The sequence below is a fragment of the Coregonus clupeaformis genome, chromosome 10, assembly GCF_020615455.1.
Source record: "Coregonus clupeaformis isolate EN_2021a chromosome 10, ASM2061545v1, whole genome shotgun sequence".
Lineage (NCBI taxonomy): Eukaryota > Metazoa > Chordata > Actinopteri > Salmoniformes > Salmonidae > Coregonus > Coregonus clupeaformis.
Window position 1 is genome coordinate 7,081,305 of NC_059201.1, and position 61,249 is coordinate 7,142,553.

General features: G+C 41.0%; 3 protein-coding genes across 5 annotated transcripts; all 3 read right to left on the reverse strand.

Annotated features, from left to right (window-relative positions):
* Window positions 1–11,425: 11,425 nt before the first annotated feature.
* Window positions 11,426–14,931, reverse strand: LOC121574748 (homeobox expressed in ES cells 1-A). Its single transcript, XM_041887302.2, has 4 exons — window positions 14,098–14,931; window positions 13,811–13,992; window positions 12,017–12,118; window positions 11,426–11,683 (listed from the first exon to the last, which is right to left on the reverse strand). The coding sequence occupies exons 1-4, from the start codon at window positions 14,234–14,236 to the stop codon at window positions 11,576–11,578; spliced, it is 531 nt and encodes a 176-aa protein (XP_041743236.1). The 5' UTR covers window positions 14,237–14,931; the 3' UTR covers window positions 11,426–11,575.
* A 153-nt stretch (window positions 14,932–15,084) lies between these two features.
* On the reverse strand, window positions 15,085–33,742 carry LOC121574747 (DCC-interacting protein 13-alpha). 2 transcript variants are annotated; one of them, XM_041887300.2, is made up of 22 exons: window positions 33,433–33,742; window positions 31,991–32,089; window positions 23,919–23,978; window positions 23,443–23,514; window positions 22,955–23,042; window positions 22,640–22,681; window positions 22,473–22,531; window positions 22,194–22,340; window positions 21,919–22,001; window positions 21,585–21,740; window positions 21,113–21,301; window positions 20,956–20,998; window positions 20,772–20,828; window positions 20,466–20,557; window positions 19,545–19,730; window positions 19,173–19,225; window positions 18,896–19,070; window positions 18,737–18,773; window positions 17,698–17,844; window positions 17,151–17,201; window positions 16,958–17,047; window positions 15,085–16,741 (listed from the first exon to the last, which is right to left on the reverse strand). In XM_041887300.2, exons 1-22 carry the CDS (start codon window positions 33,484–33,486, stop codon window positions 16,586–16,588), a joined length of 2,136 nt encoding a protein of 711 aa, XP_041743234.1. In that variant the 5' UTR covers window positions 33,487–33,742; the 3' UTR covers window positions 15,085–16,585. The 2 variants fall into 2 exon arrangements, with proteins under 2 accessions (XP_041743234.1, XP_041743235.1); XM_041887301.2 differs by having other exon boundaries at window positions 19,173–19,222; window positions 33,433–33,741.
* Window positions 33,743–34,505: 763 nt separating this feature from the next.
* Window positions 34,506–55,157, reverse strand: LOC121557257 (dynein axonemal heavy chain 12-like). Of its 2 annotated transcripts, none has more exons than XM_045223230.1 (11): window positions 55,058–55,157; window positions 54,249–54,423; window positions 53,972–54,018; window positions 53,731–53,862; window positions 52,933–53,091; window positions 52,445–52,690; window positions 38,374–38,545; window positions 37,901–38,186; window positions 35,768–36,025; window positions 35,301–35,454; window positions 34,506–35,013 (listed from the first exon to the last, which is right to left on the reverse strand). In XM_045223230.1, the coding sequence occupies exons 2-11, from the start codon at window positions 54,380–54,382 to the stop codon at window positions 34,841–34,843; spliced, it is 1,761 nt and encodes a 586-aa protein (XP_045079165.1). In that variant the 5' UTR covers window positions 54,383–54,423; window positions 55,058–55,157; the 3' UTR covers window positions 34,506–34,840. The 2 variants fall into 2 exon arrangements, with proteins under 2 accessions (XP_045079165.1, XP_045079166.1); XM_045223231.1 differs by having other exon boundaries at window positions 54,249–54,442; window positions 55,058–55,122.
* Window positions 55,158–61,249: the final 6,092 nt, after the last annotated feature.

A 61,249-nucleotide genomic window follows, 5' to 3' on the forward strand; every position in this document is an offset into this window, starting at 1 on the left:
CTATGCTGCATCGTGTTCGAGGCTTTTATTAAAATCACGAATTTACAGCATAGATACAGACTCGCGATGTCCGGAGAACGGCTCCCCAGATTGCTATGGCCGTTCTGACGTCTCATCGTTTAACCCCTATTTATAAACAATGCAAAAAGAGGGGTGACTCCCTCTTCTGGCCAATCACCAGTCTCCCCTGGGGCATCACCCTCCAAACGCTACATTTGAACTAAGATCATAAAACAACATTCTTTGTTCCTCCAAAACATTTAACAAAGGCATAATCTTCAGATACGATATTCCCCCCTTCGAGACGAAATAAACGTCTCGAAAACAAACAGAATAGGATTATGACTAGTAACAATTTATCTTATTGAGTATCTTTAACCTTAAACCAAACACATTCTCCTCTAGAGTGTAAATACCTTTCTATGAAATATGAATAACTGTTGATGAAATGTTAACACATTACTATGAATTATGAACAAACTGTTTATGAAGTGTGAACACATTACTATGAATTATGAATAAATCTTTATGGAGTGTGAGAGCGAAAAACCTGTCCGGCAACCTTTGTTCCAAATCCATCCATCCATCAATCAAGACAGTAAAATTCTCTCACGGTCCCTCTGCCCCAGGAAACCACCGCGGTACTCCAGATAAACTCATAAACCATGTAAATACATTTGAAACTATGATGCCATTAAATACACATGTTTCCCCTGCAAACAAAATCCTATCCAGAAACATCCACTCTCAGGCTGGTCAACCCATAGGACCTGAAAGGGACTCTCTCCCTGCCTAAACGTCCTTTCCCTAAACCCCACCGAAATAAACAAAAGCATCTAAGATCCTCATCTGTATTCAATAACATCAAACATCCTTCTACTAAAATCAATACCTAAGAATATGACACAATTATGTATTACACATCAAATATGTCTATATTTCATTGCAGACACTGGAATGTAGTCCACTACACTTCATCTCCTCCGTAGTCTCCACCTCCACTGCATCGTTGATGATGGAATCGAAACCTTTCCACACCCTCCTTGTTCCATCTCCTCCAGTCATATTGTCCCTTCATATTGTCTTTGTTTGAGTCACATGTTCCCCCAAATGCTTCTGGAATGAAAAGAAAAGAAACGACCAAACAGTATCCTTTGCAAAACAACCACTTTCAAATTAAACCTCAATTTCACCTAAGAATTTTAAAAAATGATATATAAATGATGCATGAATCACATTATCCATTCCCCCTTTTGATTCATAAATCATACTAAAATCATACTAAAATCACCCTACAAAATTTTTTCCTTGAAACAATAAAAATAAAATGATTCAAATAATCAAAAAGGATATTTATCCATCAGTAGGCCACTTGTCCATCTTTATCCAGATCAGGAACAGTCAACACCGGCATCTGAGTGTTGTCTCCAGGAATCATAGCTTTCTCAAAGGTCAGTTACAAATTACAAACATCATACAGTGTTATCAAAGCTGCAACTAAAATCTGACCCATCACTGCCCCTACTGGCCTAACTGATCTTGCAACCAAATGCATCCCTGATATTTTCCCATGTATATATATATATAACCCCAGTAATATTCTCTGAACTATCCGGACCCAAAATATAACAAATATTTATCAATATGATCTTCCCAAATGTTTGCACCATACCATGACTAAAAAGTCCAAGTCCCCACTTCTCTCCCAGACTTATTCTCCAATGATAGGCTTGAAGACTATGACATGTAGCCATGTCACCCTTTTAACCCTAGATTTAGCTGTGTCCGGTGCTATCCCTCTTATAATAGTAGAAACCTCATATAGAAGCTTCAACGTTGACATGTAACCAAATCCTGTCCATCCCTAATGTAAGAATATAGATGCTTTATCACCCCCAAACCCCTAAATATCTCTAAAATTCCCCATAGTCACATTGTCAGTCAAAAGCTAATCTTTTAACCATCAAAGTCCTGCTCTTCTTACTACCTGGTATATAAAAAATTAACCTATTATTTGTCATTACTACCCTTAAGTTCATACTTATCCAAAGTTATACTATACTCATCACACTCTGATATTCCCATAAACATACCCCTTACCTCATATGTTTTATTAGAACAACAACAACTTTTATCTTCACTGGTTCACCTGAATACTTCAGGTTTCCACTGTTACCTGACTTTACTTTCCATCTAACAATTCCCATAGGGTAATCCATTTACCCAAGAACACTTAAACCCTAGGCTTAAACCACTGTTCTGACAACGACATTATTTTATCGGTCAATGACTGTTGCCGATACCACAGTCATGACAAGCATAACTCTAACCCATACCTGACAGAGGCCGCGCGACCGTCTAACACGTCTTGGGCTGGCATCCCCAACAGACATCAACCCTCAAGATTCCTCACTGATTCTTACAGAATGAGTTAATCTATCTCTAATTTTCACAACAGAGGAACGAGCAGTACTGATCAGATACCCCCACCTCTGTCATCAAAATCAAAAGACCCCATCCTGCAGCTTCCATGGTGAATCTATATTCTCCATTTCAGATTAATCTATATTGTTTCTATCTGTTCTCTTATTTTAACCCCATTCGTACCATAACCTCCTGAGTCCCTCTTGCTACCTCTACTTTCAGAACAGTTGTTGTCATCCTTCCTACATTTGCTATTACCATCGTATCATTAATCCCTTCCCAAAGTTACCATTAACGTTGTTGATTTAGTTGATGAATTAAAACCCTTAATTCCCTCTAGTGGGAAACTACCAACATCCTATTCGATTATTCCCTGTTGGAGTGACTACTGTAATAAACTTATCCTTAACTCCCTCTGTGACTGTGGAACGTTCTACAGACTTCAAATCTTCCATTATAAGCATCACTTTACGAATTACATAGCCCTTTAACCAATAATTCTTAACCGGAACAAATTTCTATGCTTTCACTAGATAAGTACACATTCTCCCTGATCTTTATCTGTAACCTTACGCAAAATAATCCCTTGTTTGACTAAGTGCAACAGCTTCTACTTCTGATCCTGCTAACAATACTTATTCTCCCTAATTATCTCTCTCTCTCTGTGAAAGAAACGTCATCATCCTAAATGGCATATTATAATTATTATTCTCCTAACCCTAATAACAGTATTTTTCCCCCTATAATTGATGCTGGACCCTTATAATCAAATGCGCTATATTTATGGCTTTAATAACTATCAATGTTGAAAGAGTTAAATTACTTCTCACTGTTGTTTTAATAGACTCACGTGGTGATGTCATTATTGTTACTTCCTCATCCCTAGTTTTCCCAAAGCTCTGAACTCTTTACTTGTACTTCCATCCATCACCACTAGTGTCACTTTTTCCCCCTTTCAGTTCTACCTCTAAACTTTAAACCTTTTGATTATAACAAAAGGTACCCACAATTACCTTGATCTTTCTATTCTAAAGTGTCATTCATTACTGTTCTCTCTCTCTCTTACTACTAACTTTAAAACTTAGCTTACTGTCTCAGAGTTCCTTCAACCCTAATCTACTCCTAACTTATTTTAATCTAATCTTCTCCTCTCATAACATTTAAAACCTTTTCCCCTGATTTTCACAAAATCCCCTACCACCAAATGTTTAGACTATGTGATTGGGAAAGTTCCCCACCTGCTTCTGACTCATTACACACAGACTTGGCAAAACCGACTAAACACCTTTAGCCTAACCTCAAATCTCTTTGTGTCAGGATGTAACCCAGAATAACAGTCACTCTATTAAGTTTATTTTCCCAGACAGATTGTCTAACAGGTAATCTAATACATTATCATCCTTCCTATGATATTATCTTTTAAGCAAATGATTCCCAAAAAACCCTACTTCTTAAAATATTCTACCAGACAGTCAGTCGTCTAGTGTGCCTCTGATTGAACACTTCAATTTACACCATGCATCTCTTCCCACAATGTCATTGGTATATTGTCTCTTTTAATTCCTATTTGACTTTTATAACAGAGCTCAATTGATTCCCTAAGAGTAATTAAACTGTTTTACTACATCAAACCCCTATCCTACCCTAATTAATTTTACATAGTGAGAGGTTTAACCTCTTTAGGCTGAACACATACATTTTCCCACTATTCACTATCACTTCTAATGGCCGGTTGTTTCAACTGTTAGCTATTTTCTCTTCTCCTCTAATCGAGGCTCTCAGCAATGCACCCCCCTTCCGGATCTTCTAGACACTAACAGGTGCCATTATGTGTCTGTCCAGAAACTGGCTTTGGATATGAATCAACTGGTACCCCCTTGGCTGGTACAATTGCCTTTGATATTGTTCAGTTAAAGCTGTAACAGTGATTGTTGATTTGGTTCACTCTGATTCTTCATAACCAAAACTTATCTTCTCCACCCGTTGTATGATTGAGTTTTCAGAGTTTCTTCTTCTCCAATTCTTGGGATCCTCTCAGCAGTTTTCTTAGTCCTGTTCCTTCTTGTCGTTGACATATCAGTATTCTTCAACCTTAGTTCTAAGTTCTGTCCTCGAAATATCATCTTCCATCATCTTCTTACTTTTCTTCTGTGCCAGTCCTTGTAGGACAAACTCCTCTTGAAAATAAAGCACCTTTAATCTCCAAATCTTCATCGCTTTCTTCATCCTCAACTTCCATCAGAGATCAAATCTCGTGTACCCTTCTTCATTTCTCTCTTGCCAACTTCCTTCTGATCACAGAGTCATATCCACCCATGACCTCTCTCAATCACTCTCATCTTCATCATCCTCATCTCCTTAAGTTCCCAGACATCCCGGTTTTCCTTCCTTCTGGAGTTTTGAATTCATCTTCATCGTCGTTTCTGCTCGTATTCGTCTTCATCTCTGATGCCATAATCACCCTGCTGGATGATGTCTTTCTGCTGAATCCGTATGTGAGAAAGGTGTACTAACATCTGCCATTAGTCTCTCCTAACACTACTCTAACCCTACTTTGATTAAAAATGACTATTTTAATCAATTTTCCCCTATATCAAGCCTTTTATATTCCTTTATTGTGACCTATGTTATTTTAGACTGTATAGCCTATGGCTATGACTTCCCCCCTTAAATTATTAATATAACCCTAAGAACCCCCCCAAAAAAAATCAAATTAAATAAAATATGAATATTAAAAAATTCAATTAAATACCTTATTCAAAAACCATTTTAATTAAAAATAAAAAACCAATTAAAACCTCAATCAAAAATTATGAATAATTTAAAACAATTTTTTTATTCCTATATTCTATGTCACCAATTTATCAATTAGTGTTGACTATCTTACCACAACCCATCAACTGCCAGTAAATGCAAGTTAGTCATCTTCAGACTAAAATACCCATAAACAAAGCCTTTAACCCCTTGCTCTATAACCCCTAATTATCATAAATTTACAGAAGAATCCTCAATCCATCCTGGATTCCCAACACATCTGTAATCAAACCCCAGTGGTACACAGAGCCACCAAAATACAATTTTTAATGAAATAGTATTTGCCAAGCCTATGTAAAATTGTCATAACATCACATATCTTTAAATTGGAAAATGTTGCAACCTAGCCTGATATCTGATCCTCTGCTGCGTCATGTGATGTCACGCCACGCACACGTCAGCCCCTCCTCTCTCTCTCGTCTCGCCTCGCCGTTCCATGTTCCTCTCATATTTCAAAAAACATAGAAACACACAAGATTTCAGCAGTTTATGCAATTAACCAAGTTATCCACATTCAATATTCGTCCGTTTTACATTCGCTCTAAGACTTTAACTCAGGACGAATTATAGATCGCTCAAAAACATTTAAAATTTTATTTTCATCCGTCATTTAATTTAATTCAATCTATTATAATCCGTTACCCTATATCTAATTTATAAATTCAATAGGTTACAAAACAAGTTTCATCTTTAACCAATCGCAGTTTAAACTAGAATCATCGTGCTAAAATTTCTCCTCTGTCTATCTATTTTCCTTGCAGGGTAACGCCAAATGGGACCTATGACCTGTACCCCACCATTTTGTTTTGTAGGCTTAGCCCACCCTCATTTCGTAGTTTTTAGCCCCGTAAAATCAACACGTGTCCTAATCTCGTGTCATAAACTCCCCCTTTCTGTAGTGTAGTGTCGCAAAATTAAACGCATGCGCACAACCATTCAAAAATACCTTTTCCCCGTGAAAGAATGATTCTCTACTCTCTCTCCCCAAACAGAAAGAATAACAGCCAGCTGTAACTTCCCCCTTATAGTCAAACAACATTTAACAGCGCTCACAAAACATACAACCTGACTTACAGACAGTGACAAGTTTAAGAGACTTTAATCCATCGCAATGGAATCTCTAAGGATATCCGTTAGCATGTAGCACGCAACACAATTAGCATGTAGCATTAGCATTTAGCTTAGCCTAAGGTACACTGTGACACGAAACACAATTAGCATGTAGCATTAGCATCCACCTCAGCCACCATGTAGAATGTAGCATGATTCACACTAGCCTTAGCAACGATGTACCACATGGCCTGAAACAATCAAGCATTAGCTTCAGCCTCCAGCCAACTGCGGCCTACTAGCTATACAAATGAACACCCCGCACCGCGGCCAAATCATCATCATCATCGCAATTATCTCCGTCTAACTTTTTGTTGCCGTAAGTTCTGGATAATCATAGAGAGGTTACCCCATGCATTATAGTTCGTCAACCATACGATGAGTATATAACATGCATATAATTCGTCCAGCTTAATAATTCCCAGAATTAACCTTCCACCACCTAACGCGTTGCAAGGATTTTATGGCCCATTCCTAAAGAATCGCCTCGCCTCGAGGTCTTGTCCAGATTCACGGTGCTCTAACTATGCAGACATCTTCCAACATTTATTCTCTACCAATCCATTGTCACCCGTTACCAATGAAATATACACTTTCAATACTTAAATCCTACCGTTTAATGCTCTACATTCCAATTAACTGCCGTTTTTGATGGAATAAATTTTAGCAGACTCCAGTCGACCGCAATAACCCCACCGAGGCCAGGTCATAATGGAACATCCCCTCAGTGTACACAAGTCCTATCCAATCTAACAACCTCCGAAGCGGTAAGAACACTCACCCTTTTCCATGCTTCAGAGAGAGAGTTAGCCTGGCGGTTGACTGAAACACAGAGGAGACGCAAACCCAGCCCCACGTTGGGCGCCATTATGTCGTATATGATGAGTGGTAGCAATTATTGCTGTCAACAAAAAGTCCGCTATGCTGCATCGTGTTCGAGGCTTTTATTAAAATCACGAATTTACAGCATAGATACAGACTCGCGATGTCCGGAGAACGGCTCCCCAGATTGCTATGGCCGTTCTGACGTCTCATCGTTTAACCCCTATTTATAAACAATGCAAAAAGAGGGGTGACTCCCTCTTCTGGCCAATCACCAGTCTCCCTTGGGGCATCACCCTCCAAACGCTACATTTGAACTAAGATCATAAAACAACATTCTTTGTTCCTCCAAAACATTTAACAAAGGCATAATCTTCAGATACGATACATCCTTCACCATCTGGCAGTCCGACGGACAAATCTGGGTTTGACAGATGCCAGGAGAACGCTACCTGCCCCAATGCATAGTGCCAACTGTAAAGTTTGGTGGAGGAGGAATAATGGTTTGGGGCAACAGTTTGGGGAAGGCCCTTTCATTTTTCAGCTTGACAATGCCCCCGTGCACAAAGCGAGGTCCATACAGAAGTTTGTCGCGATCGGTGTGGAAGAACTTGACTGGCCTGCACAGAGCCCTGACCTCAACCCCATCAAACACCTTTGGGATGAATTGGAACGCCGACTGTGAGCCAGGCCTAATTGCCCAACATCAGAGGAGTGGAGGAGTGGAGGCTGTTATAGCAGCAAAGGGGGGACCAACTCTATATTAATCCCCATGATTTTGGAAGGAGATGTTTGACGAACAGGTGTCCACATACTTTTGGGCATGTAGTCTACATCAACATAGGTGAGGGAGAAGGATTGGAAGAGGGGAAGGAGGAGGAGAGTTTATCAGCCTGGGGCAGAAGGAGACTGTGTGCAGAGAGACAGGTGTGGTTAGACCTCAGTGTGTGTGTGTGTGGGTGGCTGGCTGGCTGGTTGGCTGGCTGGGTGTGGAATAATTCTGTACTGTCTGTAGTAATGGAGGTATTTTCTCATGCCGTCTGTCTCTCCAGCCTGACTCTGTCTCTGTAAACAGAAAAAGACAAAGAGGCACCCCAGACAACTTTCCTCTCCTCTCCTCTCCCTCCCTCCCCCTCTTCTCTCCAGCAGGTCCACGCTTCATTACCTTTGATCGGTGTGTGTGTTCAATCTCTCCTATTCCCTCCCTCCCTCCCCCAACCTACTATGGATGGATGTGTATATGGATGGGTGTATGGATGGATAGATTGATCGATGGATATGACAGTCATCAGACAGGATGTAAACTGCTCTTTAGGACAAGTCAAAAATCAGAGAGACTGTTAATAGTTTAACAGTGTATCATGTTATTATGTACTATGTACAGTATTATCAGTGTATTATGTTATTATTATCATTAGTATATTATGATAGTAAGCTCGTATGTGTAAATTAGAATGGAAGAATGTTTGTTGAGTCTTCTAGGGTTGTGAACCCACCCTCGCTGACTTAAAGCAGTTCTGCATGCAAGAGTGGGCCAAAATTCCTCCACACCGATGTGAGAGACTGATCAACAACTACAAGAAGCATTTGGTTGCAGTTATTGCAGCTAAAGGTGGCACAACCAGTTATTGAGTGTAAGGGGGCAATTACTTTTTCACACAGGGGAATTGGGTGTTGCATAACTTTGTTTATGAAATAAATATGTAATTGTTGTGTTATTTGTTCACTTATGTTCCCTTTATCTAATATTAGGTTTTGGTTGAAGATCTGATAACATTCAGTATCACAAATATGCAAAAGTAGAGAAAATTAGAAAGGGGGCATATACTTTTTCATAGCACTGTATATGGGCCTACTTCTATAGTTAATTTGAGAGATACTGGTGTCTGCCACGCATAAATGCAATTATCAGAAATTTGGCCAAACATCATATAGGCCAGCAACGTAGCAACCAAATCAAACAGCATGCACCAGAGATTTGAATATACAACTTTTCTTTATTTCACATTTTAGTCATTTTAGCAGACGCTCTTATCCAGAGCGACTTACAGTTAGCGAGTGCATACATTTTTCATACTGGCCCCCTGTGGGAAACGAACCCACAACCCTGGCGTTGCAAGCACCATGCTCTACCAACTGAGCTCCAGGGGACTCGTTAGAACTCGTTCCCTTTATACTCCACCTCCCCCTTTTTATTTCTCTCCTTCCTGATGCCTGCAGGGCAGACTGCCTCCGTGCTACTCCTTTGTCTCTACTCCCCTCAACTTAATTGCCTTGCTGATGTTTGACTAATTCAGTCTGAAGGAGACTAATTAGCAGGGGTGTTTCTCTAACAATAAACTGTTGCTAAGCAGAGTTTATCTCTGTTTGCATCCCAAATGACAACCTATACCCTACATAGTGTGCTGCTTTTGACCAGAGCCCTATGGGCCCTGCCCTGATCAAAAGTAGTGCACTATATAGGGCAGGGGTATTCAACTCTTACCCTACGAGGTCTGGAGCCTGCTGGTTTTCTCTTCTACCTGATACTTAATTGCACCCAATTAAGTAAACCTACTATCAGTTTTTTTCCACCTCTCCCACACTAACTTTACAAAATTCAAACTTGCAATGCTTTTCTTTCATTATTTGTTTTTTTATGCATGAATACGCTGGCTCACTGTTCATTGTTGGCATTTCCTGCCTGAGTTTGCCCACTTTGCAAATGAAGTAATAATTAAAATAATTGGCAACATCAAATGGTTTTGTGATGAATAAGCCATCTGATTCAATGAAAGATGGGAGTTGAATTTGTCTTTCTGCCCATAATTTCATTTAAAGTACTCCAAAGTTTTTTGCCATCATTCTTTATATCATTGCTCTTGGCTTCATAATACAGTTTCTTCTTCTTTTTGTTGAGTTTAGTCACATCATTTCTCAATTTACAGTAAGTCAGCCAGTCAGATGTGCAGCCAGACTTATTAGCCACTCCTTTTGCCCCGTCTCTGTCAACCATACAGTTTTTCAATTCCTCATCAATCCATGGAGCCTTAACAGTTCTAACAGTCAGTTTCCTAACAGGTGCATGTTTATCAATAATTGGAAGAAGCAATTTCATAAATTCATCAAGTGCAGCGTCTGGATGCTCCTTATCAATCACATCAGACCAACAAACATTTTTTACATCATCCACATAAGAGTCACAGCTAAATATTTTGTATGATTTCTTATACACTATTTTAGGCCCAGCTGTTGGAACTTTGGCTTTCCTGGATATAGCCACTATATTGTGATCACTGCATTTAATGGGTACGGATACAGCTTTAGAACAAAGTTCTACAGTATTAGTAAAAATGTGATCAATACATGTGGATGATCTTGTTCCTGTAGTGTTTGTAAACACCCTGGTAGGTTGATTAATAACCTGAACCAGATTACAGGCACTGGTTACAGTAAGAAGCTTCCTCTTGAGCGGACAGCTTGATGAAAACCAGTCGATATTCAGGTCCCCATGAAAGTAGTCCTCTCTGTTTACATCACATACACTATCAAGCATTTCACACATATTATTTAGATACTGACTGTTCGCACTTGGTGGCCTATAGCATCACCCCAAAAGCTAAATGGCGCATATATATATATATATATATATATATATAAAAGAAAAGGCTTTAGATGTGGCAAGTGAACCTGCAACCACAACACTTCAATAACACTTGACATAAGATCTTCTCTAAGCATTACAGGGATATGGCTACATATACAGCAACACCCACCCCATAAGAATTCCTGTCTCTTCTATATATGTTATATTCTTGTATTGCTACTGCTGTATCATCAAAGGAATTATCTAAGTGAGTCTCAGAAATGGCTAATATATGAACGTTATCTGATGTTAGCAAGTTATTGATTTCATGAACCTTATATTTAAGGCTACATATATTAATATGGGCTATTTTCAGCCCTATCCTGGGTAGCTTATCATAGATCGACATAATACTGAAAAGAGCAAACAAAGCAAGTAGAAAAAAATATACATTCAGCAGTCCATTAATCAATTGGTGTGTGTGTGTGTGTGCGCTTCGAGGGATATAGGGAATAGGATGTTCTAGGCAACATTCACAACCTGCAGCTGCTGCAAACTAAATTAAATTAATGACCTCACATTTCTTACCATGATAATTATATTTTTGGGAAGAAGAACAATGTCACCAATATTGCTGCCGGATGGTGAAAAGAACATGAAATCAAATGATGAACCACTTGCAAAGGCAGGTATTTTTGTTTGTCAATGATCTGATCTGTTTATTAAAATGTGTACATACCCTAGACATTTACACAATATAATATATTATAAATATACCAGAGAGAGAGAGAGATCCCTAGAATAAAAGTACTGTAAATCTTTTTGTGTCCTTGTTTAGCATTATTCCTCTTCTTTGTCCTTAAGATCTGCGAAGGCTTTTTTCACCATGAGGAACTGTGACTCTCTGTGAGAACGTTTCAGCTTGGCCCTTCGGTTCTGGAACCAGATCTGTGGAGAACAGTGCATATAGAGCTCTTTAGAACAACCTTTATGGTGTAAATAGTATACTTAATTTATCAACTAAAACTATGTTTTTGTATAAGAGTAATCCAGTAATTACTCTAGCAACAACATTTTATTAAACATGTTGTTACCTTATAATTCAGTAATTGCTTAATTGCATAGTCGAGTTCAGATGAATAAATAATTCCCTATTCCACTTGTGTATTCTATTACAAATGCAATAACTAATGTGCTACTTAATAACTATTTAACATCAATCACAGTGCAACTACACATTTATAAGAACAACCTTAAGTATTACTAGTTTATAATGCCTACCTGTATTCTGTCCTCATCCAGTTGCAGTCTCTGTGCCAATTCTTCTCTGATGTCAATACCCGGGTAGGAGTTGATGAGGAACACACTCTCCAGGACCTCAATCTGCATGGACCCCAAGAAGAAATATCAATCATACAATCAAATTGTATTTTTGTTATTTTCACATTTTTTTGGGTCACAAAGTGATTAACAGTAACTAACCTGACACACCCCAACAAATTAGAAAACATAGGCCTACAGGATATGTAAATAGGAAATGTTTTTTAAAACACTTTTTAAAAGTTGATTTATAATATCTGTATCAATCAATATTTTGTTAGTGGAATGTTTTGTCACTCGTTACACATGGAACCTACAGTGAGGGAAAAAAGTATTTGATCCCCTGCTGATTTTGTACGTTTGCCCACTGACAAAGACATGATCAGTCTATAATTTTAATGGTAGGTTTATTTGAACAGAGATGTGTGCAAACCTGGTGGCCAACTACAAGAAACGTCTGACCTCTGTGATTGCCAACAAGGGTTTTGCCACCAAGTACTAAGTCATGTTTTGCAGAGGGGTCAAATACTTATTTCCCTCATTAAAATGCAAATCAATTTATAACATTTTTGACATGCGTTTTTCTGGATTTTGTTGTTGTTATTCTGTCTCTCACTGTTCAAATAAACCTATCATTAAAATTATAGACTGATCATGTCTTTGTCAGTGGGCAAACGTACAAAATCAGCAGGGGATCAAATACTTTTTTCCCCTCACTGTATATGCCATTGGGCATGTTTGTGTGTAAAATTTGACAAACACTCTTTTCACACCACTTCCACACAGAAGTGAGTTTTTCATAGAAGGTATTTGGGGAATTTACGCAGCAGGTTAGGAGAATTAACGTAGGTTAGGAGACTGAGGTTAAGGTTAGGGAAAGAGTTATGGTGTCTGTCCTCCTGTAGCTCAGTTGGTAGAGCATGGCGCTTGCAACGCCAGGGTAGTGGGTTCGATTCACACGGGGGCCAGTATGAAAAATGTATGCACTCACTAACTGTAAGTCGCTCTGGATAAGAGCGTCTGCTAAATGACTGAAATGTAAATGTCTGCATGCTTGCAATTCGAAAATGCTCAGAATAGTTCGTGCATATATTATGACGGCGTTTTGGTCTTCGGCAAGGGTTTTTTCGGCTGTTCGTGTACACAACATTTTTCTCTAGGCAAGCCGAAGTTCGGGAGTCGAAGTCTATGCTCTTTCGTCGGTCATTGGTCAACAGTAGGGATTCTTCAATTAAGTGTTTGTTGTCATTCAATGATAGACGACTCGTTTTCATGCACATTTTTTCACTTGAGAAATACTGCACCAAACATCTTAGTTTGATATAAAATTGCGCGACTAAGATCTCCTCGGTATAAAATGAATGACAGAGTTCTTGAGTTATCGATCCCCGGGACCACCCATACACAAAAAAAAAAAATGTATGCACGCATGACTGTAAGTCGCTTTGGATAAAAGCGTCTGCTAAATGGCGTATTATTATTATTTTTTTTAATCTTAATTCCGAATATTTTGAGGAAGTGTATATGAAGTGTATATTGGCTACAGCGTCTCAAGATGGACAAACAGTACTATTGCCGCTTTTTAACGTTTTTCAAGGGGTTAAGGGAGTATGCTAGGAGCCAGCCAAACCGATGCATGCGGGAAGCCTTTAGCGAAAATGCTGTCCTAACCTGCTACGAAAATCACGTCGTATCAAAGTGGCGTGAAAACTGTGTCCCTAAAAATGTGCCTTGTGCATAAAAGTGCATTTTTACCTGTACACTACTGAATTCCGTCCGCGGCCTGCGCCCGATGTACAAATTCAATGTTCTCCGGTAGGACTCTGTAAAGTGTTTACAGTTGAGCTTCTGTTCCTCCTCTTTCATCTTAATCTCTGACGAAGACTCCGATGGTCCTTTCACTGTAATGTGACTTCTCTGTTCGGTTGTTTCCAACTCTGAAATCCAGACAGAACCCAATATAACTCAACAGATAATGACAGCAGGTTTAGTCTACAAGGAAATTATGGCTACAATGTAAATGTAAATAAATAATATTTGACCTGTCCATGGTCGATACAGCTTCAGGGACATATTGAGTAGTTCTTGCCTGTCCAAGTCCAACCCAAGGATTCTGTCTATTGTGAAAACAGGCCGTGCGTGAACCTGCTTGATCTGGCAACTAACGGTAGATATAGCCATAGTGTCAACCAACTGTCTTCTGGAAACTGTCCGCTCAGGTTACGACTTGTAAACGAATCTGGGATTTCTATACGTCACTATTTAAAATCGGAGGTTCTTAAAATTTAGCATATGAAATGAAGACCCCCAACCACAACCACGTGGCGCGTTGAGTACGTCGCAAGTAATCCTATTCAGATTTGGGGGGTTGCAAATAGGCCTTGGCATAAAGGTGTTATCTCTTTAGGCCAGTGAATCCGTTTCTAATTTTATAACTACAACGAAACAGCAGTGGCATTATTTTCTTTAAAACTACCGAGTTATAAAATCAAACCCATTCCCACACTTTTAGCCTATACTGTCTGCAGTCGTCATTATGCGGGGCCAGTCAAGGAACATCATTCCATTTCGTAAATTTTTGGCATGGAAATATAAACGAATAGTAATCCTCCCAATACTATCAGGTTTAATCCTGATGAATGTTCCCTCTTCCTGCCATTGCGATGCATATAGGACGGTGAATTATGTTGGGGCCAAACAAAAGCCGTCACATCGCCAGGTTGACATGTTGCTGGAAATCCGTGTGTAATAATTGTTCCTCCTCGAATCGACCTATTTAACAGCGGATCAGTGCTCGACTAAACAGAACAACGGGAGCTTTAAACGAACAGCACACTTGTTTACCCTTCTCCCTGAACGGAATGGAGAGGGTGCGGACACACGTGACGTCCTCATTGCGCACGGGCGCGCCCAAGTCTTTGTTCTGACTATAAAATAAGTACGCTACTGTAAGAAATAATATATTTTTGCGGTCACCCTTTAGTCTCGAGACATACACACACAACCTAGGAGTTCTAAAATAAGACAGCTTTGAATTAGTGTACATTTATTGTTGAAAAGCTACCTAGGACTCTGCAACAGTAATCACTGAAGTATATACACAGTAAACATGATCACATTTCCCCCTGCATTTAATTACTAAGTGCAGTCCCCCATATTAACATCTCAGTAAGACCGGTTCCTTACTACTCCTTTAAACACCTTTCTCCCAAATGATAATAAAGTACACTCAACTCTGATTATCAGTAATATGTCAACCAAATCAATTCCACTTTGTTGATATGATAGTTTTCCCTGGATCATGTCACTGCAACATGTATTCTCTATGAGTTGATAAGTGATAAACTTTAGTCAGAGCTCAGCGCAAAACTTACATAGCAATGGGTTAAGGTTGAGAAACATTTCAGACATGTGTAGTACATTTCTTTATACAGAAATCGGAGAAAAATACAAACCATAAAAAATAAAAAATAAAGATTAATCAGGGCATTGACTTTTAAGAGTAAATGCCCTGATTTAGCACGTTGTATTACAGTATTGTTCTTTGCTCTAACCAAGCAGATGAATACGTTACACCTCAGGCACAAGGTCTGTTGGGCTATGGCAAGTAGTCTGATCCATTGAATGAGAAACCATTATTGGTGTTGGGGGTACAGTGACTAGAGATCTAAATTCTCATCTTGAAACCAAACTCACTCAAAACAAAAACATGGTTAATTGAAAGGGTAGTAATTCATTGTAAATAAAAATAAGCATGACAATTATGTATCTTGAATGATGGGGTCCAAAGCACATGCAAGCGTGTTAGCTGAATGTAAGACAACATGTATATATGGTTTACATAAACAATACAAGTATTTTATAAATATGTCATTACAGTATTAACATGTGCAATGTCTTCCCTCCCCAACAAATGTATACACTCTATAATCTCTGTTTTTTAGTGTGCCATGCATGGTATTGAGTCAGAACCGCCCTGATTAAAAAAATAAAAAATAAAAATAAAACGTAAAAGCGTTAATCTTCTTCTATATTTCTTCTGAATACAAGTACCAGTATATAATTCCTGATTTACATATGGAGGACGAGAAAGATCCGGAAGGATTCTTTGAGTGTTCAGAAATTCATACACATTTCTCCTCTTCTTTTGATATTTTAGTGGGGTCTTAATCTTTACTTAATGTTATAAAGTCTACTTGCAGTCCAACTCCTCTGTAAAACAACTGTAGGAGCCAGAGAAAAGCCCACAGAGACTAAGCCGAGGCCCAGGGTTGAGGACCAGAGGAACCAACTCCCACTCTAACTGTGCATTTTCACCGGCTAGTACTTTGTAGTAAGACATTGCCAAGCTTGTTCAGTTGTGGCTTTTCAGAAAATAACTTTGCCTCAACATAGGTGACATTGCCAATAATCACACAAACAATTGCTCAAAGTCTTCTCACGTCGTCTCCATCCATTGAAGATGACTGATTTCCGGTAGTTTGATGGTCCAAAGTAGTATCTGGTGAAAGCTCTTTCCCTTCCATTCTGTTAGGCCTCCGACTCTCCCTTCTCCCGCCCCTCCACTCCTGCATCGCTGTCCTCTGATTGGCTGTTGCTCAGCACCAGGAACTGTCCATCAGCACCAGGGGCAGGGGGGGTGGGGCGACTGGAGGCAGCGATTAAACGGCTCTGTTCCTCCAGGTCCTGTGGGTTAATTCAAATTAATTGATTAATCAATTAATCATTCCGTTTACTGTAACATGAGTGAACACAGAGGGTAATACAGTTATGATTATAGACCAAAAACTGATCAAGATAGGCATTGATCTATAAGTCAACAAGAATAGAATAAATACTATATAGTCCCCCCCCCAAAAAAAAATACAGAAAAGTATTGATTTTCTGGGATGCTGACGCTACCTTTTCTATCTGTTTCTGTTTAGACAGCTCCTCTTGCTGTTTCTCCTTGGCCTTGTCCTTCTCCTTCTTCTTCTCCGTAGCTTTACGATCCTGAATCAGCAAAAACATTGTAAAGGTCCCACATGAGTAACTAAGAGTCATCTTAAAATCTTAACAAATGAATTCCCCTAAAACAGAGTCTCACATTTCTTACCATTTCTGAGTGGAAAGCGATCTGTTTGGCCAGCCCAACACTGTCACATATCTGAAAGGAGAACAACAACATACACTCAGAGGTAACAGGAAATTACCCAACATACACTCAGAGGTAACAGGAAATTACCCAACATGCACTCAGAGGTAACAGGAAATTACCATGGGTAACAGTAGACACATGCAAATGTCTTCCTTTTGCCACAACATGAAAACTATCATCCGTTTTAACTGATAGTGCCATCACTATACAGACACAATATGCTTATTCCTAGAGTCAGGACTTGTTCCTAACCATGAAAACACATTTGCATGTGTGGCTGACCACGAAAAACTCCAGGCTCTAGTTATAGACTTAAACTACAGGCCCTACCCCAAGTTATAGACTTAAACTACAGGCCCTACCCCAAGTTATAGACTTAAACTACAGGCCCTACCCCAAGTTATAGACTTAAACTACAGGCCCTACCCCAAGTTATAGACTTAAACTACAGGCCCTACCTACACATCATGTTAGAACAAAGGCTACACAGCAGAGCAGAACCTACCTTCTCCCCGTCATCATTGGACTCAAAGATATAGCAGACGGTTACAGGTGGTCCGTCCACCATGCCTTCTGCAGTCTGCAGGACGAATCCAAACAGACGCTTGTTCTCCTGGTGGGACGAACACACCACCACACTGGAGAGAGGGAACTTGGGGAGGGGAGAATGAAAAAAATAAGTGATGTCTAATGTTGAGTCTAGTCTCTAGACATGTGTTGTGTCAGTGATGATAGGTCAATAGCCTCTAGACATGTGTTGTGTCAGTGATGATAGGTCAATAGCCTCAAGACATGTGTTGTGTCAGTGATGATAGGTCAATAGCCTCTAGACATGTGTTGTGTCAGTGATGATAGGTAAATAGTCTCTAGACGTGTTGTGTCAGTGATGATAGGTCAATAGCCTCTAGACATGTGTTGTGTCAGTGATGATAGGTCAATAGCCTCTAGACATGTGTTGTGTCAGTGATGATAGGTCAATAGTCTCTAGACATGTGTTGTGTCAGTGATGATAGGTCAATAGTCTCTAGACATGTGTTGTGTCAGTGATGACAGGTCAATAGCCTTGGCATGTGTTGTGTCAGTGATGATAGGTCAATAGCCTCTAGACGTGTTGTGTCAGTGATGATAGGTCAATAGCCTCTAGACATGTGTTGTGTCAGTAATGATAGGTCAATAGCCTCTAGACATGTGTTGTGTCAGTAATGATAGGTCAGTGATGTTAGGTCCATAGCCTCTAGACATGTGTTGTGTCAGTGATGACAGGTCAATAACCTCTAGACATGTGTTGTGTCAGTGATGATAGGTCAGTGATGATAGGTCCATAGCCTCTAGACATGTGTTGTGTCAGTGATGACAGGTCAATAATCTCTAGACATGTGTTGTGTCAGTAATGATAGATCAGTGATGATAGGTCAATAGCCTCTAGACATGTTGTCAGGGATGATTGATTTAACCTATCAGTAATACTACTTACTATTAGTGAATAGAATGATAGATAAACAGAAACATGTTTTAGTGGAAGTAGTGTGAGAGGGAGGACCTACCCTCAGCCGTGTGATTTGTGTCTGAGGATCGATGAGCCTGAAAACCACAAAACAACATCACACATGGACAAATCTATAAACTGTAAGAGTATGCTTTTAATTATCATGTCGCACATAAAAAAACCTGCATGCACAATACTCAAAGAGCCTACGTCTCACTTGAGGCATTCGCAGGTGACCAGCAGGTGAGACTCTGTCATCCTGAAGATGTTGTGTATGGCCCTGGCTGCTAGGATCTGTCGCATCGTCTCATAGATGACGTCAGAGCTGTCTGCATTCTTCACCTCCATAGAACCCAGGAAACGCACGATGAACAGCTGGTGCAGGATGGAGTCTAGATGGACACACAGAGAGGAGGATGACACACACACACACACACACACACACACGCACACACACACACACACACGCAGACACAGAGAGAGACAGACAGTACCTTCACTCTCCTCAGGTGGAGTGTCTCCTGATTCACCAAACGGGTTGGTCCTTCTTTCAGAAGCGGGGAGCAAAGAAACACACAGACCTCTTAAGAATATGAATAAATATTACAGTTTTCCTTTTAATATAGCTAGACCCAGGTGCGCAACATTTATCATTGGAATGTGATACAAAACGAGGCAACGGTGTGCTTTAGGACCATGCGGACGCCTCCGAGCAGTCGTGTAGGCTGTTTGGAGTGTTTATCCGACTGGATAAAGTTAAGTCCCCCCCACTTCTAAAACCAACGTTTTGCCCCTGGCTTGAACATATACCAGGGGCACGTCCCGCCTATACACAGTTAGGGAAACCCTGGTTAGTTAGTACCGACCTGCCCTGTCCTGCTGCCTTGGCCTGGCCTGCATACTCCTCGCTGACTGGAGAGATGATGTCAAACTGGATGGGCGTATCAGGAGCCACCAGGGTGTCCAATGAGAGGACAGAGAGGGCCGGGGAGGCAGTCTCAGAGCCCGCTGAGCTCACACTGCTGGTCCGCGCTGCCCGGGACCGCCCTTGTCTATACAGGACAGACGGACGGGGTGAGAGATGGAGCCAAGGGAACAGAATAGAGATGGAGGTTAGAAAGATGGACAGAGAGATGCTAGCTGCATATAACAGATAAGAGAACAGAATGCTATATCATGACAACTCTAACTAGAGTAGGGTTTGTCTTGAGTTAACTAACTACAGTAGGGTTTATCTTGGTTTGTCTTGATTTAACTAACTACAGTAGGGTTTATCTTGGTTTGTCTTGATTTAACTAACTACAGTAGGGTTTATCTTGGTTTGTCTTGAGTTAACTAACTATAGTAGGGTTTATCTTGGTTTGTCTTGAGTTAACTAACTACAGTAGGGTTTATCTCGGTTTGTCTTGATGTAACTAACTACAGTAGGGTTTATCTTGGCTTGTCTTGATGTAACTAACTACAGTAGGGTTTATCTTGGTTTTGTCTTGAGTTAACTAACTACAGTAGGGTTTATCTCGGTTTGTCTTGATTTAACTAACTACAGTAGGGTTTATCTTGGTTTGTCTTGATGTAACTAACTACAGTAGGGTTTATCTTGGTTTGTCTTGATGTAACTAACTACAGTAGGGTTTATCTTGATTCTGTAACCACTTTATAGGCTAAAGTAGTTATTGGCTATACACAACCAAGGCCCAGAGTTTACAGTGGTCAGGAAAAACTCCTGTCTCTAATAATAATGAAGTCGCTATGATTGATGCATGAGGAGGGACGCTTCAGAAACCCACGTGCTCGGCCGCATACTCTCATGCCTCTGTTGGAAGGAGGGAGACGGTGTCACAGCCTCAAGAGCTGATTGGTTCACTCTGGCTGCGATTTCCTGCCAATAGAAAGAGGGCATTTCAGCAATGAGGAAATGTGCTTGACAACAGCTCGGCAACAAAGGGAGGTGGGAGACGAGACATACACCACATCACAGACATCCAGTACTGTCTGGGGGAATGTCACACCATAGAGCTCACAGCTCTAATTATAGATGACAGATATAATGATGATGTCAGCGTAGGGTTTTCCAGTGATTGCCAGCTACTCACCTCTGGGTTCTCACTCAGATATATCCTCTTTGAGATGTTGTTTATAGTTGCAATCCACTGAGGGAGGAGAGAAGCACAGGACAGCGTTATTAGGAGATGCACGAATTTCATGTCTGTCTGGTATATTTATGCAATACATAAATAAATAGGTGTACAATACATTAGACTAAAACGGTTGTCTCACCTCTTCACAATCCTTCCTGCTCTCTGCCTGCAAGATGGCCACCCTGAAACAAAGACACAGCACCTCAGTAACTTCAGTGAAAATAGTTGTGACTAAGTTCTAAAGGTTCATAAGCTGGTATTACTAGTTTATAAAGCTTTAATATGTAGTCATTTACTTCTTGCCGTCAAAGGATGTGATCTGGAAGCAGAAGCGTCGGTCCTCACAGTCCACGGCCATGACGGAGCAATTATCTATGTCCATGACCAGACCCCCCGCCACATCCCCCCGCGCCTGGCCCATCAGGTTCCCTCCCTGGGTGAAGAAGTACTTCCGGTCCCAGGAGGAAGACACTAGGCCTGTTTTACTGGGCGGACACATTCATCAGGGAAAAAGGAAAAGCATGGTTGAAACGTATTGTTGTTCTGGTGCAGGTGAAGGCTTTTTGGGCCCAAACTAACATCAACGTTTTACACTAGAAATGAATAGCAAGCATTGCGACGATCTTCACTAAGCTGTGGCCAGAGACAACACTACTGTCCTACTGTAGCTTGGCATGGCCTAATGTGAGTGGATTGATTTGAATGTACACATTTGTTGAGGTAGCCACTGCCAGGCTTGTGTGAGAGTGTGTGACAGTGCTGTCTTACTTGCGTGCGTTGAGGTAGCCGGCCTTGCGTGTGAGGTTGCGGTTGACAGGAACCTGGCTGGGGTCGGGGTCGGGCATGTAGAGGTCACTGGCTTGCTCCAAGTCCTGGATGGTCTGTTGCATTACATCTACCTCACCATCCATTTCCCTGCGGACACTGGACACAACCACACACCAAATTACACGCCCAGCCTTAAACACACTGCATGCAATATGGCAACAATTCCATTTGGTCTAACAGATGGCAATCCACCATTGCTTACAACTATCCAATCTTCTCAGATCTCTACAAAATTCCTAGGGATTTTGGCTAGGATATTCAGGGTGAAGCTTACTTCTGAACGCTGGTTCCTATGTTGGTGAGGAAGTCTTCCCACTGCTGGGTGAGGTTCTCTGATCCCAGTTTGAAAAAGCTGATCTGAGAGATACAGACATGGTGATCAGAACATATACTGGAGCAGAGAGAAAGAGAGAGAGAGACAGACATAAAGAGAGAGAGCGAGAGAGAGAGAGGAAGGGATGTAAGGGGAGAGAGAGGAGAGAAAGAAGGTGTAAGAGAGAGAGAGAGTGGGACGGGAGGGAGGGAGGGAGGAAGACTGGTGTACATTACCTGTGCCTGCATATACCCCAGCAGCGGCTCCAGAATGGCGATCTTCTTCTTGTACTGCAGCGTGTTGAGGGCTAGGAAGTAGTGCATCATGGTCTGGTGCTGCTTCTTCCTGGAGGTGTACACGTCCTCCATCACCTCGCCCTTCACCTGGAGAAAAGACACACACACACAAATGTCAGGTTTCATTTGGTAAGACAGTTATTGTTACCACAAGGTCATGTTATAATAATGAACTTCTCCCCCAAAATAATATTATGTTCCCAAAAACAAACCCTGTACCTTCTCATTGTCCCTCCTTTTAGAGAGACGGCTGTATCTGTTGATGGCCATGTCATGATCTGTAGACGGAAAAATGTGGTTATTACAATTACAACATGGGCTCATGAAATCATACCATATCACAACAATAATTTGTTTTCATGTTTTACTGAGTAGTTCGCACTCACCATCGCTGGCTATCTGGAATACTTCCTTCAGTGTCAGTATCTCTGTAGGGGAGAGAAAGTTGGTTAACATCCATTTCAACTGCTCACAATCTGCCACTAGTCAACAAAGTGCCAGAGGTTGGTCTACGCTAGAGATCCATCTTCGGACTACATGCCCTTGGACACATAGAACCTATTCAATTACATTTATTTAATAGGATTTTATATGTAATTCTATGCCCTTGTCATCCCTGTGATCTGTTTCCAGCTCTCATAACTGTATCTATCTCTATATAAACAGTAAAAAAAGGGGAATGGAACTCCTTAGAGTCTTACCTTTTAAGTCCCTCTCCTTAAACTGGGTGATAGGGAACATCATGGCATCAGCCAGCTGAGTGGAAAGGACTGCATGACAGGAACTCAACTGTGGGAGAGAAGAAAGGCTAGTTACAATATAGGATCTCCTCAGGGAAATGTCTCTCATCTCTCTCATCGCACAGGAGAGGAAAGGTGGGGGAGGTTAGAGAGAAGGGAGAGATGGAAGAGAGGTAAGTACAGATTGAAGGAAGGAAGGGAGGGGTTGAAATGAAGATTGAAACAGTATGTAGAGTGAAGGATGGGAGAGGTTAAGACAGAGAGATGGAAAGGAGAAGAAAGTGGTTAAGATGGACAGAAAGAAGGAAGAGAAGGGAGAAGTTGAAGTGCAGAGTGAGACAGTGTGTATAGTGTAATTAAAGAAGGTAAAGGTTAAGACGATGTAATACTATTTGAGAAGCAGCGTGCAACAGTGAGGAGGAGGATGAGGAAAGAGCAGCAGTTCTCACCTCGTCTATGACTTTGGCAAAATGCTGCAGAGTGGAGCTCATGACCTCGTCGTCGCTCCAAAGAGGGAAGCGCTGCAAAGACAGGCCAAAGTCAGTCTTAATGCATTTCCCATTTATATTCTAGTCATTTAGCAGACGCTCTAATCGCTTATCCAGAGGGACCTACAATCAAAGCATTCAACTAATGTTCGAAACATACGGGTTTCTTGGAAGATGAATGAGAAAGAGAAGTGCAAGCATTTCCTGACTGGAAGAAAACTAACTAGGCCCTTCTTTCTTGCCTGGTCAGGTCACGTTGTCAAAAAAATAACTCTGGGCCCTAATGATAATACCATAACTGACCAGGTGTTTTTATGTTTCACCTGATCCTAGTAGTGCATTAACATGCCATAGAAAACATAATGGACAGTTCAATGGGAAATCCATCACCACAAATAAATCCATCATTCAAGCACGTTGACATTGTGAGAACATACCTGTTTCTCATACTCCTTCAGAAGTTTGGAGGTGAGATGGGTGGCAGCACTCAATTCATTCTGAAAAAGACAAAAGCAAATGTAGTTTTACCAAACCAGCTGTAGGAGCCACTAGTCAATAGTCTGTGTTTGTCTGCATGGCCTTAACTACGTGTGAGGACACTGAAGTCCGGACCTTTTTTCTCATTAGTAAACAGTTATAATAGTAAATATACAGCGCATTCGGAAAGTATTCAGACCCCTTGACTTTTTCCAAATGTTGTTACGTTACAGCCTTATTCTAAAATGGATAAAATAGTTTCTTTTTCCTCATCAATCAAAGCAAAAACTGAAATAATACATTTACATAAGTATTCAGACCCTTTACTCAGTACTTTGTTGAAGCACCTTTGGCAGCGATTACAGCCTTGAGTCTTCTTGGGTATGATGCTACAAGCCTGGCACAGCTGTATCTGCAGATACTCTCAAGCTCTGTCAGGTTGGATGGGGAGTGTTGCTGCACAGCTATTTTCAGATGTTCGATCGGGTTCAAGTCCAGGCTCTGGCTGGGCCACTCAAGGACATTCAGAGACTTGTCCCAGAGCCACTCCTGCGTTGTCTTGGCTGTGTGCTTAGGGTCGTTGTCCTGTTGGAAGGTGAACCATCGCCCAAGTCGGAGGTCCTGAGCGCTCTGGAGTAGGTTCTCATCAAGGATCTCTCTGTACTTTGCTCCATTCATCTTTCCCTCGATCCTGACTAGTCTCCCAGTCCCTGCCGCTGAAGAACATACCCACAGCATGATGATGCCACCACCATGCTTCACCGTACGGATGGTGCCAGGTTTCCTCCAGACGTGACGCTTGGCATTCAGGCCAAAGTGTTCAATCTTGGTTTCATCACACCAGATAATCTTGTTTCTGAGAGTCCTTTAGGTGCCTTTTGGCAAACTCCAAGCGGGCTGTCTTGTGCCTTTTACTGAGGAGTGGCTTCCGTCTGGCCACTCTAACATAAAGGCCTGATTGGTGGAGTGCTGCAGAGATGATTGTCCTTCTGGAAGGTTCTCCCATCTCCACAGAGGAACTCTAGAGCTCTGTCAGAGTGACCATCGGGTTCTCGGTCACCTCCCTGACCAAGGTCCTTCTCCCCCGATTGCTCAGTTTGGCTGGGCGACCAGCTCTAGGAAGAGTCTTGGTGGTTCCAAACTTCTTCCATTTAAGAATGATGGAGGCCACTGAGTTCTTGGGGACGTTCAATGCTGTAGACATTTTTTAGTACCCTTCCCCAGATCTGTGCCTCGACACAATCCTGTCTCGGATCTCTATGGACAATTCCTTCAACCTCATGGCTTGGTTTTTGCTCTGACATACACTGTCAACTGTGGGACTTTCCAAATCATGTCCAATCAATTGAATTTACCACAGGTGGACTCCAATCAAGTTTTAGAAACATCTCAAGGATGAACAATGGAAACAGGATGCACCTGAGCTCAATATCGAGTCTCATAGCAAAGGGTCTGAATACTTATGTAAATAAGGTATTTTTTATTGATATATTTTTTTATACATTTGCCAAAATCCTGTTTTCGCGTTGTCATTCTGTGGTATTGTGTGTAGATTGATGAGGAACATTTGTTATTTAACCCATTTTAGAATAAGGCTGTAACGTAACAAAATGTGGAAAAAGGGAAGGGATGTGAATACTTTCCGAGTGCCTTCAGAAAGTATTCACACCCCTTCGACTTTCTCCACATTTTGTTGAGTTATAGCCTGAATTTAAAATGGATTAAATTGAGATTTTGTCTCACTGGCCTACACACATTACCAAACAGTGGATGTTATTATTTTATTTATTTTTTACGAAATTCAAAATGAAAAGCTGAAATGTCTCGAGTCAATAAGTATTCAATCCCTTTGTTATGGCAAGCCTAAATAAGTTCAGGAGTAAAAATTAGCTTAACACATCATATTACGTTGCATGGACTGTCGGTGTACAATAATAGTGTTTAACATGATTTTTGAATGACTACCTCATCTCTGTACCTCACACATACAATTATCTATAAAGGTCCATCAGTCGAGCAGTGAATTTCAAACACAGATTCAACCACAAAGACCAGGGAGGTTTTCCAATGCCTCGCAAAGAAGGCGAGAATGGTGAAGTTATTAATTACACTTTGGATGGTGTATCAATACACCCAGTCACTACAAAGATACAACAATTTTACCATGATAGGAGAAAACTGAGGATGGATCAACAACATTGTATTTACTCCACAATACTAACCTAAATGACAGAGTGAACAGAAGGAAGCCTGTACAGAATACACATATTCCAAAACATGCATCCTTTTTTAAATAAGGCACTAAAGTAAAACTGCAAAAGATGTGGCAAAGAAATTACCTATAGTGAGGGAAAAAAGTATTTGATCCCCTGCTGATTTTGTACGTTTGCCCACTGACAAAGACATGATCAGTCTATAATTTTAATGGTAGGTTTATTTGAACAGTGAGAGACAGAATAACAACAAAAACATCCAGAAAAACGCATTTCAAAAATATTAGAAATTGATTTGCATTTTAATGAGGGAAATAAGTATTTGACCCCTCTGCAAAACATGACTTAGTACTTGGTGGCAAAACCCTTGTTGGCAATCACAGAGGTCAGACGTTTCTTGTAGTTGGCCACCAGGTTTTCACACATCTCAGGAGGGATTTTGTCCCACTCCTCTTTGCAGATCTTCTCCAAGTCATTAAGGTTTCGAGGCTGACGTTTGGCAACTCGAACCTTCAGCTCCCTCCACAGATTTTCTATGGGATTAAGGTCTGGAGACTAGCTAGGCCACTCCAGGACCTTAATGTGCTTCTTCTTGAGCCACTCCTTTGTTGCCTTGGCCATTTGCTTTGGGTCATTGTCATGCTGGAATAACCATCCACGACCCATTTTCAATGCCCTGGCTGAGGGAAGGAGGTTCTCACCCAAGATTTGACGGTACATGGCCCCGTCCATCGTCCCTTTGATACGGTGAAGTTGTCCTGTCCCCTTAGCAGAAAAACACCCCCAAAGCACAATTTTCCACCTCCATGTTTGACGGTGGGGATGGTGTTCTTGGAGTCATAGGCAGCATTCCTCCTCCTCCAAACACGGCGAGTTGAGTTGATGCCAAAGAGCTTGATTTTGGTCTCATCTGACCACAACACTTTCACCCAGTTCTCCTCTGAATCATTCAGATGTTAATTGGCAAACTTCAGACGGCCCTGTATATGTGCTTTCTTGAGCAGGGGGACCTTGCGGGTGCTGCAGGATTTCAGTCCTTCACGGCGTAGTGTGTTACCAATTGATTTCTTGGTGACTATGGTCCCAGCTGCCTTGAGATCATTGACAAGATCCTCCCGTGTAGTTTTGGGCTGATTCCTCACCATTCTCATGATCATTGCAACTCCACGAGGTGAGATCTTGCATGGAGCCCCAGGCCGAGAGAGATTGACAGTTCTTTTGTGTTTCTTCCATTTGCGAATAATCGCACCAACTGTTGTCACCTTCTCACCAAGCTGCTTGGCGATGGTCTTGTAGCCCATTCCAGCCTTGTGTAGGTCTACAATCTTGTCCCTGACATCCTTGGAGAGCTCTTTGGTCTTGGCCATGGTGGAGAGTTTGGAATCTGATTGATTGATTGCTTCTGTGGACAGGTGTCTTTTATACAGGTAACAAACTGAGATTAGGAGCACTCCCTTTAAAATTGTGCTCCTAATCTCAGCTCGTTACCTGTATAAAAGACACCTGGGAGCCAGAAATCTTTCTGATTGAGAGGGGGTCAAATACTTATTTCCCTCATTAAAATGCAAATCAATTTATAACATTTATGACATGCGTTTTTCTGGATTTTTTTGTTGTTATTCTGTCTCTCACTGTTCAAATAAATCTACCATTAAAAGTATAGACTGATCATTTCTTTGTCAGTGGGCAAACGTACAAAATCAGCAGGGGATCAAATACTTTTTTTCTCTCACTGTACAGTGACTTGCAAAAGTATTCATCCCCCTTGGCGTTTTTCCTATTTTGTTGCATTACAACCTGAAATTTAAATGGATTTGTATTTGTATTTCATGTAATGGACATACACAAAATAGTCCAAATTGGTGAAGTGAAATTAAAAAAATAACTTGTTTAAAACAATTCTAAAATTAAATAACGGAAAAGTGGTGCGTGCATATGTATTCACCCCCTTTGCTATGAAGCCCCTAAATAAGATCTGGTGCAACCAATTACCTTCAGAAGTCACATAATTAATTAAATAAAGTCCACCTGTGTGCAATCTAAGTGTCACATGATCTGTCACATGATCTCTGTATATATACACACCTGTTCTGTAAGGCCCCAGAGTCTGCAACGCCACTAAGCAAGGGGCACCACCAAGCAAGCGGCATCATGAAGAACAAGGAGCTCTCCAAACAGGTTAGGGACAAAGTTGTTGAGATGTACAGATCAGGGTTGGGTTATAAAAAAATATCTGAAACTTTGAACATCCCACGCAGCACCATTAAATCCATAAATTTTTTTTGAAAGACTATGGCACCACAACAAACCTGCCAAGAGAGGGCCGGCCACCAAAACACACGGACCAGGCAAGGAGGGCATTAATCAGAGAGGCAACAAAGAGACCAAAGATAACCATGAAGGAGCTGCAAAGCTCCACAGCGGAGATTGGAGAATCTGTCCATAGGACCACTTTAGGCCGTACACTCCACAGAGCTGCCTTTACGGAAGAGTGGCCAGAAAAAAGACATTGCTTAAAGAAAAAATAAGCAAACACGTTTGGTGTTCGCCAAAAGCCATGTGGGAGACTCCCCAAACATATGGAAGAAGGTAAGCTTTTTGCCCATCAAGGAAAACGCTATGTCTGGCGCAAATACAACATCTCTCATCACCCCGAGAACACCATCCCCACAGTGAAGCATGGTGGTGGCAGCATCATGCTGTGGGGATGTTTTTCATTGGCAGGGACTGGGAAAATTGTCAGAATTGAAGGAATGATGGATGGCGCTAAATACAGGGAAATTCTTGAGGGAAACCTGTTTCAGTCTTCCAGAGATTTGAGACTGGGACAGAGGTTCACCTTCCAGCAGGACAATGACCCTAAGCATACTGCTAAACAACACTTGAGTGGTTTAAGGGGAAACATTTAAATGTCTTGGAATAGTCAAAGCCTAGACCTCAATCCAATTGAGAATCTGTGGTATGACTTAAAGATTGCTGTACACCAGCGGAACCCATCCAACTGGAGCTGTTTTGCCTTGAAGAATGGGCAAAAATCCCAGTGGCTAGATGTGCCAAGCTTATAGAGACATACAGTTGAAGTCAGAAGTTTACATACACTTAGGTTGGAGTCATTAAAACTCGTTTTTCAACCACTCCACAAATTTCTTGTTAACAAACTATAGTTTTGGCAAGTCGGTTAAGACATCTACTTTGTGCATGACAAGTAATTTTTCCAACAATTGTTTACAGACAGATTATTTCACTTATAATTAACTGTATCACAATTCCAGTGTGTCAGAAGTTTACATACACTAAGTTGACTGTGCCTTTAAACAGCTTGGAAAATTCCAGAAAATGATGTCATGGCTTTAGAAGCTTCTGATAGGCTAATTGACATCATTTGAGTCAATTGGAGGTGTACCTGTGGATGTATTTCAAGGCCTACCTTCAAACTCAGTGCCTCTTTGCTTGACATCATGGGAAAATCAAAAGAAATTAGCCAAGAAAACCTCAGAAAAACAAATTGTAGACCTCCACAAGTCTGGTTCATCCTTGGGAGCAATTTCCAAACGCCTGAAGGTACCACGTTCATCTGTACAAACAATAGTACGCAAGTATAAACACCATGGGACCACGCAGCCTTCATACTGCTCAGGAAGGAGACGCGTTCTGTCTCCTAGAGATGAACGTACTGTGGTGCGAAAAGTGCAAATCAATCCCAGAACAACAGCAAAGGACCTTGTGAAGATTCTGGAGGAAACAGGTACAAAAGTATCTATATCCACAGTAAAACGAGTCCTATATCGACATAACCTGAAAGGCCGCTCAGCAAGGAAGAAGCCACTGCTCCAAAACCGCCAATAAAAAAGCCAGACTACGGTTTGCAACTGCACATGGGGACAAAGATCGTACTTTTTGGAGAAATGTCCTCTGGTCTGATGAAACAAAAATAGAACTGTTTGGCCATAATAACCATCATTATGTTTGGAGGAAAAAGGGGGTTGCTTGTAAGCCGAAGGACACCGTCCCAACCGTGAAGCACAGGGATGGCAGCATCATGCTTTGGGGGTGCTTTGCTGCAGGAGGGACTGATGCACTTCACAAAATAGATGGCATCATGAGGAAGGAAAATTATGTGGATATATTGAAGTACCATCTCATGACATCAGTCAGGAAGTTAAAGCTTGGTCGCAAATGCGTCTTCCAAATGGACAATGACCCCAAGCATACTTCCAAAGTTGTGGCAAAATGGCTTAAGGACAACAAAGTCAAGGTATTGGAGTGGCCATCACAAATCCCTGACCTCAATCCTATAGAAAATATGTGGGCAGAACTGAAAAGGTGTGTGCGAGCAAGGAGGCCTACAAACCTGACTCAGTTACACCAGCTCTGTCAGGAGGAATGGGCCAAAATTCACCCAACTTATTGTGGGAAGCTTGTGGAAGGCTGCCCAAAAGGTTTATCCCAAGTTAAACAATTTATAGGCAATGCTACCAAATACTAATTGAGTGTATGTAAACTTCTGACCCACTGGGAATGTGATGAAAGAAATAAAAGCTGAAATAAATCATTCTCTCTACTATTATTATGACATTTCACATTCTTAAAATAAAGTGGTGATCCTAACTGACCTAAGACAGGGAATTTTTACTAGGATTAAATGTCAGGAATTGTGAAAAACTGAGTTTAAATGTATTTGTCTAAGGTGTATGTAAACTTCAGACTTCAACTGTACCCCAAGAGATTTGCAGCTGTAATTGCTGCAAAAGGTGGCTCTACAAAGTATTGGCTTCGGAGGGGTGAATAGTTATGCACGTGCAAGTTGTTTTTTTGTCTTATTTCTTGTTTGTTTCACCCCAACAATTATTTTGCATCTTCAAAGTGGTAGGCATGTTGTGTAAATCCATTTTAATTCCAGGTTGTAAGTCAACAAAATAGGAAAAATGCCAAGGGGGGTGAATACTTTTGCAAGCCACTGTATGTCAGTCAAGTGGCTAGCTGCCAGCAGAGACATATTGCAGTAACGTTGAAGGGCTCTGGCTAGTATTACCTAGCCAGCTAGAAGAAGTAAGAAGCCAAAGCTAACGTTAAACGGAGCCTACCTCAGCAGGAGCAAAAAATACGCTACTAAATTCTCATAATAACGTTGCTTTACAGAGAGTAGGCTACCGAGACAGACAGTGATGTGGTGCCCAGTAGTGAGGCGGAGGCAGGCTTCAATGCATGCAGACGGGAGGGAGCAGAGGAGACAGCGAGAGAGAGGAAGCAAGCAGAGACACAGGTTAGTACAGTGGTTCCCAAACTTTGGGTCGGAGCCCCATGTGGGGTCCCATGAGAAAATCTGTACTAATCTTATCAAACAAGTTAGATTTCTTTTTTTTTCTCAATATGAACATCTCCACATGGCCTATCTTCCCTATAGGCCAACATTAAAATGCAATCAACATGCAAACAAATGTTTTACGTTTTTGTTTCATCGCTGATGCTATGTGTCAGTGTGAATCATTTATCATATTTCTCCCCTTTCAGGGGTATAACATTACAACTGTATAGCTAATAGGCTATGTGTTTGTAGATCGACTGAGGTGAATGGACCTACAGCAGCCAAGGTGATAATGGCTGGGGTCATTTTTGCTTGTTTTTGCTGTTCTCCAAATAGCATTTAAACATTTTTTAATTGTATAGAAATGCAGTAAATGAGCTTCAACTTTCAAAAATGTCGGGACCTCACTAAAACCCTGGTTACAGCCCTGTTTGAGTGCGTGCTTGCTTGTTTAAAAAAAAAAAAAAGCCTTCACACTAACTGGTATGAACGTATCCCAGGGCTCATTGCTCACTTGTGCATCGTAGATTCTGTTCATGGCCTGGAAGAGCTTCTGGGAGTAGTTGGATATAGCAGCTGCATCCTCCTCGAACACACCGAGCAGGGAGCGCGTCTGGCAACAGGGATACAAAGACACTGGATGAAGGAACCACTCATCTAAGGAAAAATTGATGTTAGGCCTACCTGAACGAGGGAGCTTAGATGGCACACTGTCATCACCCTTGTGCAAGGCTAATCTGGTCCCAGATCTGTGGCTTTAGCCAAACCCTCTGACTATTGTGGTTATCCCACACGTCAGAGGTGGCCTCCTGGAGAGCGATCCTTCATCAAGATTCTGTTTAGCTGAATCAGGTGTGTACTGTGTAGGTTGCACAGGGCAGGATAAAAAAATTATGCATGCCCAGTTGCTATCCAGGAGGCGGGGTAGCTGGGAGCCACCCCTGCCATACTGTACAGCTACATGTCATGCCCCAGACACCTCAGACTAGGTCGGGGACATGTCATATCAGTGGGTACAAGCTAGTGATCAACACTCTGGGACTGGTCTCACATGTATGTGTTGCTGCATTCTGTCAGGGGAGAGAGCGTCATATATAGAAATAGAATGACTAGAATGGATTGGAATGTAATGAATAGATTCTGTTTTCTATGGCCTCAGTCTCCTGACACTGCTGGACAGCCTGTTCTGCAACAGACAGTAATGATTCTTATGACTACTGGACATGCAAGCAGTTTTGTTGGATACTGTATCTAGGCTATATGCCATAGCTGAAAGAGGGATTAATTAATGCCATCAAATCTAAAGCTTAGTCTAATGAACATTTAACATGCATGAATGTGATGGCTTTCACTGTATAAGTGCAGCTCTCATAGACAAGCCAAAGACCATTTATAAAAGGCCTAGCTATTGTCAGATAGCCATCCCATCAAAATACAGTGGTTTACAGCTAGGGAAGTAGCTCGCTAGCTAGCCAGTAACTTCGTCCCTAGATTGTGGGGAGGAACTTGCAGAGTTTACTCAACGATAGGGGGGAAGTGGTTCACCCAGCCAGCCAGCTGGAGCCATGACAGTCACGTAGCTTGACCGACTAATTTATGTGTTCAATATCATCAACAATAAAAGGGTGTGATGTGTGCCATTGTCTCAATAGAAAACCATTTCCTAGCTTGCGTTACTTTTATCAGGTGGTGCAAAGGCCGATAATGCAAAAATAGCTACTACCATTGACAGTTGGCCAAATATCATGAAGCAGGCACGACAGTTTGCCTGGGAAACAGACACATTTGATTTGAAGAAGCCAGCTATCACCTTTTGACAGCTCTTTATTTGATGCTTGCTCGAGCGAGTTAACAAGGCTGGCTAGCATTCGCTGCGCTCTTGCACGCCACAAAGACGAGACGAGAGGGAGCTACAGTAATTTAGCTAGCAGGCTACATAGCATAGTTTGAGATTACCTGTGGACTGTCCTCGAATGTCTCCTCGATCGGTAATTTATCTATTCCAGGCATGGCTATAGCTAGCTATTTCAATTCGCACGAATATGAACTGTAATCGGTCACTAAGAAACAAAAAAGCTAACTATCACTCCCACTGAATTTTTTCCCTTTACAGATCCACCGCCACACACAGCTTATCCTACATGCGGATATCCCGCCTTTAGAATGATTATGATTGGATAAAGTATTTCATTGGTTCCTTGGTGCTATGCAATGAAATACATTTTGGCTCAATTCAACCGTCGCCCATAAACGATTAACAGTCTGTTGTCAGAGCCAAAATGGCCCCACCACTGTGCGGTTACGAAGGTGGGTGGCTATGTCTGAACAGTCTTGGACGACTTTCTTCCTTCTATCTTGTGTCCACCCATGGTTAGGATTTCATGTTTTTTGTTGCAATTTGCAAAAAAACACAGCATAGGTTTAGGAAAAACATTAAGAACACCTTCCTAATATTAAATTGCACTCCCCACCTTCAATTAATCTGGGCATGGACTCTACAAGGTGTCGAAAGCATTCTGCAGGGATGCTGGCCCATGTTGACTCCAATGCTTCCCACAGTTATGTCAAATTGGCTGGATGTCCTTTGGGTGGTGGACCATTCTTGATACACACAGGAAACTGCTGAGTGTGAAAAACCCAGCAGCATTGCAGTTCCTGACACAAACCGGTGCACCTGGCTCCTACTACTATACACCCTTTCAAAGGCACTTAAATATTTTGTCTTGCCCATTCAATCTCTGAATGGCACACATACACAATCCATGTCTCAAAAATATTTATTTCACCTGTCTCCTCCCCATCATCTACACGGATTGAAGTGGATTTAACAAGTGAAATCAATAAGGGATCATAGCTTTCACCTGGTCAGTCTATGTCATGGAAAGAGCAGGTGTTCTTAATGTTTTTCACACTCAGTGTATACATGCATGTACATGTAGCTCTGATAAATAACAGACAATGAAACTTCACAAAAAAAGAGAAAGGTTTTCTTTTATGCTGAAACACACCAAAATTCTTGAATACCACCCCCCCCCATTAATTTTTTTGAAAAGCAGCTAATTCTACCAGATGAGAACAGTAAACTCTTTTAACCTGATGTGAGTGAGCTCAGCTCGTCTGCCTGACAGACTAATAGCACGGTTTGAATTACAGTAGAGCTAGGGGGCTATAGGCACAATTAACAAATCAGCCTCGATGTGCCTCACCCAAAAAAATACTCAAAGATTTTGACGTCGGGTACCCTGGCCCTAAGAGACGGCACCCCTGAGAGTCAAAGAACTCTGACTAATAGCATTGCTGAGTCACTGACTATTTGTTAATGTAGGCCTATCTTCTTGCCTCATCCTCCATGTACTTCTTCCTGTCAGCCCACTAGGCTGTTCTGGCTGTAGAGATCATATTCCCGGTACAGGATGTAATCTTTGAGCCGGTTGGGTAGAGGCAGGAAATGCATGAACACTGGGGCCCTGAGACGCAGTCGGCCCAGACAGCTACGGATCTTCAGGCGACAGAGATGCTGAAGACAGCGAGCATTCTCTGTGGGGAGGGATGATGATTATGATGATGATATGAGCTAGTCAGTTACATAGACTGTCAAGTAGGCCTAGTTCATCAACTGTCTGAGGGACATATTTAGGGCCCAGTAATTATAGTCAATAATTAGGGGCCAGAATTTTCCCATGCTCAGGTCGCATGCTCAGGAATGCATAGTCATGGACAATCTATGCCTTCTATGAAAACACAACTATGTTTTCCCATTGAATGGTTAACAGCACACATAGTTTTGTTTTGTCCACCTAGTTTTGTTTTGTTTATCCACCAACCTTGAACTTTGCAGATATCAGGCCACTGCTTTTGTTCCATCAGGACAGCCTTTAGTTTCGAGCAGAAGGTCACGTGATCGACATAATCCATCATGATGCGCACCACATGTCCCGAGTGTTCTTTCAACCAGTACACTGAGATAACCTCACAAAACTGCAAGGAAGCGCATAACAGTTTTAGGTAACACTTTACTAAACGCCTGCAGTTATTACTTAATGCTTTCTAACTTGTTATAAGCATACTAGGAGCCTAACGTTTTAAAGCTTGAATCCTTAATTGAAACAATAAAGCGAATTTTGGGTTCGGATTTTGTACCTAAACTCATGAGGCATTTATAAGTTATATTCTTCAAGAATCAAAGGGTACATAGCAACTTTGGATTCTAGCTTTAAGGAAGTAAATAAAAATACTTAGCCACATAACCTGTACAGGCCAAAACTCCTGGCCCTACCAATATCCCCCTTACCATGGAGTCCTTGATGATAGTATTGGTCCAGCCCTCATAGTCATCAGGAACATGGGACGCTTCACCGTAGTTGCACTCGAAGCAGCGCTGGACATCGTAGCCGTAGTTACACAGCATGCGCAGGACAATCTCGTCCTTCAAGGCGTACTGCAGCGCAGAGGGGAAGTGGGTGGTGTTGATGCGGGAGAAGTAGTTGACGTTGGCTCCGAACCTCAGCAGGACGTTGATCAGCTCCAGGTTACCCGACCTCAGAGCCACCTGAGGAAGAAAAAGAGTGTGTTGATAAGTGTACCTTTCTTTCAAACCTAGGTGAATCTGCTACTTTATTACTGGGTTTATTTATGCAACTTTCACAAGTATGTGGTACATTTTCACAACTCTAAGCACAAAAATCAAAACAGATCATCATAATGGTTCATGTTTCAAAACTCTAAGCACATTTTCAATTGACTGAGTACAACAAACAAATTCACAAAGGCTCTTGTTCACTGCACCAAATCATTCTTTCAATTTGGATACATATTCAATCTAAGTATCTGCTTTTCAAAATGCAATATTCGCTTTACTTTTGATATGATTTTCTTGTCATTTTGTTAACAATACAATTAACTATCACTTAATCAAACTGCTCAAAACTGATAACTACTGAACCGAAATTATGTAGTGCTGCTGCGCACTGTACAATTCTATATTTTTACCTCATAAATGTATCAATTTGACATCAATTTATGTTGGAAGGTAAAACCAAATCATATATGGATGTGGCAGTAAATACTATATCATCATTCTCCATCAGTGTGCTTTAATAAGAAAAAGTGGAAAGAGTCACTATGTGCTACCATTTGGAATTATAGTGTAGTGTACAATGTACTGCTGAAATACCTGGGTTGTATACACTACCAGTCAAAAGTTTGGACTGTAGAAAATAGTAAAAATACAGAAAAAACCTTGAATGAGTAGGTGTTCTAAAACATACACTACCGTCAAAAGTTTGGGGTCATTTAGAAATGTCATTGTTTTCGAAAGAAAAGCAATTTTTTTGTCCATTAAAATAACAAGAGTGTGCAAAGCTGTCATCAAGGCAAAGGGTGGCTATTTGAAGAATCTCAAATATGAAATATATTTTGATTTGTTGAACACTTTTTTGGTTACTACATGATTCCATATGTGTTATTTCATAGTTTTGATGTCTTTACTATTATTATACAATGTAGAAAATAGTAAAAATAAAGAAAAACCCTTGAATGAGTAGGTGTGTCCAAACTTTTGACTGGTACTCTATATAACAATATATTCCACTCATTATCTGAATTGCATTGACAGGTGATACTGTATCAGTCTTGTATAATGTTGCATGGGGCAGAAATGGCATACAACACGTGCTACATTTTTACAAGAGCCAACTGCTTTACAATGCCCTTATTTCTGATGATTTGTCCTACGTATATACTTTATAAGGATAATGAAACTGTAAGACTGACATATTTCTCAACTTGCTCACAACCTGCCTTTCGACAGAAATTTTAATATTTTTATTGCATGTAAAGTTGTAGTGAAATACTGTTTGGAAAATGATATTTACCATCTAGTATTCTTTCTATTCAGCACATCAAAAAGAACAGTTTTGACATGTGTATCTTGTTTTTTTTTTGCTATTGGATTAAATGGTAGTTAAAATGACTAAATGGTGAGCCTGTCATTATCTGACGTATTGGTGACTAAACTAAATGCTCTCATGGTATTTCACAGAAAACTTAAGATTTTACATGAATGACTCAGGGGTGAAAGATGTGTTTAATCCCAATGAACGCACAATCAAAGGTTCTGAACATAAGATAGGGGGGCATTACAAGTGTTATCAGTTTAGTACTTAAGAGTTTTTAAAACATACCACTTACATCTGAAAAATGTGCCAAAGTGGTTGAAAAAAACTAGTTTCTGCGTGTTGTCGTCATCAGGGTATTTGACAAAAAGCCACGAGGGCCTGTTTTCAAAAAGTGTCTCAGAGTAGGAGTGCTGATCTAGGATCAGGTCCCCCCTAACCATATAATCTTATCCATTATGATCTAAAAGCAAAACTGATCCTATATCAGAATTCCTACTCTGAGACTGTTTGTTAATATGAAGCCTGACCTGTAGGCACTTGACAGGGTCCTGGTTGGGCATGGCCCCAGCCTCCAGCAGCAGCTTGACCGAGGGGATATCATCGTTGGACACAGCAAAGTACAGGGCAGACTTCCGCTGGTCGTCGTAATTACGTCGGACCCAGGGGTGCAACATGTAGTTAGGGTCATAGCCTGCCTTCAGCAGGGCCTTTAGACACTGTGTGTGACCACCAGCAGCTGCCGAGTGTAGGGGGCTCATTCCACTCTCATACACTGCGTCACAGGTCGTCACAGGGATCAGGATCTTCAGAGCTCTGAGTGAGTGAGTGAGAGAGAGAAAGAGACGAGAGAGAGAGAGAGAGAGAGAGAGAGAGAGAGAGAGAGAGAGAGAGAGAGAGAGAGAGAGAGAGAGAGACTGGGCTCTGAATTGTGATTGTGATTTCTAAGCACTAAACTCAGATCTGGGACAAGGCTAAGGGGTGCAGTACCGGTGCCACCTACTGTAGATGGCCCCTGTGGGAGACTCTGTGGATGGGGAGGTGTCCGGTGTGTTTGGGGACGTTGGCGTCAGCTCCATACTTCAACAGCAAAGAGATAATCTCAGGGTTGCCAGAGGCAGATGCCTCAAATAGGATTGTGGCATAATCCTGGGCCATAGACCCCACGTTGGCCCCTGATACAAACAGCAAACAACAACAAATCTGTATTGCTTGTACACATCAACAAAAACAAAGTCCATGACATACTAAACTAGTTGGTGCCAATTATATACCCTTATATGGGCCCAAGTCATAAGATACAGCATGTGCTTGTGTAACAGGTATGACCTATCTGCATGCCAACTAAATGAAGCATTTTTATTGGTTAATTGACAGATCATGTGATTTGAACTGCATGAATTTAACCCCCCTTTTGTGTTTCCTGGCGGCTGTCCACAGGGGGCGATGCAGTGCAGAGGCGTGATGGATCCTATGCAGACTATGATGATTTCGTTGGTCAGAGCACATGGTCAATGGAGTTTGAGCTGAACGGTTAATATGAGAAGAAGTAGCATGGATGGCTGCTGGGCTGCACCACTTCCTGTACCTTTTGTTTTCTTTGGTTTGTTGGTATGTTTTGTGTGATTTTAACTAGCTTGGTTTTTAGAATAAAAAGTAAGTGAAAATGATATTCATGGAGAGAAAAAAAGCTATTGAACAGAAATGAGAAACTGGAATGTGTTTGACACAGAATAATAGAAAACCATGCCTTAAAGGGGCAATCTGCAGTTGCTACATCCGATATGTACCCATTGATTCTTGAAGAATACAACTTATAAATGCCTCCTGAGGTTAGTTCAACTATCGTACCACATCAGAACCAAAATACAGTGGCTTGCAAAAGTATTCACCCCCCTTGGCATTTTTCCTATTTTGTTGCCTTACAACCTGGAATTAAAATGGATTTTTGGGGGGTTTGTATCATTTGATTTACACAACATGCCTACCACTTTGAAGATGCAAAATATTTTTTATTGTGAAAAAAACAAGAAATAAGACAGAAAGACAGAAAACTTGAGCGTGCATAACTATTTACCCCCCCAAAGTCAATACTTTCTAGAGCCACCTTCTGCAGCAATTACAGCTGCAAGTCTCTTGGGGTATGTCTCTATAAGCTTGGCACATCTAGCCACTGGGATTTTTGCCCATTCTTCAAGGCAAAACTGCTCCAGTTGGATGGGTTCCGCTGGTGTACAGCAATCTTTAAGTCATACCACATATTCTCAATTGGATTGAGGTCTAGGCTTTGACTATTCCAAGACATTTAAATGTTTCCCCTTAAACCACTCAAGTGTTGCTTTAGCAGTATGCTTAGGGTCATTGTCCTGCTGGAAGGTGAACCTCCGTCCCAGTCTCAAATCTCTGAAAGACTGAAACATGTTTCCCTCAAGAATTTCCCTGTATTTAGCACCATCCATCATTCCTTCAATTCTGACCAGTTTCCCATTCCCTGCCGATGAAAAACATCCCCACAGCATGATGCTGCCACCACCATGCTTTACTGTGGGGATGGTGTTCTCGGGGTGATGAGAGGTTTTGTGTTTGCGCCAGACATAGCGTTTTCCTTGATGGCCAAAAAGCTCAATTTTAGTCTCATCTGACCAGAGTACCTTCTTCCATATGTTTGGGGAGTCTCCCACATGGCTTTTGGCGAACACCAAACATGTTTGCTTATTTTTTCTTTAAGCAATGTCTTTTTTCTGGCCACTCTTCCGTAAAGGCAGCTCTGTGGAGTGTACGGCCTAAAGTGGTCCTATGGACAGATACTCCAATCTCCGCTGTGGCGGGGTTATTTTTAATTTTTTTGGGGGGGGTAGATAAGCTTAATATTGCAGATAGATTGTAACTTCCATCAATGTAATTGTCTGCATCACTTCCAATCCCCCATGTTTTTATATATATATATATATACAGTACATACACATACACATACATACACATATACACACACACACATACATACATACATACACATACATATCCTTTAAAAAAAATATATTCCCCTTTATTACTTTCCAACCCCGCCACCCTTTCCCCACTTGGAGTAAACTAGTGAACAACAACGCCTAGGCCTCTACTTCCAGCCCATACCCACTATTTACATTTTATGGACACAGTCAATTTGACAGTAATTACATTTTGTTTGTTCTTTCTCCTGAACTTCTTCTACTCTCAACCTCTCCAATCATTTTCATGATGTCCATCCGGTTTGCTTCTATATGCCATATCTTTCTAACTGTGCTCCTTCACAAAAGCTTCACAGTGTGCCTACATTATTAGTTATCTTGTTATTGTTTGTTGTTAGTTGTTATTAGTCCCATCGTTCAATTCCATTCAACACCTCCCATCTATCTTTTAACACCATCCATATAGGATTTATATTTGCCATATATATTTCAACTGTACTGTGATGTCTTACAAAAGTTCTGAACCTTTCTATTCTCATTGTTTCTACAGATTGTGAATTGAAAATAAACATTTTTGCTAATAGTTTTATTATGTTATTGATCGATTGACTATGACTTTTCAGATCACTCAGTAGTGCTATCTGCAGGGTTAGCTCCAGGTAAATATTGCAATCCTTTAGCCATTCCTGGACCTGTGTCCAAAAACAAGCTACAAATGGACAGTACCAAAACAAATGATCTAATGATTCTGTCTCTTCGCAGCAAAATCTGCAGAGCTGGGAAGATTGTATCCCCCATATAAATAACATTCTATTGGTAGCAATAATTTTATATAATAATTTAATTGAAAGATTCTAAGTTTTTAATCCGGTGTCGTTTTGCGTATCAGTTCATAAACACTATGCCATGGGATCGGTACGTCAAAAATCTCTTCCCAACTATTTTGCAATGTATATGGGACAGCTGTCAATCCTTTGGTCCTTAAATGAAACTGATATACCTTTTTTATTTATCACAGTTTTCCTTAACCAATGATGTTCTTTAATGCAAGGCCGACAGACAAGTTCCTTACTTTCTCCTCCTTCCACTTTCCTCTTCCATTTTTGCGGTAAGGCTGCAATTATTTGGTTGTAATTTTGGGTAGAGCAGACATTTCCATATGTTTTTGTTAGCTGCATGTGCGACATAACCCCACCAGCCCTACCGATGATATCATTTACAAAGATTATACCTTTTTTAAACATTTTGTCAAAAAAAAAAGTTTTTTTGTCAATTAGTATATTTGAGTTTAACCACAATATTTGTTGCATTATTTGTTCTGTCGTTTCTGGAGGATTAAATTGAAATTGCAACCATCTTTCTATGGCTTGTTTTAGAAATAGTGATATCTGGGAGAGGATTCCCTTTTCAAATAACTGAAAGTGAGAGTGGTTGTAATCTGAATAAAGGGAAAAAGGCCATTCTTGAACATTGGGTGAGACAATCTTACTAATTTGCTAGAGAACCAGTTCGGATTTAAGTATAACTTTTGTATTACTGAAGCTTTAGGCCCGTTTAATTTTGTCTGGCTTGCCGTTCCAAATAAAATGGAATATTTTTTTCTCATATAATTAAAAAAACTGTTCGCTAGGTGTAGGCAAGACCATAAGCAAATAGGTAAACTGGGATAATACTAAAGAGTTAATCAGGGTGATTTTTCCACAATTTGACAGGCACCCACCTTTCCATGGTAGCAAGATCTTATCTATTTTTGCTAACTTTCTATTATAATTTATTGAAGTGAGATCATTTATTTCCTTTGGGATATGTGTTCCGAGTATATCCACATCACCATCACACCATTTTATTGGTAAACTACATGGCAATGTAATTTTTTTATTTTTTATTGATCCAATATGTAATATAGTACATTTGTCATAATTTGGTTGTAATCCAGAGAGGTTAGAAAATGTATCTAGATCCTCTATGAGGCTGTGGAGTGATTCTAGTTGTGGATTTAAAAGAAAACATGAATCATCAGCGTGCAATGACACCTTTGTTTTTAAGCCCTGGATTTCTAATCCCCTGATATTATTGTTGGATCTGATTTTAATAGCTAACACATTGATGGCCACAATAAATAGATATGCCGATAGTGGACAACCTTGTTTCACTCCTCTTGACAGTTTAAAACTTTCTGAGAAATAGCCATTATTTACTATTTTACACCTAGGGTTACTATACATGATTTTGACCCATTTTATAAGAGATTCACCAAAATTGAAATGCTCCAGGCATTTATATATAAACCCCAGTCGTACTTTATCAAATGCCTTTTCGAAGTCTGCTATGAATAGCAGGCCTGGTTTCTCAGATTTTCCATAATGTTCTATTGTTTCCAATACTTGCCTTATATTATCTCCAATGTATCTTCCATGTAAAAAACCTGTCTGATTAGAATGAATAATATCCGACAATACCTTTTTAATTCTATGCACTATACATTTTGCTAGAATTTTTGCATCACAACACTGAAGTGTAAGGGGCCTCCACTTTTTTAAATGGACTGGATCTTTATATTTTCCACTTGTATCCTGTTTCAGTAATAATGAGATCAGACCTTCTTCTTGAGTGTCAGATAATCTACCATTTACATAGGAGTGGTTAAAACATGCTAATAGCGGTCCTCTTAGTATATCAAAAAAGGTTTGGTATACTTCGACTGGTATGCCATCCAACCCTGGAGTTTTCCCGCCATCCAACCCTGGAGTTTTCCCAGACTTAAAGTCTTTAATTGCATCCAGAAGTTCCACCTCTGTAATTTCACCTTCACATGAGTCTTTCTGTTTGGCTGTTAATTTTACATTATCAATAGAAAAATAATCTCTACAATTAGCTTCAGTTAGAGGAGATGGAGGCGACTGAAACGAAAACATATGCTTAAAGTACCTTGTTTCCTCCTTCAAAATATCATTTGGTGAATCATGGGTTACTCCGTCAATTGTAACCAATTTCATTAAATTATTTTTGGTAGCATTCCTATGATGAAGATTAAAAAAGAATGTGGTGCATTTTCCCCCATATTCCATCCAGTTTGCTTAATTTTTTATAATATATTACACTTGATCTTTCTTGAATAAGTTTCTCCATTTATTTTTGTTTTTCCTCTAATTAATTCTGAGCCTCTATGTTACAGTTTTTATTGCCATCTATCTGTTCTGTTAGACTTTCTATTTCCTTTGTTAGTATAAACACTTTTGACCTAAATTGCTTTTGTTTTCGAGATGAGTACTGAATTGCATGGCCTCTAAAGGCAAATTTAAAGGTGTCCCATATAATAAGGGGATTTGCTGTACCTACAGTGAGGGAAAAAAGTATTTGATCCCCTGCTGATTTTGTACGTTTGCCCACTGACAAAGAAATGATCAGTCTATAATTTTAATGGTAGGTTTACTTGAACAGTGAGAGACAGAATAACAACAATAAAATCCAGAAAAACGCATGTCAAAAATGTTATAAATTGATTTGCATTTTAATGAGGGAAATAAGTATTTGACCCCCTCTCAATCAGAAAGATTTCTGGCTCCCAGGTGTCTTTTATACAGGTAACGAGCTGAGATTAGGAGCACACTCTTAAAGGGAGTGATCCTAATCTCAGTTTGTTACCTGTATAAAAGACACCTGTCCACAGAAGCAATCAATCAATCAGATTCCAAACTCTCCACCATGGCCATGACCAAAGAGCTCTCCAAGGATGTCAGGGACAAGATTGTAGACCTACACAAGGCTGGAATGGGCTACAAGGCCATCGCCAAGCAGCTTGGTGAGAAGGTGACAACAGTTGGTGCGTTTATTCGCAAATGGAAGAAACACAAAATAACTGTCAATCTCCCTCGGCCTGGGGCTCCATGCAAGATCTCACCTCGTGGAGTTGCAATGATCATGAGAACGGTGAGGAATCAGCCCAGAACTACATGGGAGGATCTTGTCAATGATCTCAAGGCAGCTGGGACCATAGTCACCAAGAAAACAATTGGTAACACACTACACCGTGAAGGACTGAAATCCTGCAGCGCCCGCAAGGTCCCCCTGCTCAAGAAAGCACATATACAGGCCCATCTGAAGTTTGCCAATGAACATCTGAATGATTCAGAGGAGAACTGGGTGAAAGTGTTGTGGTCAGATGAGACCAAAATCGAGCTCTTTGGCATCAACTCAACTCGCCGTGTTTGGAGGAGGAGGAATGCTGCCTATGACCCCAAGAACACCATCCCCACCGTCAAACATGGAGGTGGAAACATTATGCTTTGGGGGTGTTTTTCTGCTAAGGGGACAGGACAACTTCACCGCATCAACGGGACGATGGACGGGGCCATGTACCGTCAAATCTTGGGTGAGAACATCCTTCCCTCAGCCAGGGCATTGAAAATGGGTCGTGGATGGGTATTCCAGCATGACAATGACCCAAAACACATGGCCAAGGCAACAAAGGAGTGGCTCAAGAAGAACCACATTAAGGTCCTGGAGTGGCCTAGCCAGTCTCCAGACCTTAATCCCATAGAAAATCTATGGAGGAAGCTGAAGGTTCGAGTTGCCAAACGTCAGCCTCGAAACCTTAATTTGGAATTTGATTGATTGATTGCTTCTGTGGACAGGTGTCTTTTATACAGGTAACAAACTGAGATTAGGATCACTCCCTTTAAGAGTGTGCTCCTAATCTCAGCTTGTTACCTGTATAAAAGACACCTGGGAGCCAGAAATCTTTCTGATTGAGAGGGGGTTAAATACATATTTCCCTAATTAAAATGCAAATCAATTTATAACATTTTTGACATGCGTTTTTCTGGATTTTGTTGTTGTTATTCTGTCTCTCACTGTTCAAATAAACCTACCATTAAAAGTATAGACTGATCATTTCTTTGTCAGTGGGCAAATGTACAAAATCAGCAGGGGATCAAATACTTTTTTCCCTCACTGTATGTTATGTCGGAAAAAGTCAGTTATAAATTCCTTTGTCCTAGTTAAAAATAAATTATCATCCAATAGGCTTTGATTACATTTCCAATATCCTCGCCCACGTGGAAATTCAGTAAGAGTAATGTATATGCCAATTATATGATGGTCTTACCGCATTCTGTCCCCTATCAACACTTTTTAAACTTTTGGTGCCAACGAGAATGAGATAAGAAAGAAGTCAAGACGACTAGCTTGATTCAGTCTCCGCCATGTATATCTCAGTAGATCAGGATATTTAAGCCTCCATATATCTACTAGTTCTAATGTATCCATGACATTCACGATTTCCTTAAGAGCATGTGGGTGATTGTTTGTGGCGTGATTTCCTTTACGGTCCATTGAGCTATTTAAAAAAGTATTATAATCCCCCACCATAATAATATTGTCTTGAATTGCTTGCAGGGTTGATAATTTATTATATATATTGTCAAAGAAGTGTGGATCATCATTATTTGGTCCGTAAATGTTAATGAGCCATATCTGTTTATTGTCCAATAACATATTTAAAATAATCCATCTACCTTGCGTATCTATTTGGACAATTTGCACATTCGGATCGAAATTACTATTAATTAATATCATCACCCCTTTTGAATTTCTTTGCCCATGGGAGAAGTATATTTCGCCCGCCCCCCATTCCTTTTTCCACGCAACTTTATCTAGAATTGTTGAATGAGTTTCCTGTAAACAATATATATTATATTCCTTCTCTTTGAGCCATGTAAATATTGTTCTTCTTTTGTTATTATCAGCTAAGCCATTACAATTATAACTGGCTATACTTATTTCACCATACACCATAATGAGTGTGGCGCTTTGCAGCTCCTTCAGGGTTATCTTTGGAATCTTTGTTGCCTCTTTGATTAATGCCCTCCTTGCCTGGTCCGTGAGTTTTGGTGGGCAGCCGTCTCTTGGCAGGTTTGTTGTGGTGCCATATTCTTTCCATTTTTCTATAATGGATTTAATGGTGCTCCGTGGGATGTTAAAAGTTTCAGATTTTTTTTTTTAACACTGTGGTCCTCTGTAGCTCAGCTGGTAGAGCACGGCGCTTGTAAAGCCAGGGTAGTGGCTTCGATCCCCGGGACCACCCATACACAAAAATGTATGCATGCATGGATAAAAGCTTTGGATAAAAGCGTCTGCTAAATGGCATATTATTATTATTATTATATCTGTACTTCTCTACAACTTTGTCCTTAACCTGTTTGGAGAGCTCCTTGGTCTTCATGGTGCCGCTTGCTTGGTGGTGCCCCTTGCTTAGTGGTGCTGCAGAATCTGGGGCCTTTCAGAACAGGTGTATATACACTGAGATCATGTGACAGATCATGTGACACAGATTGCACACAGGTGGATTTTATTTAACTAATTATGTGACTTCTGAAGGTAATTGGTTTCACCAGATCTTATTTAGGGGCTTCATAGCAAAGGGGGTGAATACATATGCACACACCACTTTAACGTTATTTATTTTTTTGAATTGATTTAAAGTAATTTTTTTCATTTCACTTCACCAATTTGGACTATTTTGTGTATGTCCATTACATGAAATCCAAATAAAAATCCATATAAAATACAGGTTGTAATGCAACAAAATAGGAAAAATGCCAAGGGGGATGAATACTTTTGCAAGGCTTGTTTTACTCCAATATTTGTAAACAAAGCAAATGTAAACAAACACTGTATATCCTCACCTCAAAACATGGTTAAAACGTATCACTTTGATATCATGGATGGTCAGTCCTTGTATATTTGAGTGTGGTTACATTTCTCCAGCCCCATCCCTCAGCTTTTTACTGAAACAGGGGCGGGGATAGGCTTTGTTATTATATCCACTGCGGATTGCCACTTAAAACAAATAAACATCCCTTTTTGTTGTCTGCCTCTGCTTCACTCTGCCTGCTCAACCCAGACATAGCACCTGTCACTTTTCCACCTTGTGACACAGGGGCATTAGTACAGTACAGGAATACTTATTAATAAGTAAAATAAGCTAATTGAGCTTACTGACATAGGCCAAGGGTTCCCAAACTTTTTCACTTGGGGCCCCCCCTCTAGCATTGGTGAACATCCCGCGCCCCCCCTGCGTGCGCACACGCCACATCTATTTCTATGGGCACAAGCACTGTTCATGACACAAATTGTTCACACCCCTCTTGTTGGTGGAGAGAATTTTGCAGGTTTAAAGCTTATTTCCTGCAATTCTCCACATTTTGTCATGGGGTGCAAAGAAACATTTCTGATTTTAAATATAATTTTCTTGCAATTCTATATATTTTGCCATGTCTAATGTGTATTCATGTGATATTTGAGTGACAGAAAAATTACAACAATATCTATGGGCAAAAAAACCTAAATAAAAAAATGTTAGCTGACATGGGCTAGTTTATCTGGACAAGTTATAAATAGCTCTCTAAGGTATGCAATGACTAACATCACAAGAGGAACTGATGATGCACTACCCAATTTCGAAATTGCACCTTGTGCATTCTACTATTACAACGTTCAAGAGTAATTTTAAAGCCGGACTGAGTTCCTTTAAAAAAACAATATATATATATATATATACACTGCTCAAAAAAATAAAGGGAACACTTAAACAACACAATGTAACTCCAAGTCAATCACACTTCTGTGAAATCAAACTGTCCACTTAGGAAGCAACACTGATTGACAATAAATGTCACATGCTGTTGTGCAAATGGAATAGACAACAGGTGGAAATTATAGGCAATTAGCAAGACACCCCCAATAAAGGACTGGTTTTGCAGGTGGTGACCACAGACCACTTCTCAGTTCCTATGCTTCCTGGCTGATGTTTTGGTCACTTTTGAATGCTGCCGGTGCTTTCACTCTAGTGGTAGCATGAGACGGAGTCTACAACCCACACAAGTGGCTCAGGTAGTGCAGCTCATCCAGGATGGCACATCAATGCGAGCTGTGGCAAGAAGGTTTGCTGTGTCTGTCAGCGTAGTGTCCAGAGCATGGAGGCGCTACCAGGAGAAAGGCCAGTACATAAGGAGACGTGGAGGAGGCCATAGGAGGGCAACAACCCAGCAGCAGGACTGCTACCTCCGCCTTTGTGCAAGGAGGAGCAGGAGGAGCAATGCCAGAGCCCTGCAAAATGACCTCCAGCAGGCCACAAATGTGCATGTGTCTGCTCAAACGGTCAGAAACAGACTCCATGAGGGTGGTATGAGGGCCCGACGTCCACAGGTGGGGGTTGTGCTTACAGCCCAACATCGGTGAAGGACGTTTGGCATTTGCCAATGAACACCAAGATTGGCAAATTCGCCACTGGCGCCCTGTGCTCTTCACAGATGAAAGCAGGTTCACACTGAGCACATGTGACAGACGTGACAGAGTCTGGAGACGCCGTGGAGAACGTTCTGCTGCCTGCAACATCCTCCAGCATGACCGGTTTGGCGGTGGGTCAGTCATGGTGTGGGGTGGCATTTCTTTGGGGGGCCGCACAGCCCTCCATGTGCTCGCCAGAGGTAGCCTGACTGCCATTAGGTACCGAGATGAGATCCTCAGACCCCTTGTGAGACCATATGCTGGTGCGGTTGGCCCTGGGTTCCTCCTAATGCAAGACAATGCTAGACCTCGTGGCTGGAATGTGTCAGCAGTTCCTGCAAGAGGAAGGCATTGATGCTATGGACTGGCCCGCCCGTTCCCCAGACCTGAATCCAATTGAGCACATCTGGGACATCATGTCTCGCTCCATCAACCAACGCCACGTTGCACCACAGACTGTCCAGGAGTTGGCGGATGCTTTAGTCCAGGTCTGGGAGGAGATCCCTCAGGAGACCATCCGCCACCTCATCAGGAGCATGCCCAGGCGTTGTAGGGAGGTCATACAGGCACGTGGAGGCCACACACACTACTGAGCCTCATTTTGACTTGTTTTAAGGACATTACATCAAAGTTGGATCAGCCTGTAGTGTGGTTTTCCACTTTAATTTTGAGGGTGACTCCAAATCCAGACCTCTATGGGTTGATAAATTTGATTTCCATTGATAATTTGTGTGTGATTTTGTTGTCAGCACATTCAACTATGTAAAGAAAAAACTATTTAATAAGATTATTTCATTCATTCAGATCTAGGATGTGTTATTTTAGTGTTCCCTTAATTTTTTTGAGCAGTGTATATACAGTGCATTCGGAAAGTATTCAGACCCCTTGACTTTTTCCACATTTTGTTACGTTACAGCCTTATTCTAAAATGGATTACATTGTTTCCCCCCCCTCATCAATCTACACACAATACCCCATAATGACAAAAGAAAAAACAGGTTTTTAGATTTTTTTGCTAATTTATTTAAAATAAAAAACTTTAAATATCACATTTACATAAGTATTCAGACCCTTTACTCAGTACATTGTTGAAGCACCTTTGGCAGCGATTAAAGCTCTGTCAGGTTGGATGGGGAGCGTCAGTGCACAGCTATTTTCAGGTCTCTCCAGAGATGTTAGATCGGGTTCAAGTCCGGGCTCTGGCTGGGCCACTCAAGGACATTCAGAGACTTGTCCCGAAGCCACTCCTGCGTTGTCTTGGCTGTATGTTTAGGGTTGTTGTCCTGTTGGAAGGTGAACCTTTGCCCCAGTCTGAGGTCCTGAGTGCTCTGGAGCAGGTTTTCATCAAGGATCTCTCTGTACTTTGCTCCGTTCATCTCCCAGTCCTTGCCCTTACACAGCCATGCTTCACCGTAGGGATGGTGCCAGGTTTCCTCCAGACGTGACGCTTGGCATTCAGATCAAAGAGTTCAATCTTGGTTTCATCACACCAGAGAATCTTGTTTCTCATGGTCTGAGAGTCTTTTAGGTGCCTTTTGGCAAACTCCAAGCGGGATGTCATGTACCTTTTACTGAGGAGTGACTTCCGTCTGGCCACTCTACCATAAAGGGCTGACTGGTGGAGTGCTGCAGAGATGGTTGTCCTTCTGGAAGGTTCTCCCATCTCCACAGAGGAACTCTGGAGCTCTGTCAGAGTGACCATTGGGTTCTTGGTCATCTCCCTGACCAAGGTCCTTCTCCCCCGATTGCTCAGTTTGGCCGGGCTGCCAGCTCTAGGAAGAGTCTTAGTGGTTCCAAACTTCTTCCATTTAAGAATGATGGAGGCCACTGTGTTCCTGGGGACCTTCAATAGGGCAGAAATGTTTTGGTACCCTTCCCCAGATCTATACCTCGACACAATCCTGTCTCGGAGCTCTATAGACAATTCCTTTGACCTCATGGCTTGGTTTTTGCTCTGACATGCACTTTCAACTGTGGGACCTTATATAGACAGGTGTGTAACTTTCCAAATCATGTCCAATCAATTGAACGTACCACAAGTGGACTCTAATCAAGTTGTAGAAACATCTCAAGGATGATCAATGGGAACAGGATGCACCTGAGCTCAATTTCGAGTCTCATAGCAAAGGGTCTGAATACTTATGTAAATAAGGTATTTCTGTTTTAATTTTTAACACATTTTCAAAAATTCCTAAAAACCTGTTTTTGCTTTGTCATTATGGGGTATTGTGTGTAGATTGATGAGGAGAAATAATAATTTAATCAATTTTAGAATAAGGCTGTAACGTAACAAAATGTGGAAAATGTCAAGGGGTCAGAATACTTTCCGAATGCATATATATATATATACATTTATATATATACACTAGCGGTCAAAAGTTTTAGAACACCAACTCATTCAAGGGGTTTTCTTTATTTTTACTATTTTCTACATATATGAAATCATATAGTAACCCAAAAAGTGTTAAACAAATCAAAATACATTTTATATTTGAGATTCTTCAAATAGCCACCCTTTGCCTTGATGACAGCTTTGCACACTCTTGGCATTCTCTCAACCAGCTTAATGAGATAGTCACCTGGAATGCATTTCAATTAACAGGTGTGCCTTGTGTGACATGAAGGTCAGTCAATATAGAAAATGTCAAGTGCAGTCATAAAAACCATCAAGCGCTATGATGAAACTGGCTCTCATGAGGACCACCACAGGAATGGAAGACCCAGAGTTACCTCTGCTACAGAGGACAAGTTTATTAGAGTTACCAGCCTCAGAAATTGCAGCCCAAATAAATGCTTCACAGAGTTCAAGTCACAGACACATCTCAACATCAACTGTTCAGAGGGGACTGTGTGAATCAGGTCTTCATGGTCGAATTGCTGCAAAGAAACCACTACTAACAGACACCAATAAGAAGAAGAGACTTGCTTGGGCCAAGAAACACGAGCAATGGACATTAGACCGGTGGAAATGTGTCCTTTGGTCTGGAGTCCAAATTGGAGATTTTTGGTTCCAACCGCCGTCTCTTTGTGAGATGCGGTGTGGATGAACGGATGATCTCCGCATGTGTAGTTCCCACCGTAAAGCATGGAGGAGGAGGTGTTATGGTGTGGGGATGCTTTGCTGGTGACACTGTCTGTGATTTATTTAGAATTCAAGGCACACTTAACCAGCTTGGCTACCACAGCATTCTGCAGCGATACGCCATCCCATTTGGTTTGGGCTTAGTGGGACCCAACACACCTCCAGGCTCTGTAAGGGCTATTTTACCAAGAAGGAGAGTGATGGAGTGCTGCATCAGATGACCTGGCCTCCACAATCCCCTGACCTCAACCCAACTGAGATGGTTTGGGATGAGTCGGACGGCAGAGTGAAGGAAAAGCAGCCAACAAGTGCTAAGTATATGTGGGAACTCCTTCAAGACAGTTGGAAAAGCATTCCAGGTGAAGCTGGTTGAGAGAATGCCAAGAGTGTGCAAAGCTGTCATCAAGGCAAAGGGTGGCTATTTGAAGAATCTCAAATATAAAATATATTTTTGATTTGTTTAACACTTTTTTGGATACTACATGATTCCATATGTGTTATTTCATAGTTTTGATGTCTTCACTATTATTCTACAATGTAGAAAATAGTAAAAATAAAGAAAAACCCTTGAATGAGTAGGTGTGTCCAAACTTTTGACTGGTACAAAATCAGCAGGGGATCAAATACTTTTTTCCCTCACTGTATATATATATATATATATATATATATATATATAGATATATATATATAATTTTGGGGGGTGGGGACCTGGGCGCGCCCCACAGTTTGGGAACCACCGACATAGGCTACTGTACCTTTCTGGACGAGGGCTTGGACTACCTTCACATGCCCACACTGAGCAGCAAGGGCCAGGGGCGTGAGCCCATAGTCGGACCTGGTGTCTGGGTCGGCCCCTGACCTGAGAAGCAGCTCCACAAAGTCCTCCCGTCCCAGCTTGGCAGCCTCGTGGAGGGGGGTCCTTCTGTGACATCCCTCCAGGTTCACATTGCTACCGAACCCCAGTAGGAGCTTGGCCAGGTCCAGACGATCGTTTCTGATAGCTTTTGGACGGAAGGAGAGAAGTGGGACAGCTCTGTAATGATCCTACATGTCCTAGAGTTTTTCTCTGTCATTTCCCGTTGTCAGGACTACATAGGCTTACATTTGGAATGTCAATTGTTCCGTCAGCTCTACATTCAGTTATTCCCAGAACCAAATATCATGTGCGCTGGAGTTCGTCACGAGAGACTAACCTTCAGTATGTTTTGAGTGTATTAATAACAGAGGATTTAGACAGGTTTACCTATTACTAGCGGTGAGTCCTCTTCCTCATACTGGCAGTCAGGACTGGAACCGTTCTGTAGCAGAAAGGTGGCGTTCTCTATCAGACCTTGCTCCACCGCCAGGAGCAGAGGTGTCTTTCCCTGGACGGTCCGACATTGCACTGCATTTTGACTCGACGCTGAGGAAGGGGTACATCAAATCAGTCTTATGATCTATCATTATACTTTCAATATTATATTACCATTGAAAGGAAATGTGAACTCATCTTCACATTTGACTATACTGAACAAAAATATAAACTCAACATGTAAAGTGTTGGTGGTCCCATGTTTCATGAGCTGAAATAAACAATTCCAGAACTTTTCCATACGCACAAAAAGCTTTTCTCTCAAATTTTGTGCACAAATTTGTTTACATCCCTGTTAGTGAGCATCCGGCTTTTTCACCTGCGGGATCATCTGAGGGAGGGGGTGCTGATGAGTATTTCTGTCTGTAATAAAGCCGTTTTGTGGGTAAAAACTCATTCTGATTGGCTGCGCCCTTGCCCAGTCATGTGAAATCCATAGATTAGTGCCTAATGATTTTATTTCAATTGACTGATTTCCTTATATTAACTGTAACTCAGTAAAATCATTGAAATTGTTGCACGTTGCATTTATATTTTGGTTCAGTGTACTTTTGAGGTTTGAAAACATCTGAAAAATGTTTATTTAGGTGTTTAGTGTCCCTTTGATTGTTGGCAAATTCTCGAAACAATGCATGATTTAATTGATCCTTGTGTGTTGGGATGTACTAGACGAGACAAAGATATACAAACCTGCAAAGGTGACCTCTAGAATATTTATGTTCTTCTGACTAACGGCCTCATGCAGGGGGATCCAGCCTCTGTTGTCCTCTTCAGAGAAAGCACTCTGGCTGACAGACAGCTGGCGGAGAGCTGCTTCATCACCTGGCAACAAACCAGGAAGCAGAGAGGATTATCAGGGAGAATACTGTTATGTAGACACATAACACTTCAGTAAATAACCAATAGTGCAGAACTGGCACTCACTACTCACCTTTTCTTATGGCAGAGAAGATTTTTACATTATCTGTTATATCTTGACTGTGGAAAAAAAAAGTCACACCATAAAAGCTGTGCCACCATCCTCATGATGAGGGTGTGAGTTCCAGATACAGACTTTATACTTTGTAACCTATTTATAATGCCTGGAGAAGTGTTTACCATCTCAGGGCCAACATAAAATGTATAACAATCCTATTATCTGGGCAGACCTGTGTATCTGTCTGGTGTGCTTCTAAAGGTTCACAAGGGTGAAGCAAGAAGCTGTGTACCTGCACTCATCCCCAAGGCAGGAATCGCGAGATTCAATCTGCTTGTTACACTCCAGAAGACTCTGTTCAATCATGTATTGAGCGTCCACATCGTCATAGTCGTCCCCTTCATATCCTAGTGCGTCAAAGTGCATGTCCAGGGCTCTTGCAGTCTCTCTAGTGGGGATCTCTCCAGCTAAACTCAACAAGACAAACTATCACATGGCATGACCTATGACCTATGACATGCATGTGACAGGCCCATCCCTTCACAATCAATCAACCAAGTTTACATTGTTTACTATGCCCAACATTACTCTTAGATGTGTTGTTGGCTATACCCAATAATTAACGCACTCATTTAATTTGGCATGTTGCATCATGTGTAACAAAATACAAGGTACCCTGGTCAAAATATTCACAAATGCACCCATGCAAACACGTAAAAAATCATGAGTCATAACCCCTTGTTGTGATATGTCAAGCATGGATGTGTTCAACGGCCCATGATGCAGTAAATGACAGGTTTCAAATGTTCAATTTTAAGGATGCATTCGTAAAGAAATGTCGTACAGAGTGTTTCAATCTGAATCTAATTAAGGGCTGTAGGTCTATAGCGAACGATCTCATGGATTTGATCATTTTTCACTTTTTCTTTGAATGTTGAAGATAAAAAACCCTTACAGTAGACATATAGGGTAGGCTCATGACTCATTTATATTTTATTATGAACTCATCTTCATTATATTGATATATTTTATATTAACTTTTCATATGATCTAACACACCAAGACTAGGTTTACACTATGATGCAGTTTGTTTTCTTTTACCTTTCGTAATCAAGCTGTAATGTGGCTATGGCGTCCTTCGTGGTTTAAGGGGGATCAGTTTTTCTCCATTCTGGGGCTATATATACCTCCACTGCTATAAATACCTGATCATGAGACAGACCAGCAACCAGGGTTACTCTGTACCTCTGGCACACTGAATGACACCCACTGACACACTTTCCCTGCTCCTGCATGTTGCTACTGATAGATACAAACAGATGCACCTTCAAGACGGAATTCATGCTTTTATAAAGATCATAGACTAGAGCAAGGAAATAAGAGATGCATTAAAGACTATTTGCATGAACATTCTTCCCTTAAGATTCACAATTTAACAGTTTACAGTTTTGAAAGTGGAAAGAATGCATGCAATACCTTCTAAGTGAATTCTCAGTGCATTATTTTAAATAAGACCATTTAATCACCACCCATACTTACATTAAAATGTTTAGTGTAATGAAAAGTGCCTGTCCATCATTGCTCACCGACAGCATCATCCAGGAAGTGTTATTACCATCATCTGTTTCTCTGTGATACTTCAGTTGCCTGAAGGTCACCAGGCTTCTGCCTGTGGAGAGGATGAATGGGTTGCTGCCCTGCCCAGTCTGTGGCTGCTGGATTCCTGTCACTCACTATCACCCATCTCTCACTATCACCCATCTCTCATCACTCACCAGACAACTCCACTGAAGTGATTCAATGTAATCCTCTCTGCCTCCTCTGAAGGAATGCTGTGAGAAAAGAGAACTGTGAGATCACTCTTGGCAACAACCACAATCTGGCTTATTGAACCTGATGACCTTACAGGAAGTTAGGCTAGGTGGATGTGCTGGTACTGGTACTGCCTGTATATAGCTCCATTCTTGTGTATTTTATTTTATTCCTCGTGTTACTATTGTATTTTTAAACTCTGCATTGTTGGGAAGTGCTCGTAAGCAAGCATTTCACGGTAAAGTCTAGTTGCTCTTGAATGCTTTACACAAAATATGACAATTAAGTATTTCAAATAGAGATTTCAGAGTATTGAAATGTGTTAGTGTATTCAGTTTTAGTACTTATCCATAATTCAATGTTACTTTCGTTTTGAGGGTTTCCATGTATCTGGCCCTAAATCCACTAGGTGGCAATAACGTTTACATGCACATTAATAATTCGATATTAAACTGATTATGTCAGTAGGCCGAGTATGGCAATAGTCATGTAAACACTTTACTCTGCTTATCTTAATTGGCGTCAGGTTAAAAAAAAATCTAAGCAAACATACACCGATTAGATCACCTGGTTTTCTGAGCAATCTTTCAAGTTATTAGGACATGTACAAAGCTTAGTCGGCGTTCCAGCGGTGTATTTGATCTCCACTTAGCCTTCGGAAAGTATTCAGACCCCTCGACTTTTTCCACATTTTGTTACGTTACAGCCTTATTCTAACTTTTTTTTTTTTTATCCTCATCAATCTACACACAATACCCCATGACAAAGCAAAAACAAGTTTGTAGACATTTTTGCTAATTTATTAAAATCAAAAACTGAAATATCACATTTACATAAGTATTCAGACCCTTTACTCTGTACTTAGTTGAAGCACCTTTGGCAGCGATTACAGCATTGAGTCTTCTTGGGTATGACGCTACAAGCTTGGAACACCTGTATTTGGGGAGTTTCTCCCATTCTTCTCTGCAGATCCTCTCAAGCTCTGTCAGGTTGGATGGGGAGCGTTGCTGCACAGCTATTTTCAGATGTTCGATCGGGTTCAACTCCAGGCTCTGGCTGGGCCACTCAAGGACATTCAGAGACTTGTCCTGAAGCTACTCCTGCGTTGTCTTGGCTGTGTGCTTAGGGTTGTTGTCCTGTTGGAAGGTGAACCTTCGCCCCAGTCTGAGGTCCTGAGTGCTCTGGAGCAGGTTCTCATCAAGGTTGTCTCTATACTTTTCTCCGTTCATCTTTCCCTCGATCCTGACTTGTCTCCCAGCCGCTGCCGCTGAAAAACATCCCCACAGCATGATGCTGCCACCACCATGCTTCACCGTAGGGATGGTGCCAGGTTTCCTCCATACTTCACGCTTGGCATTCAGGCCAAAGAATTCAAAATCTTGGTTTCATCAGACCAGAGAATATTGTTTCTCATGGTCTGAGAGTCCTTTAGGTGCCTTTTGGCAAACTCCAAGTGGGCTGTCATGTGCATTTTACTGAGGAGTGGCTTCTGTCTGGCCACTCTAGCATAAAGGCCTGATTGGTGGAGTGCTGCAGAGATGGTTGTCCTTCTGGAAGGTTCTCCCATCTCCACAAAGGAACTCTAGAGCTCTGTCAGAGTAACCATCGGGTTCTTGGTCACCTCCCTGACCAATGCCCTTCTCCCCCGATTGCTCAGTTTGGCCGGGCGGCCAGCTCTAGGAAGAGTCCTGGTGGTTCCAAACTTCTTCCATTTAAGAATGATGGAGGCCACTGTGTTCTTGGGGACATTCAATGCTGCAGACATTTTTTGGTACCCTTCCCCAGATCTGTGGCTCGACGCAATCCTGTCTCGGAGCTCCACTGAAAATTCCTTCGACCTCATGGCTTGGTTTTTGCTCCGACATGCACTGTCAACTGTGGGACCTTATATAGACAGGTGTGTGCCTTTCCAAATCATGTCCAATCAATTGAATGTACCACAGGTAGACTACAATCAAGTTGTAGAAACATCTCAAGGGTGATCAATGGAAACAGGATGCACCTGAGCTCAATTTCGAGTCTCATAGCAAAGGGTCTGGATACTTATGTAAATAAGGTTTCTGTTTTTTAATTTGAATACATTTGCAAACATTTCTAAAAACGTATTTTCGCTTTGTCTTTATGGGGTATTGTGTGTAGATTGCTGAGGATTTCTTTTTATTTAATCCATTTTAGAATAAGGCTGTAATGTAACAAAATGTGGAAAAGGTCAAGGGGTCTAAATACTTTCCGAAGGCACTGTAAATTCAGAAAAACTTAAAGTATGCATTTTACAAATAGTTTTAACATACAAACTTTATGTCGCAAAAATAACATGTTCGCTCTGGTAGAACGTTTATTTTGATAGCCGTTTTTCTGCATGTGTTCATGTACACTGAACAAAAATATAAACGCAACATGCTTGGTCCCATGTTTCATGAGCTGAAATAAAAAATCCCAGAAATGTTCCATATGCACAAAAAGCTTATTTCTCTCAAAATATCAAGATGCTGAATAAAGCATGATCATTACACAGGTGGACCTTGTGCTGGGGACAATAAAAGGCCACTCTTAAAATGTGCAGTTTTGTCACACAACACAATGCCACAGATGTCAAGTTTAGAGGGAGCGTGCAATTGGCATGCTGACTGCAGGAATGTCCACCAGAGCTGTTGCCAGAGAATGTAATGTTCATTTCTCTACCATAAGCCGCCTCCAACATCATTTTAGAGAATTTGGCAGTACGTCCAACCGGCCTCACAACCGCAGACCACGTGTAACCATGCCAGCCCAGGACCTCCACATCCGGCTTCTTCACCTGCGGGATCGTCTCAGACCAGCCATCCCGAAAGCTGATGAAACTGAGGAGTATTTACAGTTGAAGTCGTAAGTTTACATACACCTTAGACAAATACATTTAAACTCTGTTTTTCACAATTCCTGACATTTAATCCTAGTTAAAATGCTCTGTTTTAGGTCAGTTAGGATCACCACTTTATTTTAAGAATGTGAAATGTCAGAATAATAGTAGAGAGAATGACTTATTTCATATTTTATTTATTTCACCACATTCCCAGTGGGTCAGAAGTTTACATACACTCAATTAGTATTTGGTAGCATTGCCTTTAAATTGTTTAATTTGGGATAAACGTTTCGGGTAGCCTTCCACAAGCTTCCCACAATAAGTTGGGTGAATTTGGCCCATTCCTCCTGACAGAGCTGGTGTAACTGAGTCAAGTTTGTAGGCCTCCTTGCTCGCACACACTTTTTCAGTTCTGCCCACATATTTTCTATAGGATTGAGGTCAGGGCTTTGTGATGGCCACTCCAATACCTTGACTTTGTTGTCCTAAAGCCATTTTGTCACAACTTTGGAAGTATGCTTGGGGTCATTGTCCATTTGGAAGACCCATTTGCAACTAAGCTTTAACTTCCTGACTGATGTCTTCAGATGTTGCTTCAATATAGCCACATAATTTTCCTTCCTCATGATGCCATCTATTTTGTGAAGTGCACCAGTCCCACCTGCAGCAAAGCACCCCCACAGCATGATGCTGTCACCCCCGTTCTTCACGGTTGGGATGGTGTTCTTCGGCTTACAAGCAACCCCCTTTTTCCTCCAAACATAACGATGGTCATTATGGCCAAAGAGTTATATTTTTGTTTCATCAGACCAGAGGACATTTCTCCAAAAAGTACGATCTTTGTCCCCATGTGCAGTTGCAAACCGTAGTCCTTTGCTGTTGTTCTGGGATTTATTTGCACTCTTTGCAACAAAGTACGTTCATCTCTAGGAGACAGAACGCATCTCCTTCCTGAGAGGTATGACGGCTGCGTGGTCCCATGGTGTTTATACTTGCGTACTATTGTTTGTACAGATGAACGTGGTACCTTAAGGTGTTTGGAAATTGCTCCCAAGGATGAACCAGACTTGTGGAGGTCTACAAATATTTTCAGATCTTGCCTGATTTCTTTTGATTTTCCCATGATGTCAAGCAAAGAGGCACTGAGTTTGAAAGTAGGCCTTGAAATACATCCACAGGTACACCTCCAATTGACTCAAATTATGTCAATTAGCCTATCAGAAGCTTCTAAAACCATGACATAATTTTCTGGAATTTTCCAAGCTGTTTAAAGGCACAGTCAACTTAGTGTATGTAAACTTCTGACCCACTGGAATTGTGATATAGTGAATTATAAGTGAAATAATCTGTCTGTACACAATTGTTGGAAAAAGTACTTGTGTCATGCACAAAGTAGATGTCCTAACCGATTTGCCAAAAATATAGTTAGTTAACAAGAAATTTGTGGAGTGGTTGAAAAACAAGTTTTAATGACTCCAACCTAAGTGTATGTAAACTTCCGACTTGTACTGTATGTCTGTAATAAAGGACTTTTGTGGGGAAAAACTCATTCTGATTGGCTGGGCCTGGCTCCGCAGTGGCTGCCCCACTGCCCAGTCGTGTGAAATCAATTGATTAGGGCCTACTTCATTCATTTAAATTGACTGATTTCCTTATATGAACTGTAACTCTGTAAAATTGTTGAAATTGTCACATGTGGCATTTATATTTTTGTTCAGTATAAAAAGGATTAGGGAAATTGTTCTTCTTGCAAAGCATGTAAACGTTTTAAATGTACTATTAGATTAACCTGACGATCCTCAATTTTCGTATTATTGTGTACATGTAACCGTGTTCATCGTCAGACAGGACAGTCATCAGTAGATTATTCTCACGACATAATGATCTGACAGCATGGTTTTTGTCTGACTAAGTACTAAAAGAACTGACAGCATTTCCCCACTGAATGATCATTTCAGCAGCAGCTGGCCACGAGTCCGAGTGATCTCTTCGATTCAAACTGTCGATTTCATATCCTTTCTATTTTCCCCAAACATGTCGCTTTCATAATCTGCAGAAAATCCTCTTCCACCCCAACACCAATTCATTTGTAATTCAGGATAACACTGCATGTCTCAATGTATAATGTCTAGACGATTGGACATTGCGTCTCACACATCAAATAATAAAAACGTAATCCTATGACTAATGGGGATGAAAGCAAAGACGTTATATTCTGGAAGATGGGATTTGTATCATTGTGTAAAATGTCCAACGATCTCTTTTACCATATTCCACAGTCTGGTCCTTTGAACTCATCAAGTACTCAAATAGTTCTTAAAACAAAGGCTCCGCCCAATGCAACCTATGCTCCCACCTTCGAAATCAATTGCTACAGCACTTCGCCACACCAAAACAAGGATCACACAATGTGTTGGACAGCTTTCACACCGGCTAAAAAGGGCTGTAAATTATAGAATGTAGACAGGTGTGGCTAAATTAGGGTACTGGCAAGTGTATGAGGAACAGGGATACATCAGTCATTGTTGAGAATAATAAAGAAGATGTTGCCTCTTATTGGCAGCTGTCTAACATCCATGCCCGTAAGTTCCAGACGACGCCACGGCATGAAATAAGTCCTCTTCATTACCCGAGGGGTA

Coding starts and splice junctions, on each gene's coding strand:
- LOC121574748 (XM_041887302.2), bottom strand. CDS start 14,236: ATGGCTATATCTACCGTTAGTTGCCAGATCAAGCAGGTTCACGCACGG. Junction 13,993..14,097: donor GCTGTATCGACCATGGACAG/GTCAAATATTAT, acceptor TCTGGATTTCAG/AGTTGGAAACAACCGAACAG. Junction 12,119..13,810: donor CGGAATTCAGTAGTGTACAG/GTAAAAATGCAC, acceptor GGGTCCATGCAG/ATTGAGGTCCTGGAGAGTGT.
- LOC121574747 (XM_041887300.2), bottom strand. CDS start 33,486: ATGCCTGGAATAGATAAATTACCGATCGAGGAGACATTCGAGGACAGT. Junction 23,979..31,990: donor ACAGAATCTACGATGCACAA/GTGAGCAATGAG, acceptor TGTCTTTTTCAG/AATGAATTGAGTGCTGCCAC. Junction 22,532..22,639: donor ATTCCAGATAGCCAGCGATG/GTGAGTGCGAAC, acceptor TTCCGTCTACAG/ATCATGACATGGCCATCAAC.
- LOC121557257 (XM_045223230.1), bottom strand. CDS start 54,382: ATGCACTTTGACGCACTAGGATATGAAGGGGACGACTATGACGATGTG. Junction 52,691..52,932: donor GGACTCACCGCTAGTAATAG/GTAAACCTGTCT, acceptor TCCGTCCAAAAG/CTATCAGAAACGATCGTCTG. Junction 35,014..35,300: donor TGATATCTGCAAAGTTCAAG/GTTGGTGGATAA, acceptor CCCTCCCCACAG/AGAATGCTCGCTGTCTTCAG.